General features: G+C 38.2%; 2 protein-coding genes and 1 long non-coding RNA gene across 3 annotated transcripts; all 3 read left to right on the top strand.

Annotated features, from left to right (window-relative positions):
* Positions 1–31,449: 31,449 nt before the first annotated feature.
* Positions 31,450–32,359, top strand: LOC137281287 (uncharacterized). Its single transcript, XR_010956721.1, has 3 exons — positions 31,450–31,523; positions 31,743–31,836; positions 32,273–32,359. It is a non-coding gene; the product is annotated as an uncharacterized lncRNA (long non-coding RNA).
* Positions 32,360–37,135: 4,776 nt separating this feature from the next.
* Positions 37,136–48,632, top strand: LOC137281286 (uncharacterized). Its single transcript, XM_067812450.1, has 12 exons — positions 37,136–37,170; positions 38,343–38,387; positions 38,943–39,017; positions 39,271–39,345; positions 39,599–39,673; positions 39,927–40,001; positions 40,255–40,329; positions 40,583–40,657; positions 40,983–41,066; positions 45,385–46,986; positions 47,718–47,930; positions 48,393–48,632. The coding sequence occupies exons 3-12, from the start codon at positions 38,975–38,977 to the stop codon at positions 48,527–48,529; spliced, it is 2,454 nt and encodes an 817-aa protein (XP_067668551.1). The 5' UTR covers positions 37,136–37,170; positions 38,343–38,387; positions 38,943–38,974; the 3' UTR covers positions 48,530–48,632.
* Positions 48,633–70,995: 22,363 nt separating this feature from the next.
* On the top strand, positions 70,996–71,520 carry LOC137280771 (uncharacterized). Its single transcript, XM_067811985.1, has one exon. It carries the CDS (start codon positions 70,996–70,998, stop codon positions 71,518–71,520), a length of 525 nt encoding a protein of 174 aa, XP_067668086.1.
* Positions 71,521–72,089: the final 569 nt, after the last annotated feature.

Below are 72,089 nucleotides of genomic sequence, written 5' to 3'. Positions count from 1 at the left end.
AAACATATTTACATCCCGGTACTGGTACTTACTCTGCTCTTGATTTATCGATTACAGACTCACAACTGCTAAACGAATTTGACTGGTCCGTTCACGTGGACCTCTGTGGAAGTGATCACTTCCCTACCATTCTAAACCCTGTAACTCCTTCAGATGTCCCTCCCTCCACAAAATGGAATTTTAATAAGGCCAACTGGTCTTTGTTTGAAATGCTTGCCATTAATAATTTAAAATCAGATGTGTTTATTGATGTCTCTGACCCTATACAATTATTTTCTGATGAGCTGAAAAAGATAGCCGATGAATGTATTCCTAAGTCCTCTATGAACCCACACATTCGAAAACCATGGTTTAATGATACCTGCAAACAGGCCAGAAAGGCACGGAAGAAGGCCGAACATTATTTCCGTCGCCATTCCACAGTCCATAACGTGAACAAATTTAAACTTTTAAACGCAAAAGCACGGCGGACTTTTAAGCAAAATAAACGCCAATCTTGGCGAACATATGTCTCTAAAATCAATGCATGTACCCCAATTTCGAAAGTGTGGAATATGATCCAGAAGATCAAGGGTAAGGGTTCTCGAGCTAGCATTCACCACCTAAAAGACGGAAACCAGCTACTAACAAATAAATCCGATGTTGCTAATAAGCTTGGTGAAACATTGGCCAAACATTCTTCTTCAGCTAATTATGAACCTCAATTCCAAAAGTATCAAAAACAGCAAGAAAAGAAATCTATCAAGTTCACTTCCAATAATGGTGAAGATTATAATGAGGTATTTTCAATTAACGAACTCCATACTGCTCTTGACCAGGCTCATGATACTGCCACAGGAGCTGATAACATACATTATCAACTCCTGAAGCACTTACCTGAATCATGTTTAGAGACGCTCTTACATATTTTTGATGACATTTGGACATCTGGATCATTTCCTTCATCATGGCGTGATGCTATTCTTGTTCCCATACCAAAACCTGGACGTGATCATACCGATCCATCGATTTATCGGCCAATTTCGCTAACAAGCTGCGTTTGTAAGACCATGGAGCGCATGATAAATAATCGACTTGTTTGGTACTTGGAAACCAATAACCTAATTACAGATATACAATGTCGTTTTCGTAAAAATAGAAGTACTGTCGATCATTTAGTGCGCTTGGAATCTTTTGTCAAAAATGCCCCTATTAATAAACAACATGCAGTGTCGATCTTTTTCGATTTAGAAAAAGCTTACGACACGACATGGAAACATGGAATTTTAAAAGATTTACATGACTTTGGCTTACGAGACCGTTTGCCTCAATTTATCTCCAACTTTTTAAATGACAGGCAATTTCAAGTCCGCGTGGACTCTACCCTGTCTGATTATTACAGTCAGGATCAGGGTGTCCCGCAAGGTAGTATTTTGTCTGTCACATTGTTTAGTATAAAGATCAATAGTTTATCCAAGGTTTTAAATGATTCAATAGATGGATCACTCTTTGTGGATGATTTTAATATTTCTTGCCGCGGAAAAAATATGCATACTATTGAGCGGCAAATGCAGATGTGTTTAAATAAAATAGATAAGTGGTGTCTTGAAAACGGCTTTAAATTTTCTAAATCAAAAACCAATTGTATACACTTTTGCCGTCAATACAAACCCCATAAAGATCCAGAACTGTTTTTAAGTGGCACCCCCATCAAAGTTGTCAAGGAAGCTAAGTTCTTAGGTCTCATTTTCGATTCACATTTGACGTTTTTGCCTCATATTAAATATCTAAAAGCAAAATGCCTGAAGGCACTTGATTTATTAAAGGTTGTTTCTAATTCAAAATGGGGAGGGGATCAAACTACCCTCCTTCACATATATAGATCGTTGGTACGATCGAAACTTCATTATGGCTCGATCGTCTATGGTGGAGCCTGTCAGAGCAACCTAAAATTACTTGATTCCGTCCACCACCAGGGCCTAAGACTTTCTCTTGGGTCTTTTCGAACTTCTCCTGTTGACAGTCTGTACGTTGAGGCCGATGAACCTTCTCTTAACCACCGTCGTATAAAGCTCTCTTTACAATATATTACCAAATTATTTTCTACTGAGTCAAATCCTGCATTTGACTGTGTCTTTAACCCTCTTTATGAGGATTTGTATAACAAAAAGTCTTCTCTTGTCCCGCCTCTTGGGCTCAGAATTAAGCCATTTATTGCTGCTGCTGGTATTGAGCTGGACAATATAGCTCCTTCCCGACTTCTTTCTTCTCCTCCATGGCAGTTGGTGAGACCACAAGTCGACCTAACATTGACCTCATTTAAAAAATCAGAAACCAATGGCGTACAATATAAACAAGAATATTATCAGCTTAAAAACAAATATACCAATTACAAATTCATATTTACAGATGGATCCAAGGACGGTGGCACAGTGGCTTGTGCCACTGTCATTTGATCCAGGACAATATCTTCTAGAATACCAGATAAAAGCTCTATTTTTACTGCAGAAGCAAACGCGATATTAACGGCTCTTAAGTATATTCAACGACATCCTAAACATAAACAGTATATAATCTATTCTGATTCTCTTTATTGCCTTCAGGCTATAAACAATGTGTCTTGTAAACATCCACTTTTAATTGAGATTATTGAATTGTATAATGATCTTGCTACTGGCCAATGCGACATCGTCTTTTGTTGGTTGCCCAGCCACGTGGGCATTTCTGGAAATACAACGGCCGATCTTGCTGCCAAGGCAGCACTCAACAAATCTATTACACCACTTCTTATCCCTTACTCTGATTTCAAAGCTTGCATTAGAACTTACATCCGTGATCTGATGCAGAAGAAATGGGACACCCAAGTGGGAAGAAATAAATTACACGCCATAAAACCGTATATTGGATATACCCACTTGGGTTGTCAGTCGAGATTTGAAGAGGTTATCATGCGACGATGTCGTATTGGCCACACAAGGTACACCCATGCGTACCTGTTGAAAGGTGAAGATCCTCCGTTTTGTATCCCTTGTGATGAGAGAGTTACAGTCAAGCATATCCTGCTTGACTGTGTTGAATTCTCCATCACAAGGGATAAATATTTCAATGTGAAAACACTTCATGATCTTTTTAGCACAGTTAATTGTCCTTTGATCATTGGTTTTTTAAAAGAAATAGATTTTCTTGTTGAATTTTGATTAATATGTTCTCTATATAGTTGTATTTTAATGCTTGGTAGTTTATGTTAGTAACTTTGATTGTTTGTGGCTGTACCCTCGAAGGGGGTTGAAGTAGTGTAAAATTATTGTCCCCCGGAGAAGGTACATAAGTCCCGATACTTTCATTGTCAATTTAAATTTACCAATAGTTTTTAATCGTAGTATATTTGTTATTTTAATGTATGGCTAGCATTGTCCAAATTGCTAATGGCTGAAGGGATGGTGTAAATCCAGCTACGGTCCATGCAGGAAGCTGAGGTACTGTAAGTCCCCAAGGTCCCTAGTGGGGTGATCTACCTTCAGTTGTTGGCAATCTATAGCCCAATTTTACATTGTGATGTCCAAATTGGTTTGTATTGTTCTATTATTTTTTAGATTTCGACGCTAGTTTTATATTCTCAATGTGATAATCTTGTCATTTTACTGTCCTTCGTTGACAGGTTTTTACTATATGCACGTCTTCATTTCAATATGTAACATGTTCACGTCACAATATGGCTGCAATATTGCCGATGTGACGTTAAATATTAACTCACTCACTCACTCACTCATGTGTAGTTCGCGCTGCAGTAAAGGCTGCAAGAAGAGCCTGTGCACACTGAACGAGCGAGGTCTTCAGATATGCACGGAAGGATGCATACCAGGATATCAGGGCCGAAAATGCACTGAGGAATGTGATAACCCAGGGGTAGGATGTACAAAGTGTCCCCACGTGTGTAAAGGCGGATATTGTCAGACAGATTCAACTTGTTTTTCTGGGTGCGTTGGTTCCTATTATGGTTCAGCTTGCAAGAATTGTTCAAGTAGATGTAAATCCTGCAACAGGATTACAGGACATTGTGAGAAGTGTTATCCGCCTCATGCTGGAGCGACATGTGAACACACCTGCGACCATTGTTTGGAGCCCAGTGGATGTGACAATGGATGTCTGCAAGGTTGCGTACCAGGATTTTATGGCAAGTTTTGTGACGAGGAGTTCAGTGTTCATTGTCAACCCAATGCGATTGCCGTTGCAAGCAACTGCTCCGCACCAAAGGACACCAACAGTTGTATAGGTGAGTGTAACAGTGTGACGGGTGCCTGTACACACGGATGTGTAAACGGAAGATATGGCATGGGTTCAACTGTTCCCTCCAGTGCAATCCCAGATGCCTGTATGGTAAATTTGATTCAAATGGAACCTCTGTTAAGGGTTGTTCACTTGGATATTATGGAACAGACTGTGTCAATTGTGTCAGTCCACACTGCAACTCCAACAATGGATCATGCACCAGTGGGTGTACAAATGCGGAGACTTCTGGGATCACTCGTGTCCAAGATGCCTGGATGGCATGTGTCATCAGTGGACAGGTGCGTGTACCAAAGGATGCGAGACCAGTTTCGGTGGGGTCAGATGTGAACATGACTGTGCCAATGACTGTTCCTTAGCAGACTGTGTGACAAAGAACGTATGTGGAACAGGTAAGCTGGTTTCAAACGATTAACATACAGTTGTTTTGCTAATGTCATACATGTACATAGCTTACTGACTTTCAGTATAATCAGAAACATACTTCATCGTATGCTCCTTCCTTAGTGAGATTCAGTGTCATTCCAGTGAGGAATATGAATTTTTGTGCACACTGCTAAAGTGTTTATAGTCAGTTATCACCAAAGTGAGTGTGTGAGTCCAGAGACGTTAGCGCATATCAACATTTGCAACAAGAATATGAGAGCACACAGCATGAAGTAATTACGTTTGGTTTTGTCGTGAGCTTTCATGCCGATGTGTCTCACCTGCAACCCGAAGTGCATATCAGATTGATCTACCATAAGACGGTCCACCATCCCTTACCTCCCTTGTCGTGTCTCAGTTTGCTATAGGTTTATTGTATTTAAAGCGGATTACGGGATGATTTCTCATTTATCTCTGACAGTGAGTGAGTGAGTTAAAATTTACCGTCACATCGGCAATATTGCAGCCATATCGTGACGAGAACAATTCACTTAATAAAATGAAAACGTCGGGAAGAGTAAAACCTGCCGACAATGGACAGTAAAACTACTAGACTATCACAGGTATGAACATAAAACTAGCATGTAAAACTAAAACACTGTAATGAGAGAAGACAATACAATATAAAACACGGGCTATAAATCACCAACAACTGAAGGTAGATCACCATACTAGGGACCATGGGGACTTACAATACTTTCGCTACCTGCATGGATCCCAGCTGGTTTTACACCATCCCCTCAGTCATTGGCGATTGTAAGACAAGTTAGCCAAAATTTAAAATAACAAGAATACTACGATTAAAAACTTGGTATGTGAAAATTTTACTTTGAAAGTTTTGGGACTTACGTACCCTCTCAGGGGGACAATAATTTTACAATACTTTAACCCCCTTTGAAGGCACAGCCACCAACAATCGCAGTGGCTAATTTAGACTACCATTAATAAAACAACTTTATTCTATATACAAAACATATTATTCAAAATTTAGTCAACAATTCTATTTCTTTTAAAAATCCAATTATTAAATGATAATTACTTTATTAAAAAGATCCTTAATTGATTTAACATTGAAATATTTATCCCTTGTGATGGCAAAATCAATACAGTCAAGCAAGACATGCTTGACAGTGATTCCTTCATCACAAGGGATGCAAAACGGGAGATCTTCGCCTTTTAACAAATACTCATGAGTGTATCTTGTATGACCAATACGACATCGTCGCATAATGACCTCTTCAAATCTGGACTGACAACCCAAGTAAGTATAACCGATTGTTGGCTTGATTTGGTGTACTTTATTGATACCCACTTGGGTGTCCCACTTCTTTTGCATCAGATCACGGATATACGTTCTAATGCAAGCTTTGTAATCTGAATATGGAAGAAGAAGTGGTGTTACAGATTTGTTGAGTGCCGCCTTTGCAGCAAGGTCAGCCATTGTGTTACCAGAGATTCCAACATGACTTGGTAACCAGCAAATGACGATGTCGTATTGGCCAGTAGCAAGATTATTATACAATTCAACAATATCAGTTAAAAGTGGATGTTGAGAAGATACATTTTTAATAGCCTGAAGGCAAGAAAGAGAGTCTGAATAAATGATATATTGTTTATATTTTGGGTGTTTTTTAATATATTTTAGGGCTGTTAATATGGCATGTGCTTCTGCTGTAAAAATTGAACTGCTGTCTGGTAATCTGGAAGATATTGTTCTGGATCCAATGACAGTGACACAAGCAACTGCGCCACCATCCTTGGACCCATCTGTAAATAAGGATTTATATGTACTATATTTACTTTTTAATTGATTATATGCTTGTTTATATTGTAATTCATTAGTTTCTGATTTTTTATATTTACTTATTGTAAGGTCAACTTGTGGTCTAACCAGTTGCCAAGGAGGTGAAGAAAACAAGCGAGAAGGGGCTATATTTTCTAGCTCAATGCCAACAGCTGAGAGAAAAGGTTTCACTCTTAGTCCAAGAGGCGGAACAAGTGAAGGCTTTTTATTGTACAAATACCCATACGGGGGATTGAAGACACAATGATATGCAGGATTGGACGTATTTGAATACAGTTTAGTAAGATACTGCAAAGATAATTTAATACGGCGTTGATCAAGGGAAGGTTCATCTGCTTCAACGTATAGGCTGTCAACAGGGGAAGTTCGGAATGATCCGAGACAAAGTCTTAGCCCTTGATGATGGATAGAATCAAGTAGTTTGAGGTTGCTTTTACAGGCTCCACCATAAACAATGGAGCCGTAATCCAGTTTAGAACGGACGAGTGACCTGTATAAATGTAGGAGGGTTGATTGTCTCCTCCCCACGTTGTATTTGAAACGACTTTCAACAAATCAAGCGCCTTCAAGCATTTGGTCTTTAGGTATTTAATATGTGGCAGAAAGGTTAAGTGTGAGTCAAAGATGAGACCAAGGAACTTAGCTTCCTTGACAACTTTGATGGGTGCACCATTTAAAGACAAGTCAGGGTCTTTATGAGGTTTGTATTTTCGGCAAAAGTGAATGCAATTTGTCTTAGATTGAGAAAATTTAAACCCATTCTCAAGGCACCATTTATGAATTTTGTTGAGACAGATTTGTAACTGCCTCTCAATGGTTCGCATGTTTTTGCCACGACAAGAAATATTAAAGTCATCCACGAAAAGGGAGCCATTGATTGAATCTGTTAAAACATTTGAAAGACTATTTATTTTAATACTGAATAAAGTGACAGACAAAATACTGCCCTGGGGGACACCCTGGTCCTGCTTATAATAATCAGACAGGGTAGAACCCACACGCACTTGAAACTGCCTGTCAGTTAAAAACTCAGCTATAAACTCAGGCAAACGGCCCCGCAAACCAAAGTCATGCAAATCTCTCAAAATACCGTACTTCCATGTTGTGTCATAAGCTTTTTCTAAATCAAAAAATATTGACACAGAATGCTCCTTGTTAAGAAGGGCATTTTAACAAACAACTCCAATCGGACTAAATGGTCAATGGTACTGCGATTTTTTCGAAAACCACATTGAATATTAGTAATTAAATTGTTAGTTTCTAGGTACCAAGTTAATCTGTTATTGACCATGCGCTCCATGGTTTTGCAAACGCAGCTAGTCAAGGAAATGGGTCTATAGTTGGATGGATCTGTAGCATCACGTCCAGGTTTAGGTATGGGCACAACTATAGCATCACGCCAAGAGGAAGGGAATGTACGAGATATCCAAATTTCATCGAAAATATTCAATAGTGTCTCTAAACAGGAGTTAGGTAAGTGTTTCAGGTGCTGATAATGTATGTTATCAGCTCCTGTTGCAGTATCGTGAGCTTGTTCAAGGGCAGTCTGAAGCTCATGGATGGAAAAGATTTCGTTATAGTCTTCCCCATTATCAGAATGAAAATTAATTTGTTTCTTTTCCTGCTGTTTTTGGTATTTTTGAAATTGAGGAACGTAGTTTGATGAAGAAGAATGTTTAGCAAGTGTTTCACCCAGTTTATTTGCGATATCAGATTTATCTGTTAATACCTGATCTCCAGTTTTGAGATGATGTATGCTTGATTTGTTACCCTTACCTTTAATTCTCTGGATCATGTTCCATACTTTAGATATTGGCGTACGTGAGTTGATTTTCGAAACGTAATTTTGCCACGACAGGCGCTTATTGTGCTTGAAGGTACGCCGTGCTTTAGCATTTAAGATTTTATATTTATTCAAATTATGTACCATTGGGTGGCGACGGAAATAGTGTTCAGCTTTTTTCCGTGCCTTTCGAGCTTGATTGCAGTCATTATTAAACCACGGTTTACGTATGTGGGGATTGGTAGAGGACTTAGGAATACATTCATCGGCAATTTTGTTTAGCTCATCAGAGAATAATTGTACAGAATCAGGAGCACCAATGAAACGAGCAGGATTCAGTTTGTCAGTACATAGTAATTCAAATAAAGGCCAGTTAGCTTTGCTGAAGTTCCATCGTGATGATGGAGGAATATCAGCCGGAATTGATGGTTTAAGAATGGTTGGAAAATGATCGCTGCCGCACAGGTCACTATGGACAGACCATTCAAATTCATTTAACAGATCTGCATCAGTGAGGGACAAGTCAAGAGATGAATATGTGCCTGTACCAGGATGCAAATATGTTTTCGAAGTATCATTAAATATACACAGATCGTTGTTTGAAAGAAAATCTTCCAGTATCTTTCCAGTTTGGTTTGTGTCAGAACTGCCCCAAAGTGGATTATGACCGTTTAAGTCACCCATAATGATACATGGCTTCGGCAGTTGGTCATAGAGCGCCTGAAGATCAGTTTGGTGAAGATGAGTAGATGGTGGTATATATAGGGAGCATAATGTAAAAACAATGCTCAAAGTCAATCTGACAGCAACGGCCTGAAGTGTTGTATTAAGAGGAACAGGGCTGTGAATGACACCCTGTCTCACCAAAATGGAAGATCCTCCAGTAGCTCTAAATCCTGGAGGAGAAAAGAAGTTATATGAAGCATACTGCCGTATATCAAATTGATCTGTTGCTTTAAAATAAGTTTCTTGTAAACAAAATGCCGATGGTTTGAAATCCTGTATTAGTAGTTGCAAATCATTAAAATTATTCTTCAGTCCTCTACAATTCCACTGAACAATGATGTCTAAACTACTCATGGAGGCTCAATCGGAGTTCGTGAGTTGGTGTGGGATCTACTCCCACAGACTGGGGGAGATGGGGTGACCTCCATCTCCAAAGGATCAAATTGATTTTGAACATGTATGGGGGACGACTGAGAGGAAGGCACCTCCAAGTGTTGGATGGTTCTGGTTCTTCTCGATTGATTCTTTTCCTTTTGCACATTTTTAGATGATTTATGTTGTATTTTCGATGAATCTGTGGTACATTCTGTTACAGACAAAGGATCAGCTGAAGGAGTCGATGTGATAGTATCTGTCTGAGAGGCCGATGTTGAAGTATTGGATTCGACCATGTGAGAGGTCTCATCTGTTTCACCTATTGTAAGTTGTTTGTGTACCCATGATATTGACGTTTGGCATGACGTAGATCTCATGGGAGGTTTAGAAGTAGTGGCACGTGATGAAACTGCATCAGAATATGACACTGATGAAGTGGTTGAAATGGCTACCAATTTTCTAGCTTCAGCATATGAAATATTGCTGGTGTATTTGATATTTTGAATTTTACTTTCAAGTTCATAAGAAGGGCAAGATTTGGATGAAGCCAAGTGATCACCATTGCAGTTGGCACACTTGATGACATTTGTGCACTCAGAGAGTTCATGTGCATCACCACAACGAGAACATATCGTCTTGTTACGACAGAACTTGGCCCCATGACCAAACTTTTGGCATTTAAAGCATCGGAGTGGAGATGGTACATAAACCTCAACTCCGATATTAAAGTATCCAGCTTTAACGTATTTTGGAAGGGAAGAAAGTGAAAACGTAAACAGGTAAGTGTTCAGCTTCATGATTGTGCCATCATCTTTCTTTTTAGTAAAACGCTTTACTCCGGTTACCCCCTGGCTTTTCAGTTCATTAACAATGTCATCCTCATTCATGTCACAAAGGCAACGTGCCCTGTCTCTGACTATACCTCTACAGGAATTCAGGGTTCTGTGCACTGAGACAACAACAGGTGTATTCACAAACTGTTTTAGTTTCAACAGATTGTCCGATTGTTGTCTCCGTGCACATTCCACTAGAAGCGAACCATTTCGGAGACGTGTAACGTCCTTCACTTCTCCACAGACACCTTGAATGCCTTTAGATATTGCAAACTGGTTAAGTTGCAACGGAATATCGTTTGGAGATGAGATAACTATGAACCTCGGCCACGTGTCAACAATATCAGAAGATCCTTCATCAGACGATGTAGACTCCACATATCTACGTTTATGTTTGGATGAACCAGAAGGAATAGAAAGTGCCATGGTGTAGGAAAAGCGTTCGACATCCCTGCTCCCCACCCACCATGGAGTGTCAACGAGGACGGTGAAACAGCGGAAACCAGTCTGTGCCACCAGGGCTACAGGGATGTTATACTCCAGCTAATAAAAACTTGAAAAGCTATGGAATCAAACAGAAGACTGCCAGGCTGGTTCGCCCTTGACACCTTTCTGGAGAAACACAGAATTCAGAGGTCTTTATTGCCAGATTGGCCCATGAGCCACCGCCTTCTGGCATAGGACTCTAGGCAACTTGAAGAGAACAGGTTATGGATGATATTCAGTCAAATCATTCAAAATAATTTTCACAATTGTCAATGTCAAGATGAATGTGTCCATGCTCAGTGCACGACGTGACCAGCCGATTGATAGAATCGGGCCGATTCTACCACCCGTCTAGGTGAAGTAAGGGCCAAAGTGGTGTGTTGAGCAAAAGGAACACGTCCCAGGCTCCCAGTGCCCTCAACCACAAGACTACCGTCCTCCACCGACACGGGACGCAACCCACGGCAAACAGGTTGCCCAATTTGGTCGCCTCTTACGACCAGCAATGGGGTGCTGTGAACACACTCTGCCCCGGGTCCACACGGGAGAAGAGCGCTTAGCGTGACCCAGCACCCACCACGAGGAGGTGGCTCTTCACGGGTGCCTATCTCTGACAGAGGTAATACTCTACCTTAAACATATAAGTGTAAGTCTCATAAACAGATGCAAGTCAAAGGGGACATTAATTCCGTAGTACCTTCTTCTGCAGTTTCTGCCAATGTTTTCTTGGGCGGAATCCTACCTACTGCGCTGATTTTTGCAGCTTGTATCTTACTGGCAGCTCTGTTCTACTTTCGAAGGAGAATGAACACAAAGAGGTTGGTTTCTTTATTTAGATTGTTTCATGCGTCTGTAATTTGTCTTTGTAATGTTGCATATTCCTTTTTACTACCTACATCACAAAGCCATTATGTGATTGATGTGACATAAAATGGGAGTGCTAAGATTACATTGTGGCACTTAGCTGATCATGGGAACATGTAATATCATGTCTGACGAACAATAGCATATTGGGAACAATAGCATAGGGAATGTCAAAATGCTGGCTGGTTCCCTATATGTCATATTTTTACAACCCATTGCCCCTGTCAGTGGAATAAGAATATGGTTGGAATGATGGTGGGCAATAATCCAACTTCTGTAAAATTATAAGTGAAAAAGTATTAAAGATAAGATATTGTTAGAAGTATAACGGGAATGAACGAGCAAGAGACATTGATATGCCAGGATTTATAAAGGATTTAAAAATCGTCCAGTGACGTCACAATTTTATTCTAGGCGAGGCATTATTTCTTGTCATACCCGATGCCCCGAGGATTAGTGGGCATTACTTCAATATCGTCCCTCCACCCTGGGAATATAACTTCAATATTTTCCCTCTAGAATAACCCTTGACTTGGAATTATTGCTTGCTTTGAAGGCTTATACGACTCTGTGTTGTCATCACTGAATGCGATCATAAAATACAACATTACTGACAATTTCTAGCATGTACTGCTAACACCTACTTTCGAGCCCACAACCTTTCGTTTATTAACTTGGTGGTTTCATCCTCTAGCCTACGAAGGTTCGCTGTGTATAATGAGGCTGATTGTCGGCATGAACAGTCTGTACATCGTAAGACGGTAGGGCATTGGTGGTGCGTGTGGGGCACGTTTAAGCGTGCCATCAGCTGCCAGTCTCATCCCAGTTGATTTCAAAAGTAAATACCAAACTATATCTAAAGTATATCTTCAGTCGGTTTATAAGGTGGATAAAACATGACCCGTGGGCATTACGAAAACAATAATGCTATTATCTCTCTCTCGAATGCACTCGTAGTGCATGTGGGTCATACTTTATCCTATATTTATTGACATAGAACACTGTCAGATACCTGAAAACTAAGCATACAGAAAGAAAGTATCAGACACAGCGGGAAGAGAGATGGACGTTCCAGATTGGAGTATGTAAACACGACAAAGATCCCGTGGAGTTGTGCTAAAGATAGGACCATTGGTTGGCAGACTACACTTTGTAGGCAGAGTTAAATGAGAATTCTCACTATGTGGAATCATTTGTGGACACCGGACAGAAAACCGATCTGGATAATGAGAGACGTGGGCGACTTCACCACCAGATTTATTGTTCACGTAGAACAAGCCAAAACTTTCCTAAAAGGTGGAAAAAACAAAATTTGATATCTAATCACTTTAACGGTTTTACTGAATACAATAAACCAAGGGATTGTTTCATGCATCCAAATTAACATTGGTGAAACAGTTTACTGTTAATCTCCTGAGATTTATTGATTTTGGAAAGATATGCTTACCGGGCTTGCTCTCTGTGCGGTTCTATGAGCTGTTTTCTCCTATCATCAATGTCTTGTAGACCTTAGTTTGAATCTTTTGCTTCATTCTGTGACATTTTGCCAGATGAAACTCTTCATCCATTGTCTTGTTATCGGTGAGCAGTACGGATATGTGATCCTCCACTGTGTTTAGCTTGGCTTCAGCTAAATTCCTAATCTTGTAGTGCTTCAGCACTTTACATGGCAGCCTGCGTGAAATGAATTTAAAAGCTATTCCAGCCAGCCCCTATGTCCTGGCTGCTATTTCTATCCTGAGAACAACAGGTGCAGTTTCGATGGTCGGCAGTAACCTGACACCAACCACACCTAGTCCCATGCTGCTTGCTGCGAGTGTCTATGCCACTGAGGGCATTCACTGCTTTATGATACTGTTTATGCAATCTTAGATATTCGCCATCAGTTCTCAATTGTGCAGATCAATGCTCATGCTGTTGATGACTGGATTGTCTGGCCCAGGCTCGATTATTTACAGACCGCCACCAAATAGGTGGAATATTGCTGAGTGCAGCGTAAAACTATATTCACTCACTTACCTAGATAATCGTCAGATTCCTTTTTTCAGTTGACGTTAGACATTACTTATTTGTTGCAAACGAAATGGCAATGTGCAAGTAGTTGTCAGCGAGAATGATTCAGAGTTTGCCCACTTTGGGTCTAAATTGATTGGCTGGGTAGATGTAGAAGAAATCCACTAATTCGCCATTTTCTACAGGCTCACGAAAGACATGAAAATACAGTTCCAGAAACTGGCTAGGGATATCGAATCGCTCATAGAAGGTGTGGCCCGATCGCTCCGGGATTTGTTTCTCTCGGTCGGAGAGGGAGACGTAGGAACTTTTCTGCAGCATGACCTCGAACACTTTGGTGGCAACTGCTGCGTCTTTTTCGGATTTTCATATGTATCTGCGTCTCGAGGTACAATCATCAACTCCTCTCTGACGTTTTCATGGACCATATCGGATCAAATACGCATTTTCTGCTGTCTCCCTCGTAGTCACTTGGTATAAGTAACTAATGATGCCGCAGTCCGGTAACAGTTTCTCTTCCATTTTTATTGCGATGTGTTGCCGCCAGTTTGGCAGCACCGGTTTCCATTTTGATGGCTTCAATGGGTCTCTATTGCCCACGAGTCTGATGACTTGATTGTTGATGACATCCACCACTCTCAGCAAGCGTGCGACCCACTCCGTGTATCTGTTTTGGGGATTGAGGAAATCGAGCGAGTACTGATGTAAGAACAGACGTTTGGCCAGGGTGAATTGAATCACTCGACGATGGCTTGGCTACTGTGAGCTCCAGCCACACCTCGTCTCACCTGGACATTTGTAGATGCGCTTCAACACTCGGAGGAATGTCGAACCACAGCAGCTGAGATTTTCCAGGAACGACTCCGTGCACGTCAGGGTCTGTCGTCAAGCTCAAAGTCAGGCAGAGTATGACGATATGGTCGACTGCGTCTCGACACTAACCTTCCAGCAGGTCCAACACGTCTTGCCGCAACTGGTCTGCCTGCACACAATCGCGCAGTGAGGATTGCAAGACAGATCAATAGATGGATTGCATGAATCGTCCATTGTCTATGTTGAGTTGGGCGTCCATGATCACATACAAGTACAGGTTTAATTTGCCTTCAGTCTGAGTCTTGATTTGGACCATTATCCCCTCGCAGCCATTGTCGATGCGACGTGCACTGCCATGTTGTTGATTGTCATCTGTGAATGGCATGTCCAACCACAGGGCATACTTGGTGGTCACGTACTCCCTGAGTAACATCCTTGACCACCACGCTGGTTTTGGAGGTTCGTTTGATCGCCAACAGATCTCGTCCCGCTGCTTGTGAGCCCTCATTACTTGACTGAACAGCTGAATGGGTACGCCCTCAATGGTAACTGCTACTCTCGTGATGTTATGGTTGAAAACGTTTATGCTGTCGCTCCATGGAAATCATCAGATTGCCTTTCCATCGATCACACCATCATGTTCAAGTTGACATTCCTCAGCGTGTCGCTTTTTTACTTGACAATTGTCCGGTGTCGCAGGACTCATACAAGACGGACAGCTTTCCCGAGTGCAAGGGGCAGATTTGCTGGGCCAGCTCCAGACTCATGACCATGTCAAACTCCAGAGAGATGTTGTCAACAGCATACTAAACGACTTTCAGCCAGGTAAAACAGCGTGTGCCCCTTGAGCAGCTCCAAGTCAAGTGGCACACAAAACCAGTTTGGCCGAGTTGCTTTATTTCCGCCTCCAATGCCCTGGTACGTGTTTTTGAGCATTCTTTTCGTAGCAGTAAAACACTTCGCTATCGTTGATGCTCAGCACCATGTTCCCGCTGATGTTGATGGTGGTTTCTTGATGATGGCCCGACCAAGTTTCAGCACGACTTCATGCTGGTTCTTGCCAGAAACGAAAGTGATGTCGAATGCCGGTTCAACTGTACAAAAGACGATGGCATTGATCTCGCCCAGGTTGGGGAATTGAGGATTGTTGGTACATGGCTTTTACCACACAAGGATCCCTCAGTTTTCAGAAAATATCGAGCTTTCATCTGTAGTGTGACATTTTGGTTTCTATGTTACATGTCGAACGCATTTCTTCAATACAAAAAATGATAACGTACTATATTCCGATGGATGATTTTGACAAAGTGCAATGGAGAAGCCAAAACCTCGTTCATGGCTGATGCCACAGACGCCGAACTTCAGAAGACAACTGTGAATCATTTCTATCATGCATTGAGGCGAGATTACTATAACCTCAAACCAATTTTCTGCATTGGGTTTTCCTTGACAATCACCTGGAGGAGGTCTTTGTGTGAAGCCCTCCTAACCTTCCAAAGAGAACTGGACACCGCTGCATTGGATCGAGATGAGGAAGCATCGGACGGATTGAGTGACATACGGTCCACAATGAATGATGCCACCACCCCTTATGACCTTCGCAAGCTGTCACCACCAACGACCTCAGAGGCTGGATCAAAAAACGTGTGCTTCCGAGAATCCGTGTAGATCGCCGCTAAAGAATTCTTAACCAAATGAGGCACAACCCGGCCGCAACTCCACCGACCGCTAGCACCACCGTGCAATCAGACATGTTGCTGATTCATTGTCAGCACATGCGGAGGAGACAGCTGCCGCCAGATGCCAGAACGTTTTTGCGACTGCGCACCCAGCATGGTCCAGACGTACATTCAAATCGAATCAACTGTATGGTACCTGCGCAAGTGAACCCCTTTGACATGTCCAACATCAACATTTTCCAATCGTCCACAGGTCCCTGTCGAAACCTCCTTGCTGTCATTGAAAGCCATGTAATCGTCATTTCACTCGTTCGTCAGAAGGTAATGATCACATTTTGTAACCCCAAAATATCCCCAGATCTTTGCTGGAATTTGTAAGAGGCTTGATGGAAAAGCCCAAACCGTGGCTGGGACCTAGCAAACACCAATCTCTTTTCGCATCAAATGGCAAACGTGTTCGTAAACATGCCGATTGTTTATCGCATTTAACACCAATTCTGGCAGAAGCAGTGCACCAATTTCTTTCAGGAAGCATCTGATCTGGTAGTATGCATGAAAACCAAATACGGACAGACTCAGCTCATTGCGACACGTGTCGTTCAACATCATGCCGCAACCTGTTATCGCGCACCACACAGCGAAATTGACTCTGTCATAAACTGCATCGGGTTGCGAAAAACCAAGCTTCTTTTGAAAAAACATCAATAAATTGAGTTCAGAAGAAAGAACTGTCCTTGCCATCTACCACGATGTCCATTGGGGTGAGATTGACGTTGATTTTAGAGATGGGTTTGAGGTTTTGTATCATGAGGTGTTTGTTCATCTCAATCAGCTGACCACAACCAACAATGTTCAAGGCAAACGCCCTTCGACCCTGCTTAGAGCTGTATCAATGAAAACGGAAATGTGCAACGATAGCCAAAGCAAATCGTTCTTGTCCTCGCATTACAAGAAATTAATCCAAGGTGCAATCACGGAATTGACCCTTCCCATGAATATGGAATACCTGAGCATCATGCTGCATGTCGTCAAACAATGATGACTCAAGCTCGAGGTCCAGGAACCACCACCAAAAAAATGTCCTACCATCGCCAACTCCGACCTTGACGACACGTGCTGCTTTGATAAACTCATTGTTGAAGGTAAGGTATATGGGTAAAAATTGAGGACCAGACCGACCCCATGCTCACTAAAAAGTGATTATTTCCTAAACTATTCGACCGGTTTTCATGAATTTTTGCATGTCTCTCGGCAGATGGTTACACTATGTCAATACGGCACTGGGAACGCTCTGCGAATTAAAAATGTGATCGCCAAATTTATTGGCACTCAGTCGAAGGTAACTGCCATTGCCGACTTCAAGTACATCACGTTGAGTGGTATCCAGTGTATTAAATTCTTCATAATGAAATATTTTTTAATGATTTGATCAATATTTTTTGTTCTTTGACGAAGAGAGAGTCCATAAGTTTCCCATTTTCTAAAAACTTAGTAACTTTCGGTTTATATAATTATAAACAAAACTAATCTCAATGTTACATCACCGATTCGACGAATAGCAACGATCATGGCAACGGCAGTAAACTAACAACTCCACATGCATCGTGATGCCGAAAAAATGAGTCATCCTTTTGTTACATCCAACTATTTTTCTCTGGAACTAATTACACGGTATGATTAGGTAAATGTTATTGTCCTTCTGCAAGAATTACCACTTTTAGCAAGTCTGTTTTGATTTTGTTGTATAAACCTTCAAACACTGACAATGTTGACAGCCGTAGGTGACGCGTAGGGGCGTGGACAAACTCGCGTTCTTTCTAAGTGACAAGACACGAAGGATGTTTGAAAATACGTGTTCATAAACAGAATCTCAACTCATATACACTGACAGAATACGACTCAATACCAAAATAATGCAGATCATGAAACAATAGGACAGTATGTGTAACTGCACCCACCCTTGATGAAACTGGAAGCATGTACACGACATGCCACTCATGGAGGTAAAATATACACGAGTTGGAAAACAACCATTGATACATTTTCTAAACTGATTCAAATTCCCTTAAGATCCAGGCACCCATGAAGAGCCACCTCCTCGTGGTGGGTGCTGGGTAACGCTAAGTGCTCTTCTCCCGTGTGGACCCGGGACAGAATGTGTCCACAGCACCCCATTGCTTGTCGTAAGAGGCGACTAAATTGGGCAACCTGTTTGCCGTGGGTTGCGTCCCGTGTCGGTGGAGGACGGTAGTCTTGTGGTTGAGGGCACTGGGAGCCTGGGACGTGTTCCTTTTGCTCAACACACCACTTTGGCCCTTACTTCACCTAGACGGGTGGTAGAATCGGCCCGATTCTATCAATCGGCTGGTCACGTCGTGCACTGAGCATGGACACATTCATCTTGACATTGACAATTGTGAAAATTATTTTGAATGATTTGACTGAATATCATCCATAACCTGTTCTCTTCAAGTTGCCTGTAGGTTGCGTCCCGTGTCGGTGGAGGACGGGAACCTGGTGGTTGAGGGCATTTGGGCTTTTAACGGCTTTCCAGTTGCCCAACACAGCACTTTGGCCCTTACTTCACCTAGACGGGTGGTTGAATAGGCCCGATTCAACCAATCGGCTGGTCATGCCAAGCCCTGTGCATGGACTGTCTATGTGCCATTGCACAAATTTGATATGGAATTGTTTTAAATTTCGGCCTTGGCAATACTGGTGATCTGTAACTTGTTTGATTGTAAATTATGATAATATGAACTTTGCCTAGAGTCTTATGCCAGAAGGCGATGGCTCATGGGCCAATCTGGCAGATTACTTATAATTCTTCTACTGGAGTATATCATCCAGGTATCCTTGGTGCTGCAAGCTGCAGGCCCGTTTGCTTTAGCACTGTCCTTCTGATACTCCGTGGTGGGTGGGGAGCTCGGATGATGAACCATATGACACCAATCATGGCTTATGAAATACCCCCCAAAAAAACAAAACGTCCCCCTGAAATTGATCCTGTTGATACTGATCATAGACCGTCTCTATCGATTGAGTATTGGCCACGTTTCCTCGTTATTGAGACACCTGACAAGACACCATTGAAGTTGAACCCTTTCGCAGTATCGAAGGGTATTGCTGGGGATGTTAAGAAAATTAGACGCTTACGTTCGGGTACGCTACTAGTTGAGTGTGGCAAGAAACAACAAGCAACCAGTCTGATGAGCATTGAATCTTTTGTGGGCATTCCGGTCACGGTCTCTGCTCACAAGACCTTGAACACAAGTAAAGGTATCGTTAGAGATCGTGATCGATTGTTTGCTGACATGTCCGAACTTGATATATCATGCGAAATGAAAGAACAAGGTGTGCTGTATGTGAAGCGCTTTTCAACCCGAAAAAACAATGGAACATTCCAAACGAATACCTATCTGTTTTCTTTTTCATCGCCAAATGTTCCCAAATCAGTGAAGGCAAGTTACTGCAATATCCAAGTTGAAACCTACATCCCCAACCCGCTCAGGTGTTTTAAATGCTAGAAATATGGACACGGTGTATCTACCTGCACATCGTCTGTTGTGTGTGCTCACTGTGGTGAGAAGACACACACAACAGGAGTTCGTGACAGTGATTTTAAACTATGCACCAACTGCTCAGGCAACCATTCATCTTCGTCAAAACAGTGTCCAATATGGAAAGAGCAAATGGTGATCAACAAAATAAAGTTTTACTCAAAATATCTCTTTGACTGAAATATTGCCGATGTGACGTTAAATATTAACTCACTAACTCACTCACTCACCCAAAATATCTCTTTTTTCTGAGGCAAAGAAACTGGTGAAGAAATCTGACCTTACAGAAAGTTATGCTACAGTAGCAAAATCATCATCTGAATCCAACTCTTTTTTAATTTTATACCCTGCTATATCATCCCAGACTGAGGAATCACTTCCTACTACATCAAAGTCCTCTGATCATAAGTCATCTTCACAGTCACGCTCTGAGTCTCATTCAACAGCTGATAGACAACAAATTGTTAAAACTAAACCCTAACCTAAGTCTGATGCTTCAAAACAACAAAGTGGCAGAGCCCCAAAAGGGTAACAAAATAGAATTCAGTAGTTCAACAAATATGGATCTCTTGAAGACATAGACGTATCTGAAAACGTCCATCTAGGGCACATAGCGTGTCGCCCTAAAAAAAGTGCGTTGTAGATCACCAATAAATCCCCCCAAAAGATAGCTTATTCCAATAATATTGTACAGTGGAACTGCAGAGGACTGAGGACTAATTTACATGAATTACAGCCATTAGCCCAAGATTTTACACCCTCAGCGTTATGTCTCCAAGAGACATATTTAAAACAAACAGATACATTTGACCTTCGTCATTTTAATGCATATCATTGTTTTTCACCTCTGGGTGATACGGCCACTGGCGCAACATCCATTCTAGTCAGACAAAACGTTATTCAAAGCCCTGTTTCACTTATTACTAATATGCATGCTGTTGCAGTGAGAATTACTTTACATGTAGCGTTTACGCTATGCTCACTCTATATTTCGCTGTCTTCGACGTTTGCCCAACCTGATCTTCAAGCTCTATATGACCAACCCCCGAAGCCCTGTATTATAATGGGAGATTTAAATGGGCACAACCCACTCTAGGATAGTGTAACTACAAACACTAAAGGAAAATTCTTGGAGGACTTTTGTTCTGACAATGATTTATGTATTTATAATGATGGTTCCAACACATATTTACACCCTGGTACAGGGACCTATTCTGCTCTCGACTTGTCACTCACAAATTCAGAACTACTTAATGAATTCGAATGGTCAGTCCACGATGACCTCTGTGGAAGTGACCATTTGCCTACTATGCTAAAATCTGTAACTCCATCTGATGTTCCTCCATCATCAAGGTGGAATTTTAAAAAGGTTAACTGGGCTTTACATGAAACAATGTGTGCTGAAAAACTTACACCTGAACGTTTATTGACGTTTCTGATGCTATTAAATGCTTTTCTGATGAATTGAACTCCATAGCTGATGAGTGTATTCCAAATTCCTCTGCAGTTCAACACATACGAAAACCATGGTTCAACGATGACTGCAAACAAGCTAGGAAGGCAAGGAAAAAAGCAGAACATTATTTCCGTCGCCATCCTATGGTGCATAAGTTAAATAAATTTACAATTGTAAATGCTAAAGCACGGCGTACTTTTAAACAAAACAAACTCCAATCTTGGCAAAATTATGTACCTAAAATAAATTCGAGGACACCCATGTCCAAGGTATGGAACATGGTCCAGAAAAATAAAGGTAAAGGCACTAAATCTACTTTCCATCATCTTAAACATGGAGATAAATTACTTACGGATAAATCAGATATAGCAAATAAACTGGGTGAGACCTTCGCTAAACACTCTTCCTCGTCTAATTATATACTTAAATTCCAGCAGTATCAAAAACAGCAAGAAAAGAAAACGATTAATGTCAACTCAGATAATGGGGAAGATTATAATGAAACTTTTCCTATTCATGTGCTCCATACTGCTCTTGATCAAGCTCATGATACTGCTACAGGAGCTGATAACATACATTATCAATTCCAGAAGCATTTACCAGAATCCTGCCTAGAAACTCTTCTAAATATTTTGATGATATTTGGACATCGGATCACTTTCCTCCCTCATGGCGTGATGCCATAGTAGTACCAATACCTAAACCTGGACGTGATCATACAGATCCGTCCAATTATCGACCTATTTCACTAACCAGCTGTGTTTGCAAGACCATGGAACGCATGATAAATAATCGACTTGTTTGGTACTTGGAAACAAATAACCTTATCACAGATATACAATGTGGTTTTCGTAAAAACAGAAGTACAGTCGATCACTTAGTGCCTTCAGAATCATTTGTGAAAAACGCGCTGATTAATAAACAACACGCTGTGTCTATCTTTTCTGATCTTGAGAAGGCATGTGGCACAAACTGGAAATATGGCATTCTGAGAGATTTACATGATTTCGGTTTGCGAGGTCGTTTGCCTCAATTCATAGCCAAATTCTTAAATAACAAACAATTTCAAGTCAGCGTGGGTTCTACCCTGTCTGATCATTACAACCAGGATCAGGGTGTTCCACAAGGCAGTATTTTGTCAGTCACAGTATAAAGATAAACAGTTTATCCAAAGTTTTAAACGATTCCATTGATGGATCGTTATTTGTGGATGATTTTAATATTTCTTGTCGTGGTAAAAATATGGTTACCATTGAACAGCAATTGCAGTTGTGTTTAAACAAGATTAATAAATGGTGTCTTGAAAACGGCTTTAAATTTTCTAAATCGAAACCTAACTGTATACATTTTTGTCGTAAATATAAGCCACATAAGGACCCTAAACTATCTATAGATGGCACGCCCATTAAAGTTGTTAAGGTAGCTAAGTTCTTGGGTCTCATTTTTGACTCACACTTAACGTTTTTACCGCATATTAAGTCACTTAAAACTAAATGCCTGAAAGCACTTGACTTGTTGAAAGTGGTTTCAAATTCTAAATGGGGAGGGGATCAAGCTACCCTTCTCCATCTATATCGATCTCTCGTGCGTTCAAAACTTGATTATGGCTCCATCGTCTATGGTGGAGCCTGCAAAAGCAACTTAAAACTATTAGATTCAGTCCATCATCAAGGTCTAAGACTTTGTCTTGGCTCCTTTAGAACTTCACCTGTTGACAGCCTGTAGGTCGAGGCTGATGAACCATCTCTTGTGCAGCGACGTATAAAATTAGCTTTACAGTATGTAACAAAACTATATTCAAATGAGTCACACCCTGCATATAACTGTATTTTCAATCCTCTGTATGAGGATTTGTACAATAAGAAATCTTCTCTTGTTCCACCTCTTGGTTTAAGAATAAAACCACTTATTTCTGCTGCCAGCATTGAGCTGGAAAACATAGCTCCCACCCGTCTTCTTTCTTCTCCTCCTTGGCAGTTGGTTAGGCCACAAGTTGACCTAACATTAACGACATTTAAGAAATCAGAAACGAGTGAATTACAGTATAAACAAGAATATAATCAATTGAAACATAAATATAGAAATTATAAATCCACACTTACAGATGGGTCCAAGGACGGTGGCGCAGTGGCTTGTGCCACTGCCACTGGATCCAGAACAATATCTTCTAGATTACCAGATAACAGTTCTATTTTTACAGCAGAAGCTAACGCCATATTAACAGCTCTTAAATATATTCAAAGACACCCAAAACGTAAACAGTATATAATCTCTCTTTCTTGCCTTCAGGCTATTAAAAATATCTCTTGTAAACATCCACTTTTAATAGAAATTGTTGAATTGTATAATAATCTTGCCACTCGCCAATACGACATCGTCTTTTGTTGCTTACCCAGGCACGTAGGCATTTCAGGTAACGCAACGGCCGATCTTGCTGCCAAGGCAGCACTCAACAAATCTGTGACAGCACTTCTTATTCCATACTCTGATTACAAAGCGAGCATTAGAATTTATATACATGATCTGATGCAGAAGAAGTGGGACACCCAAGTAGGTAACCAACAAAAGACGATATATATATATATATATATATATATTTATACAAAGTCGACCTTTGGGCGACATTTGGGCGACGTTTAGGCGACACCGTGTCGCCCTCAGCATATATTTCTGTCGCCTAAATATCTGCATGTCACAACTACGATAATTTTCCTTAACACCTATCCCAAAGTGGATGGTTGGATAGATAGTCGTCTCAGGACCTTCAGGCATGCTTTCTTTTGAATTAATATTAATCTGCAGTGCTGTTTTCTTGGAAAAATAAAACATCATGTATATAACGTCTGCGACCTTTCGGCGACACGGGGTTTTCTATAAAATTCTCTAACACCTGGATATATGTTCAGTGCTAAACCATTGAGAAATTATTGTCTACATATGGGCTATTAGTTTTTGTACTGTTTTTTCAAACATACATGAGAATACATATTAGTCATTACATCACTGTTTCGAGCCCCACTAAATGCCGACGATACGTCGGCACGTTGCGTGCGTCAAGTGAAAGTTCAAAAGCGGCAACGTCGAAATGAGCACGAAGCTAACAATTCAATAACGGCTGTAAATATTATGGTAGCTGACAGACAATGCGCCACAAAGAGCACCTATTCATATCTAGTACATCTATCTGATACCTAAAAAAATAACAGTGTAATAATTTGTAAATAAATTGAATTCATATTTCACATGGTGGCCCGTTCACGTTTTGTGTCTTTTCCGAACCCGTTCGAAGTTACCGTTACACGCACTGCCCGAGAATTGACATGGCAGCATTAAGCTATGGAAAACGCATGGTTTGTATCATAATGATAGTCTTCTGTTCGTAGCGGCTGCATGTGAGACTATGCTTGTCTCATTCATTGCTCTCATGACACAATTTATTTGACAAATTCGCAAGTTGACGAAATAGTTTGCTCTTGCCATTCGAACTATGACTGGACCTACACCAGACATCATCCGTATATGTTCCTCTTGATCCATACTCGTAAGAGCTCACTCAGTCGGGAACTTTTGATTATTTAGTCAGAGACAGAGGATTAGTATCAACAGGGGGCCTATATAGTGGGGGAGAAGAAACTCCTCGAAAAGCCGCTGAACGTATGTCTCGGGTCGTTACGTAACCAGGGTAGCCAATATGGTGGCAACGTAGTATTAAAGATTGAGCCCGGTTTATTTTCAACAGCCGATTAAGTTCACTGAGTGTTATGACAACTGAAATCAAACATGTATAAGACAGACTATTTCTCACTTCAGTGTAAGTCAAATAATTGGTGTTAGTGTCCGTATTAGGACAGTAGATTTGTAGTAAACTTTCAAGTCGGAAAGTTATAGCGTCTGTTCTCGATTCAACGATAAAAACTTCTTTCACACATTCGTTTAATTTTTAGGAGGAGGACATACCTCTAGTTGAAAGGTATTCGCAAGTAATAGTGACAATTTTATGACTTAACAATTGTTTGAGGGTAATTGAAGTGTGTGAAAAACATGACATTTCACCATTGAAATGCTATACGCTGTTGTTTTAGTATTACTAGTTACTTCCTCAAAAACACCTTTCACATACACCTTTAATTCATATGAGGGGAATATACTATCAGGTAAAATGTGTTTGCAAGTAATAGTGATAGTTTCATAATCTAAAAATGAATGTAAGGGTGTATTTGAAGTGTGTGAAAAATGTGACTTATTGCTGATCTGCTCTGAACCGCCATTGATGCATGAGGGTTATAGTTCCATAACTCATTTCTTTCTTGTTGATCTTATTATTTGCCAAAACTGGAAAGGTGTTTTAGAACACTTTGTGAAAGTTTTACACTTTATTTTTGAGGGCAGTATGACAGTGTCAGTTAACATTTTGTGAATGTCCATTCCATTCCCCACATGCAGTAAGATATCTGAATTAATTATTAATGTGAACAAAAATGTTTCAAAGTAGATTTTTTAAAAAAGGACAACTGATGTTAACACGTGTACTCGCTATACTTTTGTGTTCTTTAAAATGTTTTGGGAGGGAAGGCCGCAGTGTATCATTTATTCTTTTATTCATTCATATATGTACTACTATCTTGTATTCTTTTACTTTATTTTGTTCATTCATTCACATAATTCTTGCTCTGAATTCTTACTATAATTCATTCATTCATTGTAAAATTCCGACTGATACAATAAACTGGCTGAAGTTCTGTTAAACCAGGGATAATCTACAAAGTATGTACTCTATATTGTCTCCCTGGTTAAACACAATTGAAGTTGCACTGGGAACGAGCCAAGTCACTGTGTGCATTGGAGCATGACGAGGCACACATTAATTAGTACAATTTAATGGTAAAGAAAGCAAGCCAGTGACCAATCCCTGTTGTAGAGTATCCCTAGTATCAATTAATTTCAAGAAGGTAATGGTAGTTTTCTACATTTAACCTTTCCTTAGAAATCTATAGTGTTGTATTAACCATCGGCAATGAAGTATGCCATGATATTCCGCGCACCTAAGTATATCCCAAAATGGCATCTAAAATCTCTTATTTTTTTTTATTTTACTAGAATAAACATGCATGATATTTAGTAATATACGTTTTACTGATGGCTGTAAGATTAAAACATTGTATTACACCATACGGTTGACCTTTCTGATGTCCGCTAATCCTGCACAGCAACTGTCTCGCACTACATCCACCAGGCGATCTGATGTGTGGAAGCCACATTATTTAAAAAGCCCACTTTTTTCATTCAGTTCATATTTTTCGAGAACTAACTTGATAAACAGAAACTGGGTAGTAATTTTTACAGTATACTGAATATTTATGGATAGGAAAGTTTTCTTGATTGCATATCGCATGCAAGTTCAGGGCAGAATTAAATAACTCTTGTAAAAATAACTTTGTGCAATGTACATCTTCCACATTTAGTATAAAGCATGAATGAAGTAGTACATGTTTTGAGACCAACCGCCAGTTTGTATAACTTAAGGTGAACTCTTTCAACAGTAACAAGATTTTTATGGACCCCACACCTCACAACCATACAACAGTATCGATACAACCATAACATCTTATTTCTGCTTCGTGGATCCGTTTTGGATTAATGTTACCCTGTGTTGATGTGTATCTGTGTGTTTTGTGCTTGCTTTATGGATCCATTTTGCAGTTATGTGACGCACTGTTGATTTCTTGTTAATGTTTGGATATGAGTGTGTAAGTATTCTTTTGACCTCTCTATATTCATATACCCCTTCTTGCTATTGCTTATCATCCAAGGGCACCTGGAATATGAGTACCAACCAACAGATCGGTGTCGTTCTTCTGATCTTCCTTTTTTTATCACTATACATGTTTTACAGCTTTTCTAAATATGGACATGATGCCTCACTAAACCACTATAAATATTACACTCCAAAATCCAACAGTATTTTGTGACCATTCAAAAATGAAAATGTCTTCTTTGTCTTTGGATGGATTTAATGAACATAACACATGACTAAGTTGAAAATAACATTGTTGAATTGTCACGGATTACACGACAGAGTAAAGAGAAGAGAAATGTTCAGATTTCTGAAAACAAAGCGTGCTTCAGTCTACTGTTTACAAGATGTTCATTTTACCAAAGATATGGAAAAGCAAGTTATGGATGATTGGGGCTGTAAAAACTGTTATTTTAATTTTTTCCAAAGTAACGCTAGATCTTGTTTTCTAAGTAGGTAGACTATACACTTAATGAAGTGCAAAGAGACTATAAAGGCAATGTCTTAACTGTGGAGTTGACTCAATGAAACCACAAAATAGCCATTATGAATCTCTAGGGCCCAAATATTGACAACCCCAACTTTTATGACGAACTTGACTCGATAACATGTGCCCTTTACAAGGAGCATGTAATTGTCTGTGGTGATTGGAATGTACTGCAAGACTATTTTGTAGATGTTAAAACTACAAACATAAAAACAGTGTAAAAGCCAGAGATAGAATCCTTCAGTTGAATTTGAAAGATGAATTTCATCTTCGAAATTCTTGGCGATAAAGACATCCTGATGAAAAAAGATATACTTGGAGACAACCATCCCCACTGAAACAAGTTAGACTTGATTATTTCTAGGTCTCCCGCAATATCATTCCTTCTATAATTGATACAAAAATAGTATCTAGTTCCAAGTCAGACCACTCTCCAATATCAATTTCCCTTTCTTTAAATGATTTAGATAGAGGTGCAGGGTTTTGGTAATTTATTAACTCTCTCTGAAAAGATGTAACTTATGTTGACTTAGTTAAGAAGACAATGTCAGAAACATGCCTTAGATATAAAATAACAGAGAACAACAACAGCCAATTTGTTATTGATCACCAACTTTTTTTTAAACCTTGTTATTACTTATTCGTGGAGAAACTATAAAATAATCTTCAAATAAACCCTCAACAGAGAAAAAGAAGAAAGAGTGTTGATACAGAATATTGAAGAAACAACGGAAGTTTTGGAAAAAACAAATGCTCGCAGACTAAAGCTACCTTATTGGAAAAAATCAATGACCTTAATAAAAAACTAAAAAATCTAAATAAAACAAAAACCCAGGGACAAATGGTTAGGTCAAAGGCTATTTGGACCGAAAAAGAGGAAAAACCTACCAAATATTTTCTAGGCCGTCAAACTAGAAACTTCTTAAAATCATTCACTTATTAAGAAAGTAATGACGGCAAAACTCTCACAAAACAAAAGGACATACAGGATGACATTAAATCGTTCTATTCCAAACTATACAGAAACTGAATGACATAAGCAATGTAAACCTTGAAGAATTATTGAAAAAATTTAATGTTCCAAAGTTAGACGATGCTACTTCAGCAGCGGTGGAAGGGCAACTCAAATATCATGAACTGGTGGCTGCACTGAAAATTGTGAAATGTTTAGAAAATGATAGAAGTCCTGGATCGGCCGAATTCTTAAAGTTCTTTTGGACTGATATGAGTAAATATTTAATCAGATCTTTAAATATGTCCTATATGAGAGAAGTATTATCTGTTTCACCGAAACATGGACTTAGAATGGGTATACCTAATGGAAACAAGACTGAATTGTGCTTACAAAACTGGAGACCTATCTCCCTATTATCTGTTTTCTACAAATTAACTTCAGTGTCAGTACCCAAAAGAATAAAATCATTGCTTGTTAAATTAATAAACGATGATCAAAAGCGTTTCATGTCAGATATATATATATCGGGGGGAAATTACTAGTATTTCACTAGTTTACGACCTAATGAAAACTCGCCAAATTCCTGGCCTTCTTTTGCTTATTAATTTTAAAAAAGCTTTTGATACAGTAGCTTGGTCATTTATTGATAAAACACAATCCTTTTTCAACTTTGGCGAATCATTTCGTAAATGGTTCAGAATTATATATATCAAGTTATTGAATCAAATGTTCTTGTCAACGGCTATGAATCGGCTATGAATTCAAAGAGTTTGTCGCCAAGGGAATCCACTTTCTGCTATATTTTCATTTTGTGTACAGAGATACTAGCAATAATGATACGTAACAATAACAATAAAGGGTATTTTGTTAGGTAACATTAAGTATTTGCTAAATCAATTCGCTGATAACACAACATGTGCATTTGATGGTTCAGAACGCTGCCCCTGTGCAGCATTTACTTTTGCTAAACTCTTTTGCCAGATTTTCCGGTTTAAAGGTTAACATTGACAAGACACGTCACAAATGGATAGGATCAAAAAAGAGATGGCAAACAAAACTATGCTGAGACTTTAATCTAAACTAGGACCAAAGTGACTTCAGCCTTTTTGCAATTACTTTTTCTCTACATTTATAGTGAGTAAGTGAGTGAGTTTAGCACTCAGGAATATTCCAGCTATATGGCGGCGGTCTGTAAAAAATCGAGTCTGTATCAGACAATCCAGTGGCCATCAACAACATGAGCATCGATCTGCGCAGTTAGGAACCAATTACGTGTGTCAACCAAGTCAGCGAGCCCGACTACCCGATGCCAGAATCAACTGTAATACGCACTGACATGTAATATTTAACTTAGGCTTAATTAGAGTTGCTTCCCTTAGTTCTAGGTTGATTACCTCCCTTTTGCCAAGTATGTTTTATGGGGTTTTTTTAGCTATTAAACTATGTATCAAGACACAAGTTGATTTACAGTGTTACAGTATTCATTCTTCATATTCTTGGGATAATTATCCCATGGCACTGTCAGTATTTTTTTTGCATTCAAATAAAATATGCATCTCGGTAATTTGTGAGGTTCTATATAAGTGGGGTAATGTTATTCAGTAAAAACATACTTTCATGAGGCTCATTATAAGTGGGCTCATCCATTCATGGAATTTATCAATGTTTATGAAACAACTCAGAACTGTCATGTTTATGAAACAACTTAGAACTGTCATGTCATTTTGACATCACACAAATGTTTTAATTGAGTGATTCTGAAGGTGCTCCATCAGTTAAAGACTCTTCTTTATGGTCATAGAAAATATGTCGCCCAGACCCTCTGCATTTTCATCTTAAGGCTAGACCAATTATATTTCTTGTTTTACATATTTTTGCCTAAATACTCATGATCACTGGCTGAGTATTGTCCAGATTAGGTTTTTGCAGACGGCTGATAGGGATGAGAGTAACATTAAACTAGTTTGCGCTGAAGCAAACACTATTCAGACCAACAAAGAATTCAGATCAAATAGTGAAATATTTATGTAGAGAAAAAGTAAAAAGAAAGGTAAATTATCCTCCCAAACTGTGTTCCACAGGTGATGTTGCTTAGGCAGTAGATTTTGTGCAATGCCTTGATGTCATGAACTTGATAGTGTCACAGTGCTATGACTTTGTTGCACTGCAAGTCTGATGGTAGTACAGTCTTGAGAGATGTAAATTTCTTATTGAAAACTAATGAAGAATGATTTTTGATGACAAATAGAATCTCATCCTTGTGTCTGCTGACACAATTATGTGAACACTTTTTGATGAAGTTAAAATATCCTCAGCAAGCCTCAGGTATATGTAACTTTAACATCTCGCTTTCATGTCATTGATATCAGTGGACACTTGGGAGAGATTCTCTGTATAGCAACAGAAATGTATAGTTAATGTTGTGTAGGTCACAAGTTGAATATTTAGACACTAGTATTAGGCCTAAGTATAAAGTCATGATGCAAAGTGTCTTTTTTTACCATTAAGTCATGTGATGACAAATTCCTTATACATGTACCTTTAAACTCAACACATTGATGAAGTGAATTATGATTGAAAACATTGTCAAATTCATGTTGTTATTTGTGCAAGCCAGGTTTATTTGGACTTGCTAAAACGTAGGGTCCAGGGCTTCCCAAGCAATAAATCAACTGAAGTAGCTAACATCAGTTAAGTTCATTTGGCACAAGATGTTTTTGTCACCGAGGTCCTTTGGTGACCTCAGAATCTTTTTATTGCTGAAAAAATGAAACTGTTTGCTCTTTTGGCTATTGTATGGCTTTTTGATATAAGTTGTATGCTTCTCCCAAGATTAATACGGTCTGCTGTACACCACTTTGTAGCAATGTTACTCAAGCACGTAGTCGACAGATGATACGACTACAAAAAGTGTTGAAAAGTTTACAACATGTTTATCAAATGACTTTCAATATCCATGCATTGCATGCGTTATATCATGACGCCTTGTGATTGTTAGCAATACAGCTTCTAGGCAGAGAGTTTGGTGGTTACTGTGGCAGTGGGTAATTTTTTTTTCCATTTGTCAACATCTTGAAAGGGGTGAAATGGAAACTTGTTAAAGTGTCACTGACCAATGAAATTAAAGTATTTTACGTGAAGGTTGATTCAATCATTGCCTGTTTCAGCTCCAAAGAAGTGCACAGCAGCAGACACTGAAGAAGGTATTACTTTATCATATTAACTCAACAATATTAATAGTGTGCAGAATCAATTATCTCACAAAATCTATTAACTGTAAGTGTGTTGTGTTTAAAGTTTGCTTACACTCAAACTAACTGAAATTGTTGTTTATGATTTTTAGGTTGCTCTTAGTGAAATGACAACAATACATTGTAGTGGGATATTCATGCATTTGTTAGTTACTTACTTGTGAGTTGTAGAAGAGAGTGACTCCGAGAGAAGATGCTATATGGTGGATTTCCCTTGGCCTAGACAAGGAAGGATTTCAGCTAAAATTTGTGTCGGATTTTGTTGGCAAGTATTTTCATGAACTTGTCTCTCAAATACAAGCTGAAGCACAAAACACATTAGTTTTGTGAGTAAGTTATGTGTTCATCTGTATGTGCAACGTTTTTGCAGAGAGGAATGGTCACTGTTAGGTTGGAACTGCCTGATAGGAGTGGGTTTGTATCCACTTATATGAGGGGAAAATATGCTTGAGTTTCTTCTGTTTCAGTATACTGGTATCGTTTTAATATTTAGTTCACGTTCCAGTATATCATTGTTTTCATTATACTAGATACTCGAAAAATTGTATTTGACTTCAGTAACTATAGAAATATTCACTGACATGTTGATCCAAAGAGTTTATCCTTGAAGTTTGAGAACTGTTTAAACTTGCAAATCCTTTTATTTTCTGTCACTATACCACCTCTCTGCTTGATATGTATATTGCCTTTATGCACTTCAGGCTTTGGTGTGTTTGCGACGAAGAGCTTTGGAAAAGGGGATTTTCTATTGGAATATCGTGGCAGTCTCATTGACATTGAAAGGGCAAAGCAGTTAGAAAAAAAACATGCTAAAGCACGAGAGGGTTGCTTCATGTTTTATTTTTCTTTTCAAGACAAGAAGAAATGGTAGGTCTTAGAACAATATATTTGTAAGCTGGAAATATGGCCCACTTTGTGCCACATGTCATATCTTGAGCAGTTGCCAGAAAAAGAAAACCTGACTCATAGGCATAGTGGTGAACTTGAGCTTTTTGACAGTTTGAAACTGTATTTAGTCTTTTGAGTTACCATGTCAACAAGTTCCATTTATTTTTGTTTTAACTGTGTATCCTTCCACCCTTGCAATATTTTAATTAACTTAGGCAGAGGTACAAGATTTTGAGACAAGTTTGTTACATGGATATACAATATTGCCTAAAAGTTCATTTCCTTTACACATTGATATTGTGTGCAACACACCACTTGCACCTGTAAAATACATGTAACACAGGACAAAGTTTGAATTGAATTTTACAAATAGCTCTAGCATTGCATTAACAAATTTTTATGACTTTCAAATTAGGAACTTTACCAGAAGTGATGGTAGGGCGGGATGAACTATAGGTTTGACTGGTATTTCTTTTGTTCATTTTCATGTTTTGTTTTTGTATTTTTCAGTATTTCAGAATATACTTAATGTATTCTGCAGAAATTTAAAATGGTTGTCACTTTTGTTAACATTTATTTTTCAAAGTTTAGTATGTCTATATTCATTTTGAGTCTTTTTTCCTAAATGAATGCTTAAATGTATGAGTGGAGAGTGAATTTCAACCCCCCAAAATAATATATTAGGTAAGATATAATGACAAGCTATTGGTGTTGCAGCATTGGTTGAAGTTCAAACAGTGCAGTATCCTGAAAGTAAGTATCAGTGATCAAATAGATTTGCTTACCCTGTACCTCATTTAGCCTGCCAGCATTCTCGATTTCAGCATAGATGCAACAGACGCCTATTCGTACCTAGGACGAATGGTAAACGATTTTGGGTCCAAAACTGAAAACTGTCTCATGAAGCTCATAAATCATCAAGGACAACCTCATCTCTGCTTGTTTGCCACCAAGGACATTGAACCCGGAGAGGAACTACTCTATGACTATGGTGACAATACCGTAAGCTGGAGAAAGCAGGTAAGTGCTGCCAGGTTATGATTTACAATTTGACTGTACATGTCTTCATTTAAGCATGAGGCAGTTACTAAATATTTGTGAAACATATTAAACCATTGCTGGAGCTCTGCACAATCTGATGGCTGAAGAAAGTCTGATGGGATTCATCTTTTATAGTGAGTGATCTTTTATCTTTGCATACATTTAGTTTGTTAGCAAGTGTGATGGGTTCACACATTTTCTAGTTCATGCAGAAGTGTGATGGGTTCACACAGCTTTTAGTTCATGCACAAGTGTGATGGGTTCACACATTTTTTAGTTCATGCACACGTGTGATGGGTTCACACAATCTCTAGTCCATGCACAAGTGTGATGGGTTCACACTGTGATGTTCTTAATAACCAAGCATTTATTTGTAATACTGAAGTTAGATGTAATGAAGCTTTTGACTGGTAGTCTTGAGAGATATATCTTTAGACATCGGTTCGATTCCGATCAAAGGCAAACACATCATCTTATTAACTGCATGTAAATTTCTTTTGTGATTTAATGTCACTTTTTTAGAGTCAGTGCCATTAATACAAATGTTTTCTAACAGCAAGTTAAGTTTATCCCTTTATACATTTTTTTTCATGTAATATTGATGTTACTGAGATGCCTTTACTTAAATATTGACTGACATGTTACACTTCTTTAAGAAATTACAGATAGGTCAACCAGGTGTATAACACAAGCATTAATTTTGTTGGTTAAGTTCCTAATGAGTCTTTCAGAAATTCTCTTTACTATTATGACAGTGGCATGTCCATCAAAGGTTAGGGTTGCCTTTGACATTATTGTGAAATCAGCAATTTTACAAATGAGAACATGTGTTGCAGAAAATATCCGGCAGTGAAGAAGCGCTCACCCAGGCTGGCAAGTGCTATAAAACACATACATTTATGTTGTTTGACGTTTCTTCATTTGCTTTTAAAAACATTATTAATAGTTGTACTTGTTAATGTGAAGTTACCAATGTATCAACTTGGACAAATATGCCATAGTTTCCTACACACACATCTATTTTCATTTTCAAAGTTTGTTTCTTCACCTCCAATGATATGATGAAACATACAGTTGCAGTTTACCTTTGTTCCGTGTTATTATCCCCCCGGCATGTAATGCAGGGGTGATATAGTCAATGCCTCATTCGTCCATCCATAATCATTTTGTTTCCGGAGCATAACTCATAAACCGTTTAATACTTTTAGACCAAAATTGATAGATACAGTAATCTGAACGTATGGTTGTGCCTTTTGCTATTTACAGATTTTTGGCATTTTTATAATTTTTGTTATTCCATGGAACGTTTTGGTCTTAGTCAAATGGTGGGGTTTGTCCGTTTCCAGGGCAGAACTCTCAAAAACCATTCAATATTTTTCTGCAAAACTCGATAGGTATACCGGTATGAGTAAGAACCTGTAGTGGTGCCTTTTGCTATTTACTGGTTTTTGCGATCTATTGTTTTCTCAGTTTCCATGGAAATGTTTGGACTTAGTCTGAAAAGTAATAGATGTGTTTTGTTTCCGAGCAAAACTCGGAAACTTCTTAATGTCTGTCAGCAAAACTTGGTAGATATGTGTGGCAGGCCCAAAATAGTGCCTTTTCGTATATACAAGTTTTATGTGATTTATTGTTTTCTTGGTTTCCATGGAAACATTTCGGACTTAGTCTCAAAACGAAGGGATGGGCTTCTTTCCCGGAGCAGAACTAAAAAAAAAGTGTCCAATATTTTTCTGCAAAGCTTGGTAGATATGTGTGGCAGACCCCAAAGTAGTGCCTTTTGGTATATACAGGTTTTCGTGATTTATTATTTTCTCGGTTTCCATGGAAATGTTTCGGACTTAGTCTCAAAATGGAGGAATGGGCTTCGTTTCCGGAGCAGAACTAAAAAAACAGTTCAATATTTTTCTGCAGAACTTTGTAGATATATTAATCACAACCTAAAGTGGTGCCTTTTGCTATGTATAGCGTTTTGTGATTTATTATTTTCTTGGTTTCCATGGACACGTTTCGGACTTATTTTCAAAACAGAGGAACGGGCTTTGTTTCCTGAGTAGAACTCAAAAACTTCTAAATATCTTTCAGCAACACTTGGTAGATTTGTAGGCAGACCCCAAACTCGAAAACCATGTCATATCTTTCAACAGATCTTGGCTGATGTATGAGGCAGATCTTGAAATGGTGACTTTGGCTGATCACAGATATATGGCATTTATATTTTTCATGAATTTCATGGAAACAATTCAAACTTAGTCTAAAAAAAACCAATAACTAACTGTGAGATGATTTGTCAAACATGTGGGGGTCGGGGGGAAATGTCATCTTCTGATGACTCTTGTTTGTAGGGTTATCCTACTGGTCAGTGCATTGTTGTTTTAAGTATAACTAGTCCAGCATAGTCTATAGGAAAGCTACAGTGTACACACAGCTATCATTACATAATTATATGCGCTTTAGTGTCCAGCAGTACACCATCAGCTAATCTTATCTGTGTTATGAGATTGTTGAGGCAATATGCACTCACAGGTAAGGCAAAGGTGTGCATAACGTTAGTTGTTATGTTTTATTGTTTCTTATAAGTGACAGTTGATACATATTTATATGAATAATAATTGAAAGGAAGTGTCTGCAAATCAAAGTTCCCTGTAAGACTGCAGTCTGCAGGTTTTTTTGTTGTGTCTTAAGAAATGTTTTGTTTTTTGAATGCATTTATTTACATATATTGTCTATTTAGTGAAGACTATTGTGTATCGAATATAGCCAAAATCAATAGTTTCATTGTTATTAGTGCCAAAGTTAAACCTTTTACATATCTTGTAAAATGTGAATTGATGGTAATTGTGTACATATTGACCCATGCATTGTGTTATTGTCCCCAACAGTATTTGCAGATATCTTTCCTCCAACTGTCATTATGAACTTGTGAAATGTTATTTCACTCCTTGACAACATTCATCTAGATTTTGCTGCATATTTTGCAGGTTTTCATTGTACTGTTTGATGATAAGGAAGTTTTTTGCAGAGTGTTTTTTCTTGATTAGAGCAAATTTGGTCACATAACTTAGATTTTCCTCACACTTTAAAAAACACATTCAGGCAGAAATACTGTTTACAGTTTTGTATTCAGTGCAGAACTACTGTCATATCAATTCAAATTAGTCAATCATCATCTGTCTGTCATTTGCTTCTTAATATCTGTTTGTAGTGATGTTCATTGCATATAATCCACTTTGGGGTTTTGTTCTTGCAATAGGGTAAGTTTAGCTCTATGACCATGCTCTAAATTCTCTCAAAGTTTGTTTCAGTGTACTGTGAACATAATCTCCTCAGAGAAGCAGAATCCTTGTATACATGTTCCCATAAATGATAAAGCTCCATATTTTTTAAGAGGTTTGAAAACTTCACATCCTCTACTCTCTGATATTGCTTCAAGTGACATTTTTTATGTGTGCAATTAAAGTAATGAAACTCAAAATGTTGAAGTTATTGTCAGTGTGGAGTAAATTTGAACTATTCCTTGCAAAGTTACCAGGTGTGTAATATACATTTTATAACTTTTGAACTAAAGTATTTATATAGTGCTCATTCACTACAGATACTGATGATGACAATCCATTTGATTTGTCTGATGTAGATGATCCTACCTACTATCAAGATGAAACTTCCAAAGGTAAAGGTCATAGCTGAATATTATTTAAAGCTGTATGAATAAGAGTGAATGTCTATGGTTTTTGTAATATTTCATCAATGTTAAAATTTAAATCTGGGTGGTATATAGAGCACCTCACCCAAATGACTACTGATATCAGTTATATCAACAAGAGTTGATAAAGTTTAAAATATGCGTAGCATCTTTCTCCTGATCATTTGTGACGTCATTACGATTTTGTGTCACAGTATGATTTGAAGGACATCACTACTGTTGATGATGCAAAAAGAACAATTGCATGCAATATTTCTACATGTCAATACACAGTGAAAAGTTTTTCCTGGAAACTAATGCCATTTGATAATGATTTTCAACCATTCAGATTAAGGAGCACGGTGACTTTTGGTTTACAAGACAGGATAGTATCTATGATGCATTAATATTCGCCAAGCGCATGAGTTATGTAAAACAGACACACAGTGATAACAAAACGTTTCAAATATTTGATGAGTGTCACATGGTTACTGAAGTAATATACTTTGCGTTGTGTTTTATGGATAGATCTTTTGGCATGGTTAGCACATCTTGTCTGCAGGTGCTGTGCGAGTGGTTCCTAACAGGTTTTCCCAATTTAAGTCACAGTCACAAGAAAAGAGTATTATGTTTCCATTATTGTTTATTGTAAAAACTTGTATTGGAAGGTTTGATCCTGTCATATACTCAGAAACAAACAGTCCTACGTGTTTCTTCCCCTCCCTGTCTACCTAAAACCTGCTTAAATACAGTTAACTTTTGATTACATCCACCCCTTATACCTACTCCCAATAAAACAAAACCTACTTATTCCTATACTGATTCTCCCTCTTCACAGTCTATCACAAAATCAATACAATATCCCCAGAACAATAAACAATGAGTGGAAAAAGAATTTGGTCTTGATTCAAGACTCTAGAGTGGCAGCTAGGTAACTTACCCGATATGGGTAGTGGACGATTGGCAGGGTAGGCTTATAAAGCTTACATTGGGCCATTGACAGGGGAAATCCTGTATTCGGCCAATGCGCACACTCTTGGCATTACTTTGATATACTTTCATTCCCTGAGATGCTCATAAAACTATATTTGATTAAACATTTGTTTGGCTTTACTTTGACGTCATCTGTCTGTTTTTTAGTGCAGGTTGTTTTCTTTCAGATTCTGATGCAGCTTCATCTGTGGTGCCCGTCACTGGATCAGTAGGCAAGTAACCTCCTTACAGTTACTGTTATAACATGATTAACATTTAACATAACAATAGTTTCAGTCGTTCATATATTCATATTCGCTTATTAAAATCTGTGTCTATCTATGATCAGATTCTTATTAGCTTCTCTCTTTTACCAAAACTACATGTGCAAGTGAAACATCAGACATTTTCACTGAAAGATATATGTATGTGTATGTATAGCGATATAAAAGGTCAGTGTCAGAGGGAAATACACTGCAAAAATAATTGTCATCAAAACAGGTGCTCTTTGTAATATTACATTTATAAAAATGTTTATTAAAACATTTTGATTTTAGGGTTTAGTATTGATGTTTTGGGCTATGAAGGATCACAGGAATAGGGTACATTATTTTGAAGTGAAATTGATTGAAAGGTTCTGTCTTTTCAGATTCTGAATGCAGATTACTTTCAGTGTTTATTTAGGCACCATTGTTACAATGACCTCACTTGCCTCAGTGGTACAGCCTATTACAAAAGTCAGAATCCTGCTCTCTCACTTTTTAACATATTTTAGTTTATATTGACAGCAAAGTCCAGGGGATTTGAAGAGACGGTTGACATGGATTCCCTTCCAGGAGATGAAATACCAAACGAAGAAACATGTAATAATATTCTTTAGGAAAATAGGTGTTGCCACATTTAAATTCATCGATAGTTGATGCAATATATCTGATCACCAAGAGAAAGCATGTAGCTCAACATTGTCAAGTATACCGTCAGGAAATATATCTGATAATATGACTAAATGTCCATTTGAATGATGGCAGTAATTCATAGACATCAGAAATTTTTTACATCTTCAGCTATGTAGCTAAATGTAGTTAAAGCTAATGTGCCATAATTTTGTATTGACAGCAAAGTCCAGGGGATTTGAAGAGACGGTTGACATGGATTCCCTTCCAGGAGATGAAATACCAAACGAAGAAACATGTAATAATATTCTTTAGGAAAATAGGTGTTGCCACATTTAAATTCATCGATAGTTGATGCAATATATCTGATCACCAAGAGAAAGCATGTAGCTCAACATTGTCAAGTATACCGTCAGGAAATATATCTGATAATATGACTAAATGTCCATTTGAATGATGGCAGTAATTCATAGACATCAGAAATTTTTTACATCTTCAGCTATGTAGCTAAATGTAGTTAAAGCTAATGTGCCATAATTTTGTATTGACAGCAAAGTCCAGGGGATTTGAAGAGACGGTTGACATGGATTCCCTTCCAGGAGATGAAATACCAAACGAAGAAACATGTAATAATATTCTTTAGGAAAATAGGTGTTGCCACATTTAAATTCATAGATAGTTGATGCAATATATCTGATCACCAAGAGAAAGCATGTAGCTCAACATTGTCAAGTATACCGTCAGGAAATATATCTGATAATATGACTAAATGTCCATTTGAATGATGGCAGTAATTCATAGACATCAGAAATTTTTTACATCTTCAGCTATGTAGCTAAATGTAGTTAAAGCTAATGTGCCATAATTTTGTATTGACAGCAAAGTCCAGGGGATTTGAAGAGACGGTTGACATGGATTCCCTTCCAGGAGATGAAATACCAAACGAAGAAACATGTAATAATATTCTTTAGGAAAATAGGTGTTGCCACATTTAAATTCATAGATAGTTGATGCAATATATCTGATCACCAAGAGAAAGCATGTAGCTCAACATTGTCAAGTATACCGTCAGGAAATATATCTGATAATATGACTAAATGTCCATTTGAATGATGGCAGTAATTCATAGACATCAGAAATTTTTTACATCTTCAGCTATGTAGCTAAATGTAGTTAAAGCTAATGTGCCATAATTTTGTATTGCCAGTAAAGTCCAGGGGATTTGAAGAGACGGTTGACATGGATTCCCTTCCAGGAGATGAAATACCAAACGAAGAAACACGTAATAATATTTTTTAGGAAAATAGGTGTTGCCACATTTAAATTCATAGATAGTTGATGCAATATATCTGATCACCAAGAGAAAGCATGTAGTTCAACATTGTCAAGTATACCGTCAGGAAATATATCTGATAATATGACTAAATGTCCATTTGAATGATGGCAGTAATTCATAGACATCAGAAATTTTTTACATCTTCAGCTGTGTAGCTAAATGTAGTTAAAGATAATGTGCCATAATTTTGTATTGCCAGTAAAGCCCAGGGGATTTGAAGAGATGGTTGACGTGGTTTCACTTCCAGGAGATGAAATACCAAACAAAGAAACAGGTAATACATTCTATTGTTGGATAAGCTTGCCAGAAGTTGTTGAGTCTGTTGTAACAAATTCAAAAGAATTGATAAAACTACACTTTTGGAGAGAAAAAAATGTTGTTATCCTTTAAAATCACATGCATGTATTAAACTTGTGCGGAACAAAATCGGTGAAACCACAATTTTAATTCAAAGAATTGTTGATACGACAGGACACCAAAAAGAAGCATCTATTTTGTTATAGAGTTTGCACTACCTACCATAACAAATAACATTGTTATGCATGGAGGGAAATCCAACTGTTAAGCCTAAACTTTCATTTCTTCCGTTACATTTTCAGAATTCAGATGTTGTATATGTGAGAAGGTATTAAAATCTAAGAGTGGATATACTGTTCATCAGCAGATGCATTTGAAGTCAAAAGGTACAAACTATTTTATTATCTTTCTAAAAATCATAAGCAACAGACCATTGAGCCACGTACCATATCTGCTAATATTCATCAGACTTGTTTGGATAATATGTTTATAAAAATTAGATGCTTAAGCAACACATTTTTCATGTTATTATCAGAGCTCATTAGCCAAAACATCCTGTATGTTATAATAATTATTGGTCAACACATCCTACATATTATCAGTGGAAATTTTGCTTTTTTATTGTATTCGTTGTGAAAAAAACCACCATGAAATATGCAACTGCGATAGAAGTAAAAAGATACAAATTTTTAACCAATACATTACATCAAATACCAAGATTAATAGACACATATTATCATTAGACCTATGGGCCACACATACATGTTATCAGCAGACCTTTGGGCAACACATACATATATTGTCAGTAGACCAATGGGCAACACATACACATTATCATTAGACCTTTGGGCAACACATAAATGTTATCATTAGACTTTAGGCAACACATACATATATTGTCATTAGACTTTAGGCAACTCATACATATTATCATTAGACTTTAGGCAACACATACATATATTGTCAGTAGACCTTTGGGTAACACATAAATGTTATCATTAGACTTTAGGCAACACATACATATATTGTCAGTAGACCAATGGGCAACACATACATATTATCATTAGACCTTTGGGTAACACATACATATTATCATTAGACTTTAGGCAACACATACATATATTTTCAGTAGACCAATGGGCAACACATACATATTATCATTAGGCCTTTGGGCAACACATAAATGTTATCATTAGACTTTAGGCAACACATACATATATTGTCAGTAGACCAATGGGCAACACATACATATTATCATTAGACCTTAGGGTAACACATACATATTATCATTAGACTTTAGGCAACACATACATATATTGTCAGTAGACCAATGGGCAACACATACATATTATCATTAGACCTTTGGGCAACACATAAATGTTATCATTAGACTTTAGGCAACACATACATATATTGTCATTAGACTTTAGGCAACTCATACATATTATCATTAGACTTTAGGCAACACATACATATATTGTCAGTAGACCTTTGGGTAACACATAAATGTTATCATTAGACTTTAGGCAACACATACATATATTGTCAGTAGACCAATGGGCAACACATACATATTATCATTAGACCTTTGGGTAACACATACATATTATCATTAGACTTTAGGCAACACATACATATATTTTCAGTAGACCAATGGGCAACACATACATATTATCATTAGGCCTTTGGGCAACACATAAATGTTATCATTAGACTTTAGGCAACACATACATATATTGTCAGTAGACCAATGAGCAACACATACATATTATCATTAGACCTTTGGGCAACACATAAATGTTATCATTAGACTTTAGGCAACACATACATATATTGTCAGTAGACCAATGGGCAACACATACATATTATCATTAGACCTTTGGGTAACACATACATATTATCATTAGACTTTAGGCAACACATACATATATTGTCAGTAGACCAATGGGCAACACATACATATTATCATTAGACCTTTGGGCAACACATAAATGTTATCATTAGACTTTAGGCAACACAAACATATATTGTCAGTAGGCCTTAGGTCAACACATGCATATTATCATTAGACATTTGGGCAACACATACATATTATCATTAGACTTTAGGCAACACATACATATATTGTCAGTAGACCTTAGGTCAACACATGCATGTTATCACTGGACCTTTGGGCAACACATATATATTATCATTAGACTTTAGGCAACACATGCATATTATCATTAGACTTTAGGCAACACATACATATTATCATTAGACTTTAGGCAACACATACATATATTGTCAGTAGACCAATGGGCAACACATACATATTATCATTAGACCTTTGGGCAACACATAAATGTTATCATTAGACTTTAGGCAACACATACATATATTGTCAGTAGACCAATGGGCAACACATACATATTATCATTAGACCTTTGGGTAACACATACATATTATCATTAGACTTTAGGCAACACATACATATATTGTCAGTAGACCAATGGGCAACACATACATATTATCATTAGACCTTTGGGCAACACATAAATGTTATCATTAGACTTTAGGCAACACATACATATATTGTCATTAGACTTTAGGCAACTCATACATATTATCATTAGACTTTAGGCAACACATACATATATTGTCAGTAGACCTTTGGGTAACACATAAATGTTATCATTAGACTTTAGGCAACACATACATATATTGTCAGTAGACCAATGGGCAACACATACATATTATCATTAGACCTTTGGGTAACACATACATATTATCATTAGACTTTAGGCAACACATACATATATTTTCAGTAGACCAATGGGCAACACATACATATTATCATTAGGCCTTTGGGCAACACATAAATGTTTTCATTAGACTTTAGGCAACACATACATATATTGTCAGTAGACCAATGGGCAACACATACATATTATCATTAGACCTTTGGGCAACACATAAATGTTATCATTAGACTTTAGGCAACACATACATATATTGTCAGTAGACCAATGGGCAACACATACATATTATCATTAGACCTTTGGGTAACACATACATATTATCATTGGACTTTAGGCAACACATACATATATTGTCAGTAGACCAATGGGCAACACATACATATTATCATTAGACCTTTGGGCAACACATAAATGTTATCATTAGACTTTAGGCAACACAAACAGATATTGTCAGTAGGCCTTAGGTCAACACATGCATATTATCATTAGACATTTGGGCAACACATACATATTATCATTAGACTTTAGGCAACACATACATATATTGTCAGTAGACCTTAAGTCAACACATGCATATTATCACTGGACCTTTGGGCAACACATATATATTATCATTAGACTTTAGGCAACACATGCATATTATCATTAGACTTTAGGCAACACATACATATTATCATTAGACTTTAGGCAACACATACATATATTGTCAGTAGACCAATGGGCAACACATACATATTATCATTAGACCTTTGGGTAACACATACATATTATCATTAGACTTTAGGCAACACATACATATATTGTCAGTAGACCAATGGGCAACACATACATATTATCATTAGACCTTTGGGTAACACATACATATTATCATTAGACCTTTGGGCAACACATACATATATTGTCAGTAGACCTTTGGGCGACACATACTTAATATCGGTAGACCATTGGGCAACACATACATGTTATCAGTAGACCATTGGGCAACACATACTTGTTATCAGTAGACCTTTGGGCAACATGTACATTTTATCATTATACCATTGGGCAACACATACATGTTATCAGTAGACCATGCGTGTGTGCATGGACACCACTGAGTTCGGTAATTTCATATTCTCCAGACATTTAATCCTTTTTCGTCATTATTCAATTTTGGATATAATATGAGACACTCGTTACATTGATGAAGTGATTTTAAAAATAATCTGGCCCTAATACGCTTTCATACTTCAGATCTCCAGTTGCAATTGATTTGCCTAGGTGCATGGAATTACAAGACGGCATCGTGTATTTTAAGTTGTTCACTGGTCACAAGGAGTGCATGATCTGATGTACCCTCAATGTTTGTTCAATTTTCCCAGAAACCCCTGGAAACAACCTATTTATCTTACCCAACACCTCAATGTATGTTTTGAACTTTTTGAAGCATGGGTATCAGATCATACACTTCAGCAAACCTGTGTGATTAGAAAGATTTGAATTGCTGTATTTCACGCAGGTATTGCCTTAGCAGTGTAATTCTCTTCTTTATATTCACACAGATTAGATTTGAACATTTTGTCAAAATATATATATTGGAATGCGAGCCGAATCATTTTGTAGCCATCACTAGATTCTGCAGACGACACAAGAAAAAACAGATTTATTTATCTCCCTTCCATCAACTTGAATTTGCAACACATCAGTAATTTCCATGCATCATACATGATTCAAAGTTATTCAGTGTTAAAAAAGTATGACCACAAAGTACGGAATGAGTTGCCATTAGAAAAAGACATTTAAGATAAATGTACATAGGTAGCCCAGTGGTCTCTTAATGGTGGTATATATAAAGTGATGATGATGATGATATGTACGATGTGTTTCTCAGTGGTCTCCTGATAAAGATGTATGTATGTGTGAAGCTGATCCAGATATGTCCTGAGGACTTCTGTACATTGTTTTGTATTATGTTCTTTTTCAGGTGCATACCGGAAGCCAGAGCGAAGATGTCCTTTCTGCAACATATCGCAAACACGTTTGTCAAGACACATTGCTCTGCAGCATAAGGATATTGCAGAAGTAGCTGAAGCTTTGAAATTTGAAAAAAATTCCAAAGAAAGAAATATGCTATTTGACAATTTTCGGAAGCGTGGTATTTTTGAATTCAATAAGACTCAGGCACTGGAAGACGAGCCAGCTTTTGTATCAGAAAGAAGAGGACAGAAAGATCTTGTCTGTTGCACTTCGTGCAAAGGCTTTTATAGTCGCCAGCTTTATTATAGACATAAGGCAACATGCATGAAAGACAGTGCAATTTTGCCAAGCTCAGTATCTACAGATGCACTGCAACTAGAAGAGAGAGCTACTGCCAATCAGGATATCTTCATTAAAGAAGTATTGCTGCATTTCCACTCGGATGATGTAGGAAAGACATGCCGAACTGAACCTACAATAGTTGCCATAGGCAGGAGGCTTTTTCAGAAGAATTTGAGGAAAATTGAAAAGACAATGGAGACCAGAAAGTCAGTGATGAATGATATGAGGCTTTTGTCAAGGTTACTTATTGCATTTCAAGAAAAATCACACAAGCAGATGACAGCAGAAGATATGTTTCGACGAAGGAATTTCGCTATTTTGGAACAGGCTATTGAGGAGGTAACAACAAATGAAGGGCGTCTAAAATATGGCTTGAAAAATTCGCTGTTCTACCTACTGCGACAATCAGCCAACATCTTAATGTTGCAAGCATTTGGCGAAGAAGAAGATGGCAGGGCAAGTGACATCGAGAAATTCATTCATTTGCTTGACCTTAACCAGAATGTTCTGTTTGGAGATGCCGCATATTCTATCAACAAAAGTAGGCAGGAGAGACTTCGCATGCCGGAACAGCATGCGAAAGAAGAAGAAGTCACGAAGTTAAGGAATCATACCCTTTCTGTCATCAAACGATTAATGTCTGAGTATGAAATTATTGGCCGCAATGAGTATGTCACTCTCAGGGATTCTGTATGTTGCAGAATCACCTTGTTCAATGCCCGTCGTGGTGGTGAGCCCTCTCGACTCAAGATCAGCAACTTAGAGGATGCGTTCGCCAATCGATGGATTGATGACTCCAGGATTGAGCAGTTAGAGCCATGGGAAAAAGAGCTGTTCAGTGAAATGCTGGTAGCATACCAAACTGGGAAAGGCAATCACTTAGTTCCAGTCCTGATACCTAGAGACTGCGTCAGTGCCTTGTCCATTCTTACTGACAAAGACAAGAGGAAGGAAGTTGGAATTCTGGAAGGAAATCCATATGTGTTTCCCAACACACAACAGTCTACATTTCATGTTCTTGGTTGGGATGCCATTAGGAGTATGTGTGATGCGGCTGGTGTCAAGCATCCAGAGTTGTTAACAGCTTCGAAGCAAAGACGCAGAATAAGTACAATATATGCCTCACTTGAAGTTCCTACTAGTGAAAGGGAATATTTCTATAAACATATGGGGCACAGCAAGGGTGTCAATGAAGGCGTCTACCAGTACCCTCTGCCAATTCAAGAAGTAACCAAAGTTGGGAAACACCTACTTCACATTGATCAAGGTGTGTATGACTTCAGCTAATAGCTGACTTAAGTGACTGACAAGTAGACTTTGTAGAACCATGCAGTGGCTGTTTCCATACAGTCAGTGCACCATATTTTCAAAATTACTATCAACAGTGACAGTTCTAGTTAACAGTTAAGAGTGTATGCAGAATTGTAATATGTGTCATACGAGTTCTAAGAATATGGAATGGAACTGTGATTCTATTAAAAACAAAACAGTATTTTTTTAATGGAATATTCAAGTTCATGGTAAATGATTTCATATCAGCCAAACTGCATATGCATTATTGTTGAATGTTTGAACTGCAGATTGAAAAAGATTCATGTATTTACTGAGGTTCTTGAATTCCATCTGTTGCCTCCATGAAAGAAACTAAGAAACAATCATCATAAGAAATTTGGTGCCACATTTGGTGCAGCTAAAGATTTTACAGGTGAATTAATTGCGAATAGCCATGTGCATTTAATTAGAAGATAGCAAAATATACTTGGTTTTGAATTAGATCACTACACTTCATTCAATGAATTTGAATTTGTCATTTTGATGAATATGGAATTTCTATTTCATACAAATTCTTACAAATTATGATTAAGTATTATGAGTTTTGGAACTTTATTGATACGACAGTTAAAGTTTGGCTGTATTTTCATTCCTCAAGACTAGCCAAACCTGTATCAGCCTTGAAACATCTGTGACCAATGGCAGTGATATGATTTTTTAAATCAGGTGATGCACCATCGATGTCTCAGCCGACAACAAGGAATATTGATATGGCCGCAGTTGAGTGTGAAGAATCTGTTGAGGAGAGTGGCTCAAAATCTCATTCCAAGGAACAAGAAGATGTTACCAAACGTTTCAAGTGGACGGAGGCAAGTACAAGACTTGTCCGAGAAGAATTTGCGGAGTGGATATGTTTGCCAAGTGGCAGTTCATTACCGAGTAAGTCAGTGCATTTCAATTTTGTTTGTTTTTAGATTTGTAGGTTCAATGCATAGTGAATGCAAAGATTGCCTACATTTGAAACGTAAAGCTGAAATTGTCCATTCCAAAAGAAATGTCTGCTTATTAATTGCTTTACTAAATTCTCAAGTCTGAAAAACTACCACATCTTTATCCTAACATAACTGGCCCAGCACTGCAAGAAATGGATTTACATAATGTAGGCATCAAACAGTTCCAATTGCATCATACTTACATATTTGGGGAAATAAATGACTGAGCCAGTTATGTGATGATTACAAATTAGCAAAATCTTTAAAGTGACAAATGTTTATTTGTAGTTTTAAGTCTTCAAGGTAGGGAGTTTGGGAAGGATTATTGGACTAGAACCTTAGTGGTGAAACTAACTACAATTGAATATTGCTGTTTGAACATATTTTTGAAAACTTTGTTATGTTTCAGAAAAGGAGACCGTTCTGGCTTTTCTGCAGATTTCCAAGCTTGAATGTTCATATGTTCAGCTCAGAACAAAAATTATGAATGAACAGAGGAAACAACAGGAAAGGACAAGGAAGAGATGGCAAGCATTTAGAGAATAAGGTTGACATCAGACAACAAGTGTTTTCTGTGGTATGTTATACCTGGGATTTCACTTTCCCAGATTCTAGTACTTTTGAGCAGGGGTTGAGCCCCATCTGTGATTTCAACCACCCTTTTAAAGTGAGACACCTTACCATAGCCCTCTAAGTCAGCAGTTATACTTACTAAACAACCACAAGAGTAAGTAAGAAATGCTTTAGTCAAAAATGTAATCCCTTGTATTTGACCACCTTCTAAATGGTATTCTGTATTGAAAGCTTTCATCATGGGGACATGTTGCAAACATTACCAGGTTTCAGACTTGCCTGATTTTATGGCTGGTGATTTGGTGTGTCACTCTGAGACTGTGAGTTTAAGTCCCAAATTGAACCCAACCCTGAAATTCAAAAGTACCAGGAAAAGTAATCAGCTGAAAAAGTGTGATCCCAAATAAATCGTCTCAGGAAAGCATCACAGTAAGTTAAAAGTTTTGTTGAAATGAGAGTATATTTTTATTAACCCTCAGGGTGAGTAACTGAATGTAGTGATAAAATGTTTTTGGTTGAGACAAATATTTTAGTGATGAACTGATGCCTTCTGATGTAGGTGGTGAAAGGATGTGGAATGTGGATGTTACTGACAATTATTAATGCACTAATAATATGTGTGTATTTGACGCCTGTCATAGCTGTTGTTTGTATAGGTATAATTATTGTATGCATGATGTATGTTAGTGTCCTTGAATGTGTTTGTGTGTGTGTGTGTAGGTGGGTAGGTGGGTAGGTATTATTGTATATGTGTGTATGGGAAGGTCCCATACCATTTGAGAGAGACAGACTGTATGCTTGTATGCCTCATTGTATGTGTTATTTAGGTATCATTGTTTGCATGCATGTAGGTATCATTCTATGTGTGCAGGTATTATGTTAGGTTTGTTTGTGTGTAGATATTATTTTGTGTACGTAAATATGCATATATACATGTATATGCTCAGTATTGGAACAGATTTGTAGCATGTAGGCAGGTATTATTGTATGTATGTAGGTATTATTGTTTGTATTTGGGTATCATTGTATGTAGGTATTATTGTGCGCATGCAGGTATTATTGTATATATGTATGTTTGCTTGCACATGTGTACCAATTGTTTGTGTGTAGGAACCATTGTAAGCATGTAGGGATTATGGTAAGTATTTAGGTATTATTGTATGTATGTAGGTATCATTGCATGTATTTGCGTCGGTATGCATGTTTATGTGTATATCATTGTTTGTGTGTAGGAATCATTGTATGTATGTAGGTATTATAGAAAGCAAGTAGGTATTTTTCTATGTAAGTAGGGTTACTTGTACTTTTGTAGGCATTGTTTGTATGTAGGAACCATCAGACATTTGTAAGTATTATTGTATGCATGTAGGTATCATTGTATGTATGTACGTAGGGGTACTTGTTTCTGTGTAGGCATTGTTTCTAAAACGACCAGATAATGACTCACTGCTGTACCAGTACTCGATGTAAACGAGTGACAGTAAAACCGTTTGGTTTACTTTTTGGTTTACAATGTCGATAAACATCATATGTTGGCCAATTTTCAGGTGTTATTGAGTATTTGAAGCAATGGAATATTTCATTTGAAACCTCCAGCTGATGCTGTCTGTTCCAAATGGATTCCTGTGCTTCAAATACTCAAGAACATCCGGAAATTGGCCAACACATGATGTTTATCTCCTAATTCTATGTTTAAAAGTATGATTGTATACATGTAGGTATTATTGTATGTATGTAGGCATCATTGTATGTATGAATGCATTATTGTATGTATGAAGGTATCGTATGTATTATTGTATGTATGTAGGTATCATTGTATGTATTATTGTATGTATGTAGGTATCATTGTATATATTGTATGTAAGTAGGTATTATTGTATGTATGAATGCATTATTGTATGTATGTAGGTATCATGGTATGTATGTGTTATTGTGTGTATGTAGGTATTGTATGTATTTGGGTAGGTATACTTGTTTCTGTGTAGACATTGTTTGTATGTATGAACGGTTGTATATATGCTTGTAGGTATCATTGTATGTAGGTTTTATTGTATTTATGTACTATTGCATGTATTTAAGTATTATTGTATGAATGTAGGTATTATTGCATGTATGTATGTTTCATTGTTCTTGTGCACCCACTATGTAGTAACCATTTGTAAGCACAGTCATGTATGTATGTATGTATGTATGTATGTATGTATGTATGTATGTATGTATGTATGTATGTATGTATGTATGTATGTATGTATGTATGTATGTATGTATGTATGTATGTATGTATGTATGTATGTATGTATGTATGTTATCGTTGTATGTATGTTATCGTTGTATGTATGTAGGTATTATTTTATGTAGGTAGGTATTGTACATACTTAGGTAGTATTGTATGTACTTAGATATTATTGTATGTGTGTAGGTATTATTGTATGTATTTAGGTATTGTATGAATGTAGGTATTATTGTATGTATGTATGTATGTTTGTACTTGTGTACCTATTGTTTGTATGTAGGAACCATTGTAAGCATGTAGGTATTAATGTAAGTATGTAGTTTACGGGAATAGAGGTAAGTATTATTGTATGAATGTAAGTACCATTGTATGTAATTGTTATTATGTTCATAGATGTATTTGTATGTGTGTGTGTAGGTAATATTTCTATGTATGCTCTAATGTATGTTTGTAGGTATAAAAGTATGTATGTTGATGTATTTTTTATATATGCAGTGGCCTCTGTATGTAGTTTTCTTTCTGTATAGCGACTTTGCGAAACTATTGAAATTCATATAACATTTATGTCTCCACATTTGTGAAATATCTATCGCATTTATGTCCCGAAACTTGTGAAATTCCTGTCTCATTTATCTCATTAAACACGTTAAAACTTTGTCGCACTTATCTCCCGAAACTCTTGAATTCCTGTCGCATTTATGTCCGTATTTATCTCGCGAAACAGGTGAATTTTCTATGCGTTTCGCATGGTCAGACACTCATGGAAGTTAATATATTTGTTTCGTAGATTTGATGTTTAAGGACATCCTCTGTGGTGTCGTGCTTATTCCTTATGTTCTAAATAAATTACAGTTGTTTTGGGGAAAATTTTGGTTGTGTAATTATTAACATAAACCAGTGTTAGAGATTGCGGAGGAATTAGACAGACAAAAAAGCATGTGCACTATTTCTAGGGTGCCAGTGTGACAGTAAGTGCCACCATAGATGACAGGCCATCGCCATTTCATCTATACAGCCCGTGTACATTTTCTCGACATGAAATGTATCAGTGTGTGTATGTACGTATATCATTAGTATTCATTACTTGTTGGTATTTGAAGTATGACTGTATCACATATATGCATGGTATCAATGTATGTATGTAGGTATGTAGGATTTTGTGCCAGTTTGTGATATCCATTGACTTACATCCTTACCCACCTGGCGGAAAAAAATGTCAAAACTAAATACTGTTGATAGTGTGTTCTTGTTCTCCATATAATTCCACTTACGGTGAGCGTACTGATGATAACAAGATGATGATAACAAGAAGAAGGTCATTTATACTCAATACCCGCATTATTGATATATTGTTTTCTTTTTTCGTTTCTTGTGCCGATCACAGGACAATATCGCAAGCTGTTTGAACATCGCCTTGACGACTGAATGTGTGTGAGTACCGTGCTCGTACTATCGATAACCCATGCATTGCAACACTAGCGCATGAACGTAGCTAAAGAGGAAAGCATAAACTCTGCAAGTTTAATATGACATGAACACAGTAAGGCTATGTAAAGATTTGCACATTAGCAACGCAAGAGCGTCGTGGCTTGGCAGCTAAACGCACCCAGGCATTAAGTCCGACAACACAGTCTGTGGACACGTATATAACATACGGGCGCCCCTAGAGATTACAGCGTTCATAGTCTGGTTTGATCTATATCAGGATGGTAGCATTGTGATGTTCCATTTTTTTTCAGAGGGAGTCACTTCCGCAAAGACGCGAGCTCACACCATTGGCCACGACTACATTTCTGTCTGTTCATTGGGAAATCGAGGGGGTACCCGTGATTGCGTATGGGGATATTTGGTATTTAGTTGTTGGTTACTTTAACCATATCCTCAAAACTTTAGCCATTCAGGGCGTTAAAAATAATGTAAACTAATGTAAAACTAATAAATGTCGAGTTTCACAAAATTAGAAACTCGACACCCGCTGACAACTGAACGGAAACAAAACTGGTCATCATGCCTGGAAAACAGTCATCATGCTCACTTTAACATATGCTCAAAATTTAATCATCAGCAAACCAGGAGTTGTAGAATGAAAACTAATCCTATGCTAGGGTTACACTAATTGGGCGACATGAACATGTATATTACATAAGCGACCATTGGGCAACATGCACATGTATTTTTGCATAAGCGACCATTAGGCAACATGCACATGTATATTACATAAGCGACCATTGGGCAACATGCACATGTATATTGCATAAGCTACCATTGGGCAACATGCACATTTATATTACATAAGCGACCATTGGGCGACATGCACATGTATATTACATAAGCGACCATTGGGCGACATGTACATGTTACATAAGCGACCGTTGGGCGACATGCACATGTATATTAGATAAGCCCAATGCTGCATGTATGTTACATAAGCGACCAGTGGGCGACATGCACATGTATATTACGTGAGCGACAATTGGGCGACATGCACATGTATATTACATAAGCCCAATGCTGCATGTATGTTACATAAGCGACCATTGGGCGACATGCACATGTATATTACGTAAACGACCATTGGGCAACATGCACATGTAAATTGCATAAGCGACCACTGAGCGACATGCACATGTATATTACATAAGCGACCACTGAGCGACATGCACATGTAAACTAAAATTATATGTCATGGTATTAACGTTAATTAGTGTCTCATAGGCCTATTGGCCAGGTTTACTTTTAATTTGTAATTCCTAAGCCATTTTTATTGATTTATGTAACACTTAAATAAACTAACTTTTCTTCTATATTACATACGCAACCACTGGGAGAAATGCACATATATATTACATAAGCAACCATTAGGCGACATGCACATGTATATTACATAAGCGACCATTGGGCGACACATATATACGACCTTTGGGCGACAGTCGCCTAAAGGTCGAATATATACATGTACACCATACACTTGACCTTTGGGCGACACGGTTTGGGCGACACCAAAAATATATTCTCAATTTGTATATATTTACAAGGTTTTATCCTCTAAACACGATTAATTATCCAATATAGATTTTTGAAACAGAACCAGACTAATAAATGAATGTACGTTTGTGATATATGGCAATGTCGCCCAAAGGTCGCAATTTATAGAACTGTCGCCCAACGGTCGGATTTGCCCTTATATATATATATATATATATATGTGTGTGTGTGTGTGTGTGTGTGTGTGTGTGTGTGTGTGTGTGTGTGTGTGTGTATATGTGTGTGTGTGTGTGTGTGTATATATATATATATATATATATAGTCTTGCCTCTCTAACGTACTGTTTCATACATTTTACCCTCCATAACTGATATGAACCTAATTGTGCTACAAATATTTTGGCTTTAGAAATTGTCGTTGTTTTAATTTGTGTTTAGAAATCAGAAAATGATGTGCACCGAAAGAACACGAAGTAAGCTCTGTCTATTTCAGGACAGTTTAAACATGTACCATAATATATTTATTGATCCAGATTGTTACATAATTTGTGCTCTTTCATTTAATGTTCCGAATATGAATCAATGCTTCAAATATTTCGATTTTAGGGGATACCTACTAACCATTTGCGTCAGCCATGTGTGCAAGAAAACATAGATGATGTAATCAGTCAAATTTGAAAATTCAAATCAATAAATTTAGACAGAATGAACTGAAACTTGTTAACTGACAGTTGTCGTTAATATTGACGGTAAAGTCATTGTCAAAGACGACATTCCGCACATAAGTGTCCCACGTGCAGCGATCTGTAGCACATGCAAACGAGGTTTGGACCCAAAGTGGGTTTTTTTATGTGCCACTTGTCACACGACCATCCTTTGCTCATATGTTCTAACTGGCGACCGTCAAACAGGTGTGAAGTATTTAATTTGGCTGAGTTATATGTACATATAAAGGTCAAGCTGTACTGTACTGTACATAGTGCCAAAATGGAATCTTCTAAATAAATGTCACTGGACATCAGCATCACCTTTGTAATTATTTTCCAACTTACCTGGATGAGTCGTCAGCGCTTTGTTACAGACGGTCGATCGTGAGTACAGATGCCAAATACTTAGATGCTGTATATTGCAACAGAACGAGGGGATTACCTGAAGCCGGGAAAACCATGCATGCGGATTGGCAATGTAGGTACATGCCTACGCATATATACGTATTTATATGCAGGCGTATTTAAGAATAAGCCTGACTATTTGCTGTACTGTTTCTGTATTGAATATATGTTCTGACAGGTAATCAACACAAGTAGCAACACGTCAAACGTCAATCTTAACAGTGACAACAATTTGCCTGGCCATTTATATTCACTGAAGTGTTTGCGCTATAATTGTAACCATTGCTCATTTCCACACGTATTATGTATCAGGTCCAGCGAACAACAGCTGACTAAAGTGTACAGGGGCGGTAGCTATGCACAACGGGAGCCCCATAGAGCGCGTTCACGCTGACTATGTTTCCTCGGGAAAAGAGACACACAGTAGCCTGTTGGGTCGCCGTTTGTATAAGCATGTAACAGCGGCAGTGGACGTGTTTCCACCTAAACGTCTGCTTGGCGTTCTTTTGAAATCCCCCATGCTGCGGGGAGCATTCATTTCAATAATGCAAAGTTAGTGAGTGAGATTAGTTTTATGCTATTGCTTTTAAGAAAAGTGAGTGAGTGAGTTTTGTTTTACGTCGCACTCAGCAATATTCCAGCTATATGGCGGCGGCCTGTAAATAATCGAGTCTGGACCAGACAATCCAGTGATCAACACCATGAGCATCGATCTGCGTAATTGGGAACCGATGACATGTGTCAACCAAGTCAGCGAGACTGACCACCCGATCCCGTTAGTCGCCTCTTACGACAAGCATAGTCGCCTTTCATGGCAAGCATGGGTTGCTGAAGGCCTATTCTACCCCGGGACCTTCACGGGTCTTTTAAGAAAAGAGCCCATACACTGTACCTTCAAGGCACCCGTGGCGAGCGACCTCCTCGTGGTAGGTGCTGGGTAACGCTAAGAGCTCGCCAACACCCCCGTAGTGGACCCGGGGAAATATTTGGTCCACAAACCCGTTTGCCGGGGGTTGTGGCCCTGTGTCGGTGGAGGACGGGAGTCTGGGGTTTGAGGGCACTGGGGGCCTGTAACCGCGTTTCCCTTTGCTCAACACACCCATTCGACCCTTACTTCACCTAGACGGGAGTTGAATGGGCCCGGTTTAACCAACCGGCTGGTCACGCCAAGCCCTCTGCAATGTATGTTGTTTTGTGCACATTTGATTTATATAAATCGGTATTTTCTGGACTTTGTTAAAATTGTATTCAACTTCATCACTTGTTTACTTTAAGCAAATACAAAATTACTTGCCTAGAGGTTAATTTGCCAGAAGGCGGTGGCTCATGGGCAAATCTGGTAGAAAATCTTCTTGATGATTCTACTTGAGTATACCCTCCTGGTATCCCTGGTGTCACCTGTCGGAGACCCACAGGTATATGACATCGTCCTTGTTGACACTCCGTGGTGGGTGGGGAGCTAAGAGGGTGAATCATACATGAATACAACATGGCACCCCTACTAAAGAAACGTTCCTATGAATCCGATGATTCGTTTTCTTCGGAGGATGAGACTCCGGATAACTGGCCTCGTTTCCTAGTTATGTCAGCACCAGTTGGTGGAGCTCTTAAGCTCAATCCTTTTGCTATGGCCAAAGGCATCGAAGGTTTAGCAGGTGATGTCAAAGAAATAAAAAAAACCCTAAGATCTGGTTCACTGCTCATTGAATGTCGAAAGCTGACCCAATCTCAGATTCTGCAATCATCTAAAGTTTCAGCGAATGTTCCTGTTGTGGTGTCCCCTCACAGGACATTGAATATCAGTAAAGGTATCGTCCGTGACGTTGGACGTTGCCTTTCGGACATGACCACAATCACTAAAAGCGGGATACTGCAACTTGAAAGTCGACACATTTATTCCAAATCCTTTGAAGTGTTATACCTGCCAAAAATATGGTCATGGTTCAAAGTTTTGCCACAATCAAGCTGTATGTCACAGATGTACTGGAAAGTGTGAAGATGGTAACCTTTGTGACAAAGCTCCTTCCTGTGTCAACTGTTCTGGCCACCATCCATCTTCCTCCAAAGAGTGTCCTACTTGGAAGCTTCAGTATAAAATTTCGCAAATAAAGCATCAGCAAAATGTATCATTTTCAGAGGCAAAAAAACCTGTTCTTTCACAAGAACAATCAGGCTCAACGTACTCTAGTGCAGTTGCCGCATCTATTCATACCTCCAAGCACAAACCTATTACATATAATTCTGTAGGTTGCCAGACAGACTACACATGGGCAAGGACTTCTGCTCCAGCCTTGCTCTCTGCTAATGTCCAGTCAAGGTCTTCACAAGTGACCTGTAGTTCACAAACCAGTGACTCATCCAAAGACATTCTTAAATCGCAGACATCATCTGACATAGATACATCTCAGAAACGATCAAGTAACCCAGAACCAAATGTTCAACCAGCCTCAAAACACAAGTCAAAACAAAATAGTGACACTTTCAAAAAGATTCAAAGTGGAAGAACCTCGAAAGGGGCGAATAATCATATCCAAATCTTTAACAAGTTTGGATCTCTTGATGACATGGATGTGTCCGAGCAAAGCCATGGCAGGACTCATAGCTTGTCGCCATCACGAAAGGTGAGGGGTAGATCTCCTGTTTATCCTCCGAAGAAGTAATGTCTTCACCTAAGAACAACTTAAATGATTTACAATTATTAATCCAAGATTATAAACCGTCAGCTCTCTCCATATAAAAAACCTATCTGAAACAGACAGATAATTTTGACCTACGTCAGTTCAATGCGTATCACTATTTTTCTCCGCCTGGTGATAGAGCTTTTGGTGGAGCTTCGATCCTGGTGCGACAAAATGTTATCCATAGCCCATTTAGACTCACAACAAAATCTCCAAGCTGTTGTAGTACGACTTACGTTGCACGTTGCATTCACATTGTGCTCTTTATACATTTCTCCATCATCAGCTGTTCAACTGAGCGATCTGCAGGCTCTTTACGATGAACTACCTAAACCGTGTTTAATCATGGGCGATTTAAATGGCCACAATCCACTCTGGGGTGGCGTAAATACAAACACTAAAGGTAAGTTACTGGAGGAATTTATTTCAAACAACGATGTATGCATTTATAACGACGGTTCAAACACGTATCTTCACCCTGGCACAGGAAGTTATTCAGATCTTGATTTATCACTTACGAACTCTAACTTATTGAGTGAATTTGAATGGTCTGTCCACGATGACCTCTGTGGAAGTGATCATTTCCCAACATTGCTAAAACCTGTGAATCCATCTGATGTTCCTCCATCGTCAAGATGGAATATTAATAAGGCTAGCTGGACTTTATACGAAACTCTCTGTCGTGAGAACCTTAAACCTGAACGTTTTCATAATATTCCCGATGCCATAAAATGTTTTTCAGATAAGCTAAATAATACAGCTGACGAGTGTATTCCTAAGTCCTCTGCTATTCCTCATATCCGAAAACCATGGTTTAACGATGATTGCAAACAGGCTAGAAAGGCACGGAAGAAAGCTGAGCATTATTTTCGTCGCCTCCTATGGTTCACACCTTAAACAAATATAAAATTTTAAATGCGAAAGCAAGGCGAACTATCAAGCAAAGTAAACGCCACTCTTGGCGAAATTATGTATCAAAACTTAATTCGCGTACGCCGTTATCAAAAGTATGGAATATGATACAGAAAATCAAGGGTAAGGGTTCTAGATCTAGCATCCACCATCTAAAAGATGGGAAGCAGTTACCAACTAATAAAGACGATATTGCAAATAAACTTGGTGAGACGTTGGCCAAACATTCTTCCTCATCTAATTATGTTCCTGAATTTCAAAAATATCAAAAACAGCAAGAAAAGAAATCAATTAATTTTAATTCTGATAATGGGGAAGACTAAAATGAAACCTTTTCGATCCATGAGCTTCATACTGCTCTAGAGCAGGCTCACAATACTGTTCTCTGTTTGGATATTTTTGATGATATTTGGACATCTGGAAACTTTCCTTCATCCTGGCGTGATGCTATAATTGTTCCCATCCCGAAACCTGGGCGTGATCATACAGACCCTTCCAATTATAGGCCCATTTCACTAACTAGCTGCGTTTGCAAGACCATGGAACGCATGATAAATAATCGACATGTTTGGTACTTGGAAACCAATAACAGATATACAATGTGGTTTGCGTAAAAACAGAAGTACTATCGATCATTTAGTGCGTTTAGAATCCTTTGTGAAGAATGCAGTGTCGATCTTTTTCGATTTAGTGAGTGAGTGAGTTAAAATTTAACGTCACATCGGCAATATCTCAGCCATAGCGTGACGAGAACAAACATGATTATTAAGAATATGTCTATATTATAGAATATGTCTTCAAAATACGGTAAAACAACTAGAGTATCACAATTCGAATTTAAAACTAGCACATAAAGTTAAAACTAGCAGCACAATTTGGACAAGACAAAATATGAAAATAGGCTAAAGATCACCAACAGCTGAGGGTAGATCACCACACTAGGGGCCAAGGGGACTTACATTACTTTTGCTACCTGCATGGACCCTAGCTGGATTTACACCATCCCCTCAGCCGCTGGCGATGATTGTAGGGAAATGTAGCCAAATTAAAATGACAAAAATACTTTAAAAAATTGGTAAGTTTAAATTTGACTTTGAAGGTTTGGTGACTTACGTACATGCTACTTTAACCCCCTTTGAGGGTACAGCCACTCACAATCGCAGTTGCTAATTCACACTACCATGTTCAAAATACGAATTTTCTATTTACAAAACATATTATTCAAAATTTATGTAATAATTCTATTTCCTTTAAAAATTCAATGATTAAATGATAATTAACATTACAAAGATCCTTCATTGTTTTGACATTAAAATATTTATCCCTTGTGATGGCAAAATCAATACAGTCAAGCAAGATATGCTTGACTGAGATTCCTTCATCACAAGGGATACAAAACGGAGGATCTTCACCTTTAAGTAAATATTCATGAGTGTATCTAGTATGGCCAATGCGACATCGCCGCATAATGACCTCCTCAAATCTGGACTGACAACCCAAGAAGGTGTAACCGATATAGGGTTTTATGGCATTTAATTTATTGATGCCGACTTGAGTGTCCCACTTCTTCTGCATCAGATCCCTGATATAAGATCTTATTGTAGCTTTATAATCTGAGTATGGGATAAGAAGTGGTGTCACAGATTTGTTGAGTGCTGCCTTAGCAGCGAAATCCGCCATTGTGTTACCAGAGATTCCGACATGGCTTGGTAACCAACAAAAGACGATGTCGCACTGGCCAGTAGCAAGATCATTGTATAATTCGATGATTTCAATTACAAGTGGATGTTGAGAAGACAATTTTTTAATAGCCTGAAGGCAAGAAAGAGAATCCGAAAATATTGTGAAATGGTTTTATTTAGGTTGCTTATTAATGTATTTAAGAGCCGTGAGTATGACATTAGCTTCTGTCGTGAAAATAGAGCTATTGTCGGGTAATCGGGAAGATATTATTCTAGATCCAATAACAGTGGCACAAGCCACTGCATCACCATCTTTGGGTCCATCTGTATATATGAATTTGTATGCGTCATATTTACTTTTTAACTGATTAAATTCTTGTTTATATTGAAGGTCATTAGTTTCAGATTTTTTAAATGTGGTCAGTGTTAGGTCAACTTGTGGCCTAACCAATTGCCAAGGAGGGGAAGAAAGAAGTCGAGAAGGAGATATACCATCCAGATCAATGCCGGCAGCAGCAATCAATGATTTAGTTCGTACTCCAGGAGGCGGAACTAGAGAAGACGTTTTGTTGTACAAATCCTCATAAAGAGGATTAAATACACAGTTATATGCAGGGTTAGACTTGGTAGAATATAGTTTTGTGATATATTGTAGGATAGTTTTGTACGGCGATGTCTTCGAGACGGCTCATCAGCTTCTACATAAAGACTTTCAACAGGAGAAGTTCGGAAAGATCCAAGACATAATCTAAGACCTTGGTGATGAACAGAATCTAATAATTTAAGGTTACTTTTGCAGGCTCCACCATAAATGATGGAACCATAATCGAGTTTAGAACGGACGAGTGATCTGTATAAGTGGAGAAGGGTCGTTTGGTTCCCTCCCCACTTGGAGTTTGAAACAACCTTTAATAAATCAAGTGCCTTCAGACATTTAGCCCTCAGAGATTTAATATGAGGTAAGAAAATAAGATGTTGATCAAATATCAATCCCAGAAATCTAGCTTCCTTTACAATTTTAATTGGAGTACCTGCAAGATGCAATGCTGGGTCTCTGTGTGGCTTATATTTCCGACAGAAATGGATGCAGTTGGTTTTAGTTTTTAAAAATTTAAAACCATTTTGTTCTGACCAATCATTAATTTTATTTAGACAAATCTGTAATTGTCTCTCAATCGTGTGCATATTTCTACCTAGACATGACACTTTAAAATCATCTACAAATAATGATCCATCAATGGATTCATTTAAAACTTTAGATAAGCTGTTTATGTTTATGCTGAATAACGTTACCGATAATATACTACCTTGTGGTACACCTTGGTCTTGATCGAACATGTCAGGCATGGTGGAGCCCACACGTACCTGAAATTGCATATCTGCTAAAAACTCAGATATAAATTGACACAAACGTCCTCTCAAACCCATTCCATGAAGATCTTTTAAAATTCCATACTTCCAGGTCGTATCATAAGCTTTTTCTAAATCGAAAAATATGGATACGGCATGTTGTTTTTTGATGATAGCATCCTTTACAAACGTTTCCAATCTAACCAAATGGTCTATAGTACTTCTATTTGTTCTGAAACCACACTGAATATTTGTTATAAGATTATTTGTTTCAAGGTACCATATCAGTCGGTTATTGGCCATTCTCTCCATGGTCTTACATAAACAGCTGGTAAGAGATATTGGCCTATAACTAGAAGGGTCTGTATGATCCCGGCCAGGTTTAGGTACAGGAATGACGACAGCATTCCGCCACGAAGAAGGAAAAGTCCCTATAGTCCATATATGGTCAAAGATACATAATAACACTTTAAGACAAGTGTCAGGTAAATGTTTCAATAACTGATAATGAACATTATCACCCCCTGTTGCTGTAGCAGGTGCTTGCCCTAAAGCAGTGCACAATTCATGTAAGGAGAAAAGTTCATTATAGTCCTCACCGTTATCAGAAGTGAACTTAAGTCTCTTTTTTTCTTCCTGGTCTTTAAATTTCTGAAATTTTGGTGTGCAGTTTGATGAGGAAGAGTGTTTCGCTAACGATTCTCCAAGTTTGTTTGCGATATCTGCCGTATCTGTTAGTAATGTGATACCCTCCTTCAGATGGTGAACACGAGATCCGGAACCTTTTCCTTTAATTTTTTTGTATCATATTCCAAACTTTAGACATTGGAGTTCTAGAACTGAGGTTAGATACATACGTCTGCCAAGACTGGCGTTTCGATTGTTTGAAGATACGTCGGGCTTTAGCATTTGATATCTTGAATTTGTTTAAATTGTGGACTGTAGGGTGATTACGGAAATATTTTTCTACCTTCCTCCTAGCTTTTCTAGCTAGTTTACAGTCGTCAGTATACCATGGTTTACGTATATGTGGATTTGTAGAGGATTTAGGAATAGTTTCATTTGCAATTGCCAGTAGTGCTTCTGAAAAGATTTCAGTAGGATCAGAAGTATTCGAAATAAATTCTGGTGTAATTTTACGTAGGCATAATGTCTCAATTGAAGACCAATTTGCCTTTGTAAAATTATATCTTGTCGAAGGTGGAATATCGGCTGGATGAATGAATGAAAGTACAGTTGGAAAGTGGTCACTTCCACAAAGGTCATGATGAACTGACCATTCGAATTCGGTGAGTAGTCTTGAATCTGTCAGGGACAAATCAAGTGAGGAATATGTGCCTGTGGCAGGGTGTAGATATGTATTTGAATCATCATTAAAAATACATGTCATTATTGGTAATAAAATCTTCTAGGACCTTGCCCTTAGTGTTTGTGTGTAGACCACCCCAGAGCGGATTGTGCCCATTCAGATCACCCATGATGACACACGGTTTAGGTAATTGATCATATAATGACTGAAGATCAGATTGATGAAGACCAGAAGGAGGAGGAATGTACAACGAACACAGTGTAAACACCACATTTAATGTAATTCGAATGGCAACAGCCTGGAGATTACTGTTCAGTTTGACAGGGCTGTGGATCACTCCCTCTCTCACCAAGATAGAAGATCCTCCAGTGGCCCTTTCGCCTGGGAGAGAAAAACAATGATATGAGTTGTACTGACGTAATTTTATTGTATCTGTCTGCTTTAAATATGTTTCCTGCAGACAGAAAGCTGATGGTTTGTAGTCTTGGACCAGCAATTGTAAATCATTAAAATTTGTTTTAAATCCTCTACAATTCCACTGAATTAAAGGTTGTGAACTATTCATCTCTTTGGCGGATTGACTGGAGATCTGGCACGCCCATTTCTTTTAGGCGATAGACTAGTTGTCCTGTGATGGTTGTTTTCGGAAACATCCATCCGTTCCAGTGATCCAAACTTGTTGTAAAGTTTAACAGGATCATTGACCCTTTGGATATCCTCTCGATCTGCTTGTTGCGAGAGGAAGAGTCAATTTTATGTCTTGCTAAACCATTCCTTTCTTTCCTAGATTGGGAGTTTGGTGATGAATCCTTATGTAATCCTGATCTCTGCGGAGGTGTCACAGAAGTAGGTTCTGAAGAATCAGAAATCTGTTCAGCTGGGAATGGATCTGCTGTCTGCGTAAAAGACTCAGATGAAGAGTAGGGCTCAGGATTTACAGAACTGATCCATGTCAAATCTGTTTGACACTGAACTGTTGCTGAGGAAACTGTTGGATTTTTTAGAACGGAAGCATATGTTCCGGTCTGATCTGCAGTGGATACCAGTTTCTTTGCTTCTGTGTAAGAAATATTTTTTGTACATTTTATTTTACTTATTTCCATTTCTTTTTTCCATACTGGGCAGGCTTTGCTCGATGATGAGTGTGCTCCAGAACAATTCTGGCACTTTTTAACATCACTGGTACAATCTTCTGTAACGTGGGAAGTTTGGCTACAGTGTGCGCACGTGATTTTGTTCTTACACGAATTATACCCATGACCAAATTTTTGACATTTAAAGCATCTCAATGGGCTTGGTATGTACATTTCAACATGCAAGTTGCAGTACCCTGCTTTAACTGATTTTGGCGCCGTTGGAGATGAAAAAGAGAATAAGTAAGTGTTTGTTTTGAACGTTTCAGTGCCTTGTCGCCTGGTAAATCGTTTCACAAACGTAACCCCTTGATCATGCATTTCTGAAACTATATCAAACTCTGACATGTCATCAAAGAGTCGATCACGATCTCTTATGATGCCTTTGCTGGTGTTCAATGATCTATGAGGAGATACTGACACTGATATACCGACAAGTTCCTCGACTGACATTAGGTTCGTGGCTTGCTGTCGCCTGGCACATTCAATGAGAATAGATCCATTCCTCAGACGTTTGATAGTTTTTACACCTGCAATTCCATAAATTCCCTTAGCAACCGCAAAAGGGTTTTATCCGATTGGTGTCTTATCAGGTGTTTCCATCACCAAGAATCGGGGCCAATACTCTACTGATTTTGATATAGGAATCATATCATCATTCTCTGAATCAACTTCCAGTGTACGTTTTGATTTTTTGATGGGGGTTGGAAAAGCCATGGTTGTATGATTAAGTTTCATCATCTCTACTCCCCACCCGCCACCGAGTGCTAATAAAGGCGATATCCTATTGCCTGTGGATGTCCATCAGACAGATACCAGGGATACAGAGATGATATACACCAGTAGTAAGGCCTACCAGTTTGGCCCATGAGCCATCGCCCTCTGGCACTGGCATCTAGGCAAATTTTCACAAAATTGAAAATTGATTTATTATCTTATACACAAAGTAGAACATTTCAACATTGCATCCAAATAGAACCAAGCCAAAATATGATAGAGCAATGAAATTTAGTGCTCAGGGCTCGGCATGACCAGCCGATTGGTTGAACCGGGCCCATTCAACCTCCCGTCTAGGTGAAGTAAGGGTCGAAGGGGTGTGTTGAGCAAAGGGAACGCGGTCACAGGCCCCCAGTGCCCTCAACCCCCAGACTCCCGTCCCCCACCGACACAGGGCCGCAACCCACGGCAAACGGGGACGGGTTGGTGGACCAAATATCCCCCCGGGTCCACAACGGGGGTGTCGGCGAGCTCTTAGCGTTACCCAGCACCCACCACGAGGAGGTGGCTCGCCACGGGTGCCCTTTTTCGATTTAGAAAAAGCGTACGACACAACATGGAAACATGGAATTTTAAAAGATTTACGTGACTTTGGATTACGAGGCCGTTTGCCGCAATTTATAAATGACAACTTTTTAAATGACAGGAAATTTCAGGTCCGAGTGGGTTCTACCCTGCCTGATCATTACCTCCAAGATCAGTGTGTTCCACAAGGCAGTATTTTGTCTGTCACATTGTTTAGTAGCAAGATCAACAGTTTATCAAAGGTTTTAAGAGATTCAATTGATGGATCACTTTTTGTGGATGATTTTAATATTTCTTGTCGTGGTAGGAATATGCATACTATTGAACGACAACTGCAGTTGTGTTTAAACAAGATTAATAAATGGTGTCTTGAAAACGGCTTTAAATTTTCTAAATCCAGAACTAATTGTATACATTTCTGCCGTAAATACAAACCGCATAAAGACCCTGAACTATCTCTAAATGGTACACCCATCAAGGTTGTAAAGGAGGCCAAGTTCTTAGGTGTTATTTTCGACTCACATTTAACCTTTCTGCCACATATCAAATCGCTCAAAGTTAAATGCCTGAAGGCCCTAGATCTGTTAAACGTTGTTTCCAACACAAAGTGGGGAGGGGACCAAACTACACTCTTGCAAAACTATGGTGGAGCTTGCAAAAGCAACCTACAATTATTAGATTCTGTCCACCATCAAGGTCTAAGACTTTGTCTTGGGTCTTTCAGAACTTCTCCTGTTCACAGTCTCTATGTCGAGGCAGATGAACCATCTCTTACACAACGCCGAACAAAGTTAGCATTACAATATATTACAAAACTATACTCGAACTAATCTAACCCTGCACATAACTGTGTCTTCAATCCTCTCTATGAGGATCTGTACAACGAAAAGTGTTCTCTTGTTCCGCCTCTTGGGATCAGAATTAAGCAATTTATATCTGCTGCCAGCATTGACCTGGAAAATATAGTTCCTTCACGACTCCTTTCTTCTCCTCCTTGGCAATTGGCTAGGCCACAAGTTGACCTAGCATTAACTACTTTTAAAAACACAGAAACGAATTAAATACAATATAAACAAGAATTTAATCAATTAAAGAATAAATATATCAATTACAAATCCTTATTTACAGACGGGTCCAAAGACGGTGGCGCCGTGGCTTGTGCCATTGTCATTGGATCCAGAACAATATCTTCTAGATTAACTCCTAACAGCTCTATTTTCACAGCTGAAGCAAACGCCATATTAACGGCTCTCATATATATTGAAAAACAACATAAACATAAACAGTATATAATCTTTTCAGACTCATTTCTTGCCTTCAGGCTATTAAAAATATTTCTTGTAAGCATCCACTTTTAATTGAAATTATTGAATTGTAAAATGATCTTCCCACTGACCAATACGACATCGTCTTTTGTTGGTTACCAAGCCACGTAGGCATTTCTGGGAATACGATGGCCGATCTTGCTGCCAAGGCGGCACTCAACAAATCTGTGACACCACTTCTTATTCCGTACTCAGATTTTAAACCTACTATTAGATCTTATATACGTGATCTGATGCAGAAGAAGTGGGAAACCCAAGTGGGTGTAAATAAATTACATGAAATAAAACCCTACATTGGTTACACCTACTTGGGTTGTCAGTCCAGATTTGAACAGGTCATTATGCGGCGATGTCGTATTGGCCATACCAGCTATACACATGAATACCTTTTTAAAGGTGAGGATCCCCCGATCCCTCGTGATGAAAGAATCACAGTCAAGCACATTTTGCTTGACTGTGTTGAATATTCCATCACAAAGGATAACCATTTTCAATCACGAACTATGAAGAATCTTGTTAGTAAAGTAAGTTCTTATTTAATTATTGCATTTTTAAAAGAATGAGATTTGTTGAATGAATTGTAAATAATTAAATATTTTATTATTTGTAGTCTAGATTAGTAACTAAGATTGTTAGTGGCTGTACTCTCAAAGGGGGTTGAAGTATTGTAAAATTATTGTCCTCCTGAGAGGGTACGTAAGTCCACAATCGTTGACAGTAAATTTAAGTCTACCAGGATTTTAATCGTAGTATTCATGTCATTTTAATTTTGGCTAACTTTTCGTACAATCGCCAGCAGCTGAAGGGATGGTGTAAATCCAACTAGGGTCCATGTACTCTCAAAGGGGGTTGAAGTATTGTAAAATTATTGTCCTCCTGAGAGGGTACGTAAGTCCCAAAACATTCTCAGTAAATTTAGTGCGGCCAAACTTTTAATCGTAGTATCTTTGTTGTTTTAATAATGCTAATTTTCAGTATAACCGCCAATGACTGAACCGATGGTGTTAATCCAGCTAGGGTCCATGAAATTAGTAAAAGTACTGTAAGTCCCCATGGACCCTATTATGGTGATCTACCTTCGGTTGTTAGCGGTCCCTAGCCCGTGTTTTATATCGTATTGTCCTCTTTAATTACAATATTTTAGTTTTCAATTCTAGTTTTATGTTCATATCTGTACCTTCAATGTGGTGAGCTACAGCTATAACCACTTGGCTACACAGCAACTACCACCCAAAATGACAAAGTATAGACTATATGTCACAGTATATTTCGTTTAAAAGGGCATGTTTACACGAAAATAACCTTTTTGTCTTTCACTTGCACTTTTCCTGTGGCCCATATCACGTAGTGCAGGTATAGGTGTGGTGTCTCGATGTGCAGGCTACCGTTTCAAAGATCTTGTTGCCTAGCCATCAGCTGGCTTTATGTACCAGTCAGTTCCCCCTCTGTTAAGCATGGAAATGCTAATTCTCACCAGAACAGAAAACGTACAATCTGTTTGGACTCAAACATTAATCTGAATCAATTGGAAGTGAAATTATCGACACCAACAACTTTAACCCTGAGTCACAATATACCTCCACCAAATGCATACATTCAGTTACAATAAATACTCAATGAACCTTTCAACAATTGAACATATTTTTGTAGTTTATTCGTTTTGTGTAAAATCAAATATAACCAACCTGAAATCCACCAAAGTCAATATCCTCTTCCCATGACTTTCAAATCACCTTTCCCACTTGGGAGAAAGACAGCAAGTGAACGAACTTCACACTTTCCAAATGCAACTAAATTCAACATCCAATCAAGATGCTGCACATCTTCAACCAATAGAAACCAGGGACAAGACAGCAGGCCTGACCTCATTAAAACTTGGCTAATTTGCATAGGAACTACTTTCGACCCATGACCCAGTGGTTACTTTGAATACATCATGGACTTGTAAAAATGTAAACCTTTTCACTGACAATTATATTATTGTTTAAGGTGTTCTAAATTGATCCCAAACAGATAAACAAGACAAGACATCTTAAAATAGTATATATTTCCAGCACACTTTTACAATTTGTGTATTTTGTACTTGTTATGTATTTTAACCTTGTTATGTATTTTGTACTTATTATGTATTTTGTACTTGTTACAAAAGCACACCACGACGAGTGGTACCCAGACTAATATTTTCTTTATAATGAAATAGTTTTTGATAGTTTAATCAATATGTTTTTTGTTTTTTGACGAACAGAAAGCTCATAAGTTTCCCATTTTGTAAAAATTGGTAACTTTCGGTTAAATAATTATAAACAAAACTAATCTCAATGTTACATCATCGATTGGACGAACAGGAACGATCATGGCAACGGCGGTAAACAAACAAGTCCACATGCATCGTGATGCCGAAGAAAATGTACCATCCTTCTGACATATCCAACTACTTGTATTTAATCTGGAATTAATTACATCATGTGAATAGGTAAATGTTATTGTCTCTGCACAGAAATTACCACATTTAGCGAGTTTATTTTGATTCTGTTTGATAAACCTTCCAACATTCACAATGTTGACAGCCGTGACCTGAAAGGGCGTGGTCAAACTCGCGGTTTTTTCTAAGTGACAAGACACGTAGGATGTTTGAAAATACGCGTTCATAAGCAGAATCTGAACTCATATACAATGAAATAAAACGACTCAATACCTATATAATGCAGATCATGAAACAATATCACAATATTTGTAATTATATCCACCCTTGATAAAACCGGAATCACATACACGGCATTACACTTGTGGAGGTAAAATATAAACGAGTTGGAAAACGACCATTGATTCGTTTTCTAAATTGATTCAAATTCCCGTAAGATCATACTATACACCAGAATTACCTTTCAATCATCTTCAAATGTTTAAGATTATTTGTGTTCAATAGCAGTTGTCATTTGGTGCTTGTGTTGTAGTATTTTTCCTCCTGAAGTTAGTGGAAAAGATAATAAGGTAGGATAATTTCTATTTACAGAATACGAGGCCTGTTTACTTTCACCAGAGACAATATAACTTATGACAGGTACATAGTGTCAGTTACATCAAATTATAACATTTTCTGATAAATATACTGTTACTTCAACGACATAAATGGCATTAGTCATGTGTGATTCAAAATAATTCACCAAACAAAGAGGTACTGTTGAAAACAAAAATAGTTCATCACCCATTTGTATTTAATGTACATTTTAGCAAGATTTTATAAAGAAATAAAGTACACACAATAATATGAAACACATATCCATATATTTTATGGTATACATGTAGTTGTATTAAAGAATTGTGTGAAATTGTCAGTTTTCCACATCACTGAAAGACATTAATTAAAATTTGCTTATTTACACGTTGCTAATGCATTGACAGATCCTGGGTGTCTGCCCATGACTATTTGGGAGAGAAAAATAATTGTCATATAATGAGAATATATGAAAGTTGAGATTTAAAGTTGTAACCAACTATGAAACATAAAGCATTGCCAACTCTATCATAATCATTCAGCAAGAACTTTAATTTATTGTATAAAATTATGAATGCAATTCAACTTGTTCTGAAGTGAGACATATAATTTTGGTATACATGTCATAAGAACGCAATATTTATTAAATCATCCCCGATTTCATGTGAAACTACAACTGAAAATATATTTTAGTTTATAAAACATGTATCGTGCAGTTGCTACTGCACTCCATCGTCACACAAAAAGGCATGAATGTTATTTTGAAACAGAAATGCCACGCCCATATCCCCTCACCTGTTGTTGAGGCTGATGTTTGTACACGTTTTTTTGTGTTGGACCAGGCACCCGTGAACGGCCACCTCCTCGTGGTAGGTGCTGGGTAACGCCAAGAGCCGTTCGCCCGTCGTGGACCCGGGGGCATATTTATTCCACCAACCCGTTTGCCGTGGGTTGCGGCCCTGTGTCGGTGGAGGAGGGGATCCTGGTGGTTGAGGGCATGGGAGCAGGACCAGTGTTCCTAATCCTCAACACACCACTTCGGCCCTAACTTCACCTAGACGGGTGGTTGAATGGGCCCGGTTCAACCAATCGGCTGGTCATGCCAAGCCCCGAACATTACTATATGTAATGATGCACACAATTTTGACAATTGTAATGTGTGTATTATTAGGTCTTGTTCGATTTTTGAGTCTTCTGAATTTCAATTTTACAAATGTATGTTTTTGCCTAGAGTCGTATGCCCAGAAAGCGGTGGCTCATGGGCCAATCTGGTGGAATAATTAAACTTTTAATTTTTCTACTGGAGTATATCATCCGGGTGCCCTTGGTGCTGCAAGTCGGAGACCCACTTGTCATTAGACATTGTCCTTGTGATACGCCGTGGTGGGTGGGGAGCTCGGATGATGAAAATGTATACATTAAACATGGCTTATGAAACCCCAACTAAGAAAACCAAACGTCCTTTTGAAACTGATCCTATTGATGATGGCCTGCGACCGTCCAAATCAACTGATCTTTGGCCACGTTTTTTAGTGATTGAAACTATTGACAAGGCACCTTTAAAGCTGAACCCTTTCGCCATATCTAAGGGTATTCAGGGTATTGCTGGAGAAGTCAAGAACATAAGAAAGTTACGGTCGGGTGCGCTGCTGGTTGAATGCGCTAAAAGGCAGCAGTCGGCCAACCTTATGAGCACTGAATCGTTCCTCGGTGTTCCAGTTACTGTCACTGCCCACAAGACCTTAAATACAAGCAAAGGCATCGTCAGAGACCGCGATCGACTATTTGCTGAAATGTCAGGACTTGATATTGGGTACGAAATGAACGATCAAGGTGTGCTCTACGTCAAACGTTTTTCAACCCGTAAAAACAATGAAACTGTTCCAACCAACACGTATCTGTTCTCCTTTTCATCTCCGACAGCTCCAAAATCATTGAAGACTGGTTAGTGCAACATCAATGTTGACGTGTACATTCCGAACCCGGTCAGATGTTTTAAATGCCAGAAGTACGGCCATGGTGTAAATACTTGTACATTGTCCGTTGTGTGTGCTCACGTTGTGTGTGTGGTGAGAAGACACATACAACAGAAGATCCTGCAAGTACCTTTAAAAAATGCACTAACTATTCAGGAAACCATTCATCTTTTTCGAAAGAGTGTCCGATTTGGAAAGAAGACATGGAAATTAACAAGATCAAATTTACTCAAAATATCAGTTTTTCTGATGCCAAAAAACTTGTAAAGAGATCTGAACTTCCAGACAGTTATGCTTCTATAACCTAAACATCAGCTGAACCAAGCCATAAAATATCTACTTCTTCCACAAGCTGTCAAACAAATTTGACTTGGGTCAAATGTGATTCTCCTCAGATTTTCTATCCTACTACTTCTCAAACTACGGAATCACTTCCTAGTAAGTCACAAAAGCGGTTAGAGTCATCTTCTGATCCTAAGCCACCCTCTCAGTCACGTTCACAATCTCAATCGTCATCTGATACCCAATCAGCCAGTACAAGC

This window comes from Haliotis asinina, chromosome 4 (genome assembly GCF_037392515.1).
Source record: "Haliotis asinina isolate JCU_RB_2024 chromosome 4, JCU_Hal_asi_v2, whole genome shotgun sequence".
Classification (NCBI taxonomy): Eukaryota; Metazoa; Mollusca; class Gastropoda; order Lepetellida; family Haliotidae; genus Haliotis; species Haliotis asinina.
The sequence above is the reverse complement of the archived record's forward strand: the minus strand, read 5'-3'. Positions and strand labels throughout refer to the sequence as shown.

Bases quoted from the DNA above. Each gene is read 5' to 3' on its own strand.
- LOC137281286 (XM_067812450.1), top strand. From the start codon at position 38,975: ATGGATTCCCTTCCAGGAGATGAAATACCAAACGAAGAAACAT. The intron at 39,346-39,598 runs GTAATAATATTC...TTGTATTGACAG, and splicing joins AATACCAAACGAAGAAACAT to CAAAGTCCAGGGGATTTGAA. The intron at 40,002-40,254 runs GTAATAATATTC...TTGTATTGCCAG, and splicing joins AATACCAAACGAAGAAACAT to TAAAGTCCAGGGGATTTGAA.
- LOC137280771 (XM_067811985.1), top strand. From the start codon at position 70,996: ATGGCTTATGAAACCCCAACTAAGAAAACCAAACGTCCTTTTGAAACT.